The 72,089-nt window shown below is 36.6% G+C and overlaps 3 protein-coding genes across 5 annotated transcripts; 1 reads left to right on the top strand and 2 right to left on the bottom strand.

Annotated features, from left to right (window-relative positions):
• Nucleotides 1–1,867: 1,867 nt before the first annotated feature.
• On the bottom strand, nt 1,868–6,995 carry LOC149831465 (uncharacterized). 2 transcript variants are annotated; one of them, XM_090013912.1, is made up of 8 exons: nt 6,868–6,995; nt 5,951–6,226; nt 5,817–5,873; nt 5,635–5,721; nt 5,441–5,521; nt 5,227–5,339; nt 5,082–5,131; nt 1,868–2,103 (listed from the first exon to the last, which is right to left on the bottom strand). In XM_090013912.1, exons 2-8 carry the CDS (start codon nt 6,218–6,220, stop codon nt 2,036–2,038), a joined length of 726 nt encoding a protein of 241 aa, XP_089870038.1. In that variant the 5' UTR covers nt 6,221–6,226; nt 6,868–6,995; the 3' UTR covers nt 1,868–2,035. The 2 variants fall into 2 exon arrangements, with proteins under 2 accessions (XP_089870038.1, XP_089870039.1); XM_090013913.1 differs by having other exon boundaries at nt 5,951–6,262; nt 6,868–6,973.
• A 10,091-nt stretch (nt 6,996–17,086) lies between these two features.
• LOC149831466 (chaperone protein dnaJ 15-like) lies at nt 17,087–30,680 on the top strand. Of its 2 annotated transcripts, XM_090012084.1 has the most exons (12): nt 17,087–17,280; nt 17,434–17,623; nt 18,110–18,233; nt 19,117–19,199; nt 19,289–19,400; nt 19,484–19,588; nt 21,041–21,091; nt 28,451–28,540; nt 28,629–28,737; nt 28,812–28,960; nt 29,065–29,118; nt 30,248–30,680. In XM_090012084.1, exons 2-12 carry the CDS (start codon nt 17,496–17,498, stop codon nt 30,461–30,463), a joined length of 1,221 nt encoding a protein of 406 aa, XP_089868210.1. In that variant the 5' UTR covers nt 17,087–17,280; nt 17,434–17,495; the 3' UTR covers nt 30,464–30,680. The 2 variants fall into 2 exon arrangements, with proteins under 2 accessions (XP_089868210.1, XP_089868211.1); XM_090012085.1 differs by lacking the exon at nt 21,041–21,091.
• An 8,846-nt stretch (nt 30,681–39,526) lies between these two features.
• On the bottom strand, nt 39,527–40,243 carry LOC149831467 (zinc finger protein 6-like). Its single transcript, XM_090013023.1, has one exon. The coding sequence runs from the start codon at nt 40,241–40,243 to the stop codon at nt 39,527–39,529; it is 717 nt and encodes a 238-aa protein (XP_089869149.1).
• Nucleotides 40,244–72,089: the final 31,846 nt, after the last annotated feature.

Genomic DNA, 72,089 nt, shown 5'->3' on the forward strand with positions numbered 1-72,089 from the left:
ACCCTTGAGGTCCCCTTGCCTAGGGGGAGTATACACTATACATGCACACACACACACATTTTTTTTTGAAAGGCCCACACATATTGATAGAGTACTTAATGACAAGATAGAGACATAGCTTGCCAGTCTCGTTTGCTGTTAACTTCCCCTAGAAAAAAGCTTGTTCAAAATTTAATTCACAATGTTTCTTTAAAATATCTTCTTTTTTGAAAAAAGCTCGATTTGCGAAGTTATATTTTTCCTTTTTGAGTTTTTTAAGTTCTAGGTCTTGATCATGAGTTTCCAAAGTCAGTGAGAATTTCTTCTCATTAGTAGCACTTTCTAAGCAGGAAACCTCAGCATGCAGATAGGACTTCAGTTACTACAATATGTAGGTCATGCCAACGGGGGCTCCGGTTGTCTGGTAGGATCTGTCAGTACACGTCACCTTGTGTTGGGACACGTTAAGTTCAAATCCCAAGGGTATTGTTGTGTAACCAATGGGGTCCGCCTAACCCCAGCTTGCCTTTCAAAAAAAAAGAAGAAAATCTCTAAGTCATGTTTTTGATCTATTGAATTTCAGACGCAAGTAGCATCCAACTGCAGATTCAAACCCAAGACTCTTTGATGGGCAAGCAGGGTGAGACCTAAGCATCAAGTGATAGACACCTAGGACATGTTTTTTTCTTTTTTCTTTTATGGGTAAGCTGGGGCATAAACCATGGGGATTGAACCTGAAACCGTTTAGTTACGATGGTGTGACCTAACCACCCAACTATGTCACTCAACCCCGAGAACACGCTCAAACTTGTGCAGGATTTATGACCTTTAAAAAAATTAAAATAAATTAGAACTCTACATGTTAATGCAAATAAATAACTGAGAATGCTCAAACTTGCACATGGTTTCTGCTCTTTAAAAAAAATTAAAATAAATTAGAACTCTACATGTTAATGCAAATAAAGCTTAGAAACAAAGGTACCATTTAGATGACACCCAAAACCCATTTTTAACTGGGTTTTGTGCTAAAAAACCAGGTTTTTGTGTGTGTGACACCAAAACCCAGTTTATAAAACAGGTTAACTGAAAAAAGTGAACCCCCACATGTTTGCAACCTGATTTATTGGGAGCCCCCCAACTCTCTCTCTCTCTCTCTCTCTCTGGCGGCCTAAAACTCTTTTTTTCAGCATTGGTAGCTGCTCACCGATAGAGATGGCAGTGGACTGGGGCGGAGGCGGGGGACAATGTCTCCACCCCCGCCCCATCTCAAAATTCTGCCCTCCATCACTGCACGGGTTTTGATTTTAACCTCCATCCCCATTTCTCCCCAGTCCACTACCATCCCTAAAGGTATTTTAGCTATTTTACTAACAGAGATCAATGACGAGAAAGCGTAAGTCCATCCCTGCACGGGTTTTGATTTTAACCTTAATTCCTACCTTCATCCCTGTTTCATGTCCTCCATCCTGGTCCAAACAGGGCGAGGCGGGGCCCTGTTTTCCCCAGGTCCACTGCCATCCCAACTCGCCAGCCATTCTTTTCTTTTATTTTTTGGACCTGACCAGCTATTTTCCAGCCAGCCACTGGCTGGGAAATGGCTGGCCTGCCATTCCTTCTTTTTTTGAGTTTTTCATAGCTAATGGCTGGCCGGGAATATGAGGCCTTAACTTTTTTCTTTTTGGTTTTTTGTGACCAAAAACCTGACTTTTCATTTTTTTTTTGATTTTTTTCATAGCTAATGGCTGGCCGGGAAATGGCAGGCTAAACTTTTTCCTTTTTGTGACAAAAAATCAGGTTTTTGGTCACCCAAACAGCCCAACATGGGTTGGTTTTTGGCAAACCAGGTTTTGCCCCCGTCTCATTGCACTTTGCACTAAGGCTCATAAAGTTGAAATAAAACTAAGGAAAAACCTTTCTTTCGTTATCAGATTACCTTGTGTAGTCTGAGCGTTGAATAAAGTCATTAAAGGTATTCATACTTGAGCACTCAATGGATAAAAATGCTCTTCCACAAAAAGTAATCAAAATCACGAGAACATGCTACTGTTGATAAATATCACTCCATTAACCATGGGGCATGTGCTTGAGTCCATTGGCACAACTCTCCATCTTTGAACCAAAGAGCTGCACGTGAGAAATTTGTCCTAATTAGACCTTAAAATGATAAGACCACACGAGAAAAGAATGGCTTCTTCCCATGCATCACAAAAAAAAATAATATTTTTGAACTTTAAACATGAATAACGGAAACAACATGCGTTATTACATTTTTTTTATGAGCACATGCCTTATTACAGTTGGAAACACAATTTTGAGACATTTTTTTTCAAAATTGATGATATATAATAACATATCAACTCTCAGATAAAACAAAACCCAAAAGCCAAATCCAAAATTCCTCACAGCAGCTCATCGCAACATCCAGTATAACCTAGTACCAGGTACACTAATGGAACATAGCAAAGGAAACAGTTAAATCTCTCTCATGGATTCAATAGTCTTTTATATGGTGCACCTATAGTATGCATTACCACAAAATTTAAACCGGAAGAAATAAGACCTGATGACAATATGGAACCTACTCTGAAGTGTGAATCACATATGAAGACCAAGTATTCAACTCTGCATGATGGGCATTAGTTTATAGTGAACATGAAACACAAATAGGCAGAATGGTTGCAGTTAAAATAACGTGACAGCCGTAAGTTTTCTAATAATAAGAGTTCCTTCTTTATGTGGGCAGTGTGTGAGTCGTGTGTGCATATGTTCTTCATACAGAGGAAAATTTTTGGATGGCTGACAATTGTAAAAACAATATTAAAGTATCATGGTCATGGTAATGCTGCAGTATTTTCAAGTAGGCAACGCAGATGGGAAACAGGTTTTCCATGCACTCTTCACAAGTTTCCCACAATGTTTCGGAAACATTAGGTTTCTGGTTTCAGCAGCAGTTACCCAGGAAATGGGTTTCCCATATGTAAGTAGAGTTTTTGGCAACCTTGTTGATCATGGTTTAAAATATTATTTCAAGAATAAAGAAAACCAAATAACTATCCTTAATTCCTTCCAAATTTATGCCCTTGATGATGTCAAATTCTATACCTCTCCAAAAGATATGCTACTGAAGTACATTTTCCTCCACTGCCTTCAACTAGGTGATGCACATATGCTGTTTAGCCTGTTTTTATTTTATTTCATTCTCAAATCTTCATTTCTCGATGTATTTTGATCAGTCAAATCCCTGTTCTCCAAATCCTCATCACATATCAATATCATCCCATTCCATAGGCCAGGAAGTTAGTGCAGTCTTCAAATATTCACTCTACAGAAGAGGCCTTGTCCCCTCTTTTCCAATCACAAAATGCCTCCTGACAACTGCATAGGAACATTAGGTTGTATGCAGCCTATCTACCCATTACAAGTTTGGGCACATGAAAACATCTCAAAAGCAGTTTCTCTCAAGTATGGTGCATCATCTAGCAGCACACACAATGTTGTAAAAGTCATTATCATAATGATATATTAAAATACAACACTATTTTGGTGGAAAACTGGCATAATACATTCCTATAACTAGTTTCAGGGTGTACTGGTGTTTACCGCACATATCATACAATATTGATACTGTTGAAAGTAATCTTTCCAGCAGTATTTACCTTTCTTATTTATAAATGACGGTTTTTACCTCCAAGCACATCCTAACTCTTTTTGGGAGCTCTGGCTGTGAGATCTAACATTTCCAAGGGAGGGGATTTTGGGTTCTTCAATCCAGAGTTCAATTTTGCATGAAGAGGAGGTCCAGTCATTGAGGCAAAGAAAGGCAATGTAATCAATTATTTTAGGATTTTAGGTAACAAATCTTTGTGTTTTGCTTAGTTCTACAAATTTTAGAGTTGCTATGGGTCTATGGCCATGAACCATATGACTTTGAGGACCATTGTTGCATCAAAATGTGCACCCTTAAGTTTCACCAATTCTTACATTCAAGAAGTGTGTTGTTTAATCCCCACTAATGAAAAAAGGGTGTTGGCCCCTGATGTTGAACATGAAGATCCCTTGATTCCATTAGTATATCAAGTTTTCAATTGCCAGTTTATACACATCAACAAGGAGAAGGTACCTGCAGTCTTTAGGATGGGAGACTTTTCACCCATTTCATAGTTATTGGGAAGAGCAGCAGGGTTATAAATGTTATCATTTAATTGTTGTCGCTCCCCTTCTTCAAAACTAAGTGCACAGTTGGACGCCCCTCTAAATCATTGCCATCAATCACAAAGATTTGTTAGCCCTATACTTAGACAGTTCCTCCTATTGTCAATAAGTAGCCCGTCCACTGCATGTAGAAGATGGTGAAGACCAAACTACTCTCAACCATGTGTCTTGACTCCTCATATCAATTATAGAGATTTGTTATCTCTGCAGTTAGATAATTTTTCCTATTATCTGCAAGTTGAAGAAGATACCTAAGCCAAACAGTTTTCAAAAGATCACCAATACATCCTTTGAGACAACAATGACACCCTGAAGGTTTGATGGATATAACCATACGTTAAAGACTTACCTAATGAATTTAACATTAAAATGAGATCACGCCACGTACTTCAATAATAACTTCTTACGTGCAATATCAATAACCAAGATGGTCATGAAGCACCACTGACTTCTTAAGTAACTTCAAAATGATCATTCTTTAATCATCGATCCTATGATTAAGCACTAGAGAATGGAAAAAATAAATGATTAAGCTAAATCTTTCCGTTACTAATCAAATGATGAATCTCTAGCAAATGGAAAGTCATTAAGAGCAAGTGCTTTTCATTCGTATGTTATGGCCAGGTGATGATGATAGTGATGGTGGTTTTGATAACACATTAGTCAGAGACAAAAACAGCATCACCAACAACAAAAATAACAGCATGGTAACAAATTTAGAAGATAAAACAAGGTTATGTAGGGGATCCTCTTATAAACCATGCATTTGAAGTTCCTAATGGACCAATGGATCTTCATACTCATGAAGAAGAATTAAAGGAAATTAATGAAACAGAATATTTTCTTAACAGGCCTAAACCCCAAATATGTAGAAGTCATCAAGTTCAAACCTATTTCACGGCGGCCATTTTCAGGGCTGTCACTTCCATGGACAATATTTCTGCATAGGAGGTCAACGTTAATCAATAGTATCAGATGACATCAGATAAAGTTAGCAAAACATTTCCAATCTACTAATTCATCAGTAAAGTCAACCTTCCAGTTTGAATTGCTAGATCTCCACGAATTGTTCCAGGTTCAGCTTGGAGAGGATTTGTAGGGCCTATGAGCTTACGTGCTGATGAAACAACTCCTACACCTTCCCAAGCCTTTCCACCCAATCCCCAACAATGCTTAAAACATCATCAACCAAAAAAAACAGGGAAAAAAAGGGTATAAAGAGGAATCATTAACTAGGATGTATGCATACCATACAAACAACAGGACCAGAAGTTATGTATTCAACCAATTTGGGGAAGAAAGGTTTGGATTTAAGATCTTTGTAATGCTCCTGAAATTACAGAGTTGACAGCAGGAATCACAATTCTTGAAATAGTTACCATGGCCCCCAAGTTCTAAAATACAACAAAATATAAAAGGATTGAGGGAATTGGTGAAAAAAACCTCCGCTAGTTCTTTGGAACACTGAAATAACTTCAACCCCTTCAATAAAAATCCCTTCTTCTCAAATCTAGTAATGATCTCTCCTACCTAATTGTTGTGAGCAAAAGCAACAAATAAATTCAGGAATGCTTTTTCAGCCTACAAAGCAAATGCATGAAGCAGTGCAGACGCTGAAAGAGTACCAGACCACGTTGAACTCCATCTGGTTTCACCATAATGTATGTAACCTCTGTTTCTTCCTGACCACCATAAAAAATGCAAAAAAGTAAAGATGGTTTCTGCACACACACTCACAACATATATGGAGAGTGATTACCATAGAGGCAACAAGGTGAGGAAGGAAGACATTGTTGGTGGATGGTCTCCTGTATCTTTGGATGAGATTCGGCTGCCTCCATGGCTGCAGTTGTTGCCTTAGGCGAGATGTAGGTGCTTTTCTGGACAAAGAAGAGTTGGTAGCCATCAATGGTGAAGCAAATGATTTTGGCGTTCCATTGATATTGAGACTGTAGTTGCATTTTGTGGTAGAGGGGGAAGAGGTGAGAATTGAAGCTCCATTCCAACTCGTGCTCGTCACCATCGCCATCTTTCACTGTGTTATCCAAGCCACCATCGCCATGGAGGTCAACTTAAAGCCAAAAAAATGCGTATTGGCCCCGAAATGTGTAAAAATCGTCAAAAATTTATGCTTCTATCAGTGTAGACTATGAAGTTGAGATAACTTGTACAAAACTAACTACTATTTTTTTATGAATGCAGCAACCATTAATCATTTTCCAATAGCTCTTAGCAGCTTTTCTGCTTAGTTGGTCTAATATAAACTTTTATATTATGCATAAAGAACTGATTCCTTTCTTTAAAGTTTCCAGCTGGACAAGCAAAAAAGCATGGAAATAAACTAGGATGGACTGCAAATTGTCAAAATTTTATTGAAAAAGGAAGAGGTAGATTGAAAATGTTTGTATTGCAACTAACAAAGCAGAGTTGGGTGTTAACACCAAAAAGAACTTTAACAAGAATAGAATATGCCGTTTGTTTGAATGAAAACTTCAATCATGGAATGAAATCGTCCAAATTCAAGCAGTTTTTTCAACGAATACATTACTTCCACTGACTTAGGTGGATGTGTTTTATCATCACACCAAGATTCCCAACTTCTTCACAACGAACCAATTACGCTCAAATTGTATGAGAACCAACAGCAATGCTCAAATGAGAGAGAGAGAGAGAGACCTAGCGATGCCGACAGTACTGAGCTCGACTAAACGCCGGAAATGGCGGCCTTCACCGGCCAGAAAGAGGTGCCCTTGCTAGGGGTTCAGAGTGAGAGAGAAGAGGCAGAAAAGAAGGGGCTCTTGTTCGGCTCTTTTGGGATTTTGTTTACAAAAAACAAAAAGAAGGATGATACATCGCGATATTTTGCAAAAATCGCGACAAGAAATAGAGTTTTAAATGTTTCTCACAAATTTCGTGATTTTTTCAAAATAGCGCCGATATTTGTCACACTCTCTTATATGGATGGCAGTGCTGCACGATTATGGATCCAGATCCTTATCAGTGGGAGCCGAATGGGAGGTACCGATCCGTTTGGAATATTGTTTTGCTTCCTGTGTTTGGATTCTTGCAAGTCGGAATTATACCAAAATTCTCATTTTTCTCTGCTTTTATTAATGTCATATATATCTGGCTGGCTTGCGCTTGGATCCATTGGCAGCGGCACCAGGTCGGATACCTGGCTTGATGCTCCGGCCCGCATTTGACAAACCACCTCAAAAAAATTGGTAATCGCTTCCACCAAAGCCGGACCAATCCTGATGAAGGAGATTCGATTGATACGTCTCACCTGTGAGAAGCACAAATATGAAAAAACTTGTTAATCTCATCACCACATTTTCGCAGATTTATTCAAGACCTCTGCTTCCATTGAATTTCATGATGGAATAGCCATATATTAAGAGATCCTCCTGCGATCTAATTGTAAAAACCCACCCCACAACTAACAAAAAAAATATGTATATATAAAAAAAAATATCGTAGGGAAGACCGCACCCCCAACTGCGGAACCCTCTCTCCCTCTTCGTTGCAGAGGAGGAGGTGAGAATAAACTTTGCCTCCCACGATTGTCTAGTGGGGTGAGGTTTATCCTCACGGTGAGCCTCCCTGCCCCCACTCGACGAGAGGGTCTGCCGGAGCACCACCGATGAGAGGAGCCACCACCGGCAGGTAACGACCCCTCTCCCTCTTTTCCTTTTTTTACCTTTTTTTTTTACTAGGCAAGCAGCCATGGCTGTCAGTATGTTTGACAAAAAAAAAAACGGTCAGCAGCCACTAGTTGTCGGCGTCGTTACTGAGAGAGAGAGAGAGAGAGAGAGAGAGAGAGATTATCGGCGTCGTTGTCGGCGTCAGCCACTAGTTGTCGGAGTCGTTGGGTCTGACTGAGACCCATTCCATTCGGGTTTAGCCATACCGAGTATGGTAAATGTGTATATATAAAAAAAGAATTGGTCGACTGAACCAGACCGAGTCGGTCTGAACGAACTGTGTGTAAACTCAGTCTGAGTCAGGTCTAACAGACTGGGCCTGGGTCCAGTTCGATCCAGTTAGTCCAGATTGGATCAGACCTAGACTAAACCAGGTTTGGATCTAGTCTGTGACCAAAATAACCAGTCTTAGATCCCGATTGTGACTAGTTGGATCAGTTCTTGATCTAGAATAAAACCAGGTCTAGATCCAGTATGTGATTAGGCAGATCAGTTTTGGATCCACAACAAGACTACATTGGATCCAGTCCAGTCTGTTCTAGACTGGATTAGTTTCGGTTATTGTTAAGAACTAAATTGAACCAATCCAATCTATCCCTGACTGGGATAGAACTGGACTAACCCAGTCTGTTTTCAGTTGGAATAGTTTGGGTCCAGTCTAGTTATACCAAACTGGATATGGATCCACACCGGTTAGTAAGTGAATCGAAGATGAATTTTAGAAGTCTAGCTGGGTCTGAACCCAAACTCAAATGGGTCCAGATTAGGTTTAGTAAACCTTGTATTCTAAACTCAGACCAAGCTCAGTCTTACCTGAGCTGAGTCAGTCCAAATGGCAGAAAGTTGAAATAACCAAATTATCCTTGTATGTATGACCCAATATCCAGTAAAACAATCATAACTTTACACCCCAAACTCAAAATTAAGTGAGGTTTAGTGCATTGGATTTGTATCACAAAGAGAAATCCACTGGTCCTATGGTTTTGACCAAACCAAGGGCACAAAATTCGAGGTCTGACAGACCATCTCAAGAAGAAAAAATTGATAAAGTATAAATAATGTTTGTTTATTAATATGATCATACTTGTGTGATTGTCAGATTCTATTATTAGAGCTACGTGAGACTCGATTGCAGAGTAAAATGCAGTGTTTTCATTAATGGTAATGAAAATTATAAGCATTTTAGTTAATAAAATATCATATGCTAACATATTTATAAATTAGACTACATGAAATCATGTTTACTTGGGATTACAATTGTATTCTAATGAGTTTTGCATCTGCATATTAGAAATGTTTACTTGGGATTACAATTGTATTCTAATGAGTTTTGCATCTGCATATTAGAAATACACTTTCCTTATGATTAGAGAATGAATGCATGTGAATTAGCATTGATGAAATGAATGGTTTCATGTATTTGTAATTCTTCAGCATGAGATGTTGCATTTTAAATAAAATGCATACTTGAGTTTGTGAATAACTTAGAAATACATGCATGAGAAGAGAGTCTTTGAGATGAGATTTGAGTCTCATACTAGTTATAAGGGTGTTATTGTGACTTGAAGTACTTTAGCATGCTAAAACCCCATAAATTAACGAGGGGTGACAAGTGAAAATGGCTACCTGATAGCCGTTAGCGTGAGAGTCACCACTGTCTGGGCCCTCGACATTTATAGATGTAGAGAGACTATATCTTTGCATGCTTAAAAAAATGGTGAACCTCGAAACCTTAGGATTATCCCTTAAGAATACTTGATTGAAAATGTCTCTTGAGAGAAATTATTAGGAAATCATAAGTATGAACTCGAGTGAGACTTCGTGTGAATGCATGAGATGCATATTATTTATGTCCTAAGAAATTTTAGGGTTTTACCGAGAGAATTAAAACTCTAGAATTAGATTAAGATGTAGCATAAAGTATAAAAACCTTGGATTTGGTATAGCTCTAGATTACTGACTTGCCAGTTTGCTATCAGAGGTCTTATACTGCGGTGGACAGAGATAGAGGGAGTCATTTATAATATGACCAACACCATAGAATTAAGGTATTTTACATTGGTTACTATGCTCATAGTAGGTTATTACCGTTATAACCAAAGTATAAAATGTTTAACATTAAGAGTATGCTAACTTGTGAGAATCAAGTGAGAAACTGAGATAAATTAAAAGACACAAACATGTATGTGATGTGTCATCGAAAAACTAAAATAAAACTAGGACTTAGAGCCCATTACAATTATAAATTTGAGTTTGTTATGCTTATAATTTATCTCTTACTTTGTTGTAGAGTCACTCCCCTTTTAATTATTACAAATGTAGGTTCGAGGCGACTTTTGTGGAGCAGGATTTGGTGTAGGACATTCCCAACCTTCTTTAGGACATAGTTGGCCTCGTCTTAAGGCAGAACAAATTTTCTCTTAATTTCTTCATTTATTTATTGAACTTGAAAGGTGATGCTTCATTTGGATGATGTAGCCTTTATGGATTATGTGGAATTTCTTTATTTGAGTTTAATTAATGATGTTTATTTAGAAAAAAAATGATGTCATATTTCTATGCGCTACTTTGGTATTTTCCTCTAGAAAGTAATACCCACAAGCACAGACTCTAGAGGTCTTGAATCAAGGTGTTACAATATGATATCTTAGTTTTTTCTTAAATTATGAGCTTCTCCTTAGTTCTCTGCTCCCAAAACTCATGCCTGGTGGCCTTATCAACGAGCCAATTGTACTTTATCTGTATCGGCCCCACCATCATTAAGATCTCTGGTTTCAATCCTCTCTCATAGTGTCTGCATTTTTTCTTCTCCACAACTACTAGAGTCTTCACAAAATATAAGAGAAAATTAAATTGGGTTGTTTAATGAACCACAATCATGTCTCCCTGTTGCAACTTTCAAAATTCTTCATCTTTGATTATCCTCTCGTTTCTTAGGGAGAATTGTCGGTTGAACCTCCTCACGAAGGTGTATCAAGACAGGTAGGTGTCTAGTTTCAGAGCGTCTCTAATGGGTCATTTTGCTAGCCAATGTCTGCAATCAAATCGAAAGGAGAGTGTGGCTCAGAAGCATAAGTCAGTAGTTCTTGGTTGAGTTTATGCTGCTACTCTTTAAGAGGTCCTTGCCAGTAGGGGTGGCAATTTCTGACACGACCCGCCAACCCGCCTCTTAGGCGGGTTCGGGTTGGGCTTAAGCCAACCCGTTTAATAAACGGGTCGACCCGTGTAACCCGTTTATTAAACAGGTCGGGTTCGGGTTGGGGGTATGCCAACCCGCCAACCCGACCCGCCAACCCGCCAACCCGGCTCTCAACCCGCCAACCCGACCCGCCAACCCGACCCGCCAACCCGCCAACCCGGCTCTCAACCCGCCAACCCGACCCGTCAACCCGCCAACCCGACCCGCCTACCTGCCAACCCGATCCATCAACCCGCCAACCCGACCCGCCAACCTGACCCGCGAACCTGAAAACCTGTTTACCCGACCCAACCCATTTATTAAATGGGTTGGCGGGTCGTGTCGGGTTACCCGTTTATTAAACGGGTCGGGTTCGTGTTTGCCACAGCCGACCCGTTTAATAAACGGGTCGGGTTCGGGTTGAGGTATGCTGACACGCCAACCCGACCCGCCAACCCGACCCGATTGCCACCCCTACTTGCCAGTCTAGGTGTGGTTTAAGGTAAACTTCCTATTTCAGGAATTCTTGCGCATGTTTTATTTGACCCTGGTGCCGTACAGTTTTATTACTTCATCATTTGTAAAGTTGATACTCGTTGCACCTTCACTATTAGACACTTTATATCTAGTTGAAATATCAATAGGAGGGTCCATAGTAGTAACAATTGGGTATAAAGATTGTGTTATTAGTATAGATGTCCATGAACTACCGATGAATCTCCTACAACTGTAATTCAATGGATGCGTTGAATACTTGGCTTACATGAAGACTGATAATAAAGAATGACCTTTTAATGACTGATGTAGAGATTATCCGAGAATATGCCAATGTTTTTTCTGGATGAACTTCTAGCTGTTCCTTCAGGCAGAGAGATTGAGTTTCAGGAACCAAACCCATTTCTAAAGCACCTTATAAAATGAGACCCACAAAGCACAGGAAACTCAATGAGCAACTTCAAGAATTATTGAATAATAGTTTCATTCGACCATCAGGATCCACGTGGGGTGCTCCAATCCTATTTATCAAAAAGAATGATGAGTCACTACGGATGTATATTGACTACCGTCAATTGAATGCAATAATCATCAAGAACAAATACCTGCTACCTTAAATTGATGATTTGTTTGATCAATTGCAATGCGTTGCATGCTTTTTTAAGTTGGATATGCGTTCTAGGTATCACAAACTAAAAATCAGAGAAGAGGATAGGGCTAAGATAGCTTTTAGATCAAGATATGACCATTGTGATTTTCTAGTCATGCCTTTTGAATTAACAAATACACCTCCAACATTTATGGACTTAATGAATAGAGTGTTCAGGCAATACTTAGACAAATTCGTGGTGGTATTCATTGATGATATTTGTATCTACTCATCTACAAAAGAGCAGCATGAAGAGTATTTAATGATTTTTTTGCAGACACGTAGAGAACATGAGTTCTATCTTAAATTTTCAAAGTGTGCATTCTTATTAGAGAATGTGTCTTTTCTTGGCCATATCATATCCAAAGATGGAGTCATGGTAGGTCCTGCGAAGATTGAGACAGTTTTCAATTGGCCTATACCCAAGAGCTTTACTAAAATTCATAGTTTATTGAGATAGACCAGTTATTACTAAAGATTTGTAGAAAGATTCTCAATGTTGACAGCTCCCATGACCAAACTCATCAGAAAAGATGTTAAGTTTGAGTCAAATGACAAGTGTGAACAGAGCTTTGAGGAGATCAAGAAGCGCTTGACCACAACACCGATCTTAGTGTTGCCTTTAAGACCAAGAGGTTTTACAATCTACAATGATGCCTCATATAAATGATTGGGTTGCGTATTGATGAAACATGAAAAAGTGATATTTTATACTTCACCCAGCTGAAAACCCACGAAGTTAACTATCCGACCCATGACTTGGAGTTAGTTGTTATGGTGTTCGCTCTTAAGATTTGACAACATTATCTGTGTGGCGAACAATTTGAGGTATTTACCGATCATCAAAGCGTGAAGTATTTATTTTTTCAAAAAGATTTTAATCTAAGACAGTAAAGATGATTTGAGTTTCAGAAGGATTATGACTCTGAGCTAAAGTATCATCCGGTAAATACTAATTCGGTCGATGGTGCCCTTAGCCAGACTCTCAGATTGGGAGTTGTTTTCTACCATTACTCATCAGAAAGCAGAATCTCAGTGCCTACCAGGTCGGTTACTGTTCGTGCAGACTACACTAAGATCAGAATTGTGAGATTAAATTAAGGAGAAGCAACCTTTAGATCAATAATTGAAAAATATGAGAAAAAGAATCTTTGAAGGAGAGGTTTCAGACGTCAGAGTAGATTAGCGCGGTCTCTTAAGATTCTAAGATAGGGTGTACATTCTTAAGGATAATCAACTCAGAAAGCAGTTATTATATGAGGCACACTACTCGAGATATATCCTTTATCCATGCAGTACAACAAAGTATCAAGATCTAAATTATACATTTTGGTGGAGCGGCATGAAGAGAGACATTGCAGAATTTGTGAGCAGATATCTAGTGTGTCAACAAGTGAAGATTTAGTACTAGCGACCCAAAAGACTATTGCAACCACTTTCCATATTTGAGTGAAAATAGACAGATATTATTATGGATTTTGTCTCAAGACTTTCAAATACCAGAAATGTGATGGATTCAGTATGAGTTATTATGAATAGGTCGACTAATAAATAAAAATTCAATAGAAACATTTTCAAAACAGATACAATGATCGGGCCCGAGTACTTTGTAAAGTGCGGCTACATGCATAGTGATTTTTCATGTTTGTATTTTACACAAAATTTCGAAGTTTTTTTGTGTTTTGTGTGTAAACTATTTGGCCCAATCACTTAACCATGCCTAATCCCTTTTAGCACCAATCACGAGTTGCTCCCCGAGTTTGCCAACTATCACACACGCACACACACACACACACACACACACATATATATATATATATATATATATATATATATATATATATATATATATATATATATGAGTTAATGTTTGGTGCTATTGAAGTCACAAAATTATTGTCGAAATCATAGGTTTAAGATTTATCAACTCAATCTAACTACATAGATGTGTTCAACATGGTTTGTTTGCTAATAATCAAACTTTAGATTGTGATATTTTAATATAAAAATATGATTTTATGAGTCTAATTAAAATTATAATGCATTATGGGGTCCTTGATTTTTTAAGCATTTTAAAAACCTGTTTATATGCCACAATCATCAAAACTCACTTCCTACTAAACAAACCTTGTAATTCACATTCATAAGGCCAGGTGTATAAAACAAACTAAAAAATATTGAAATAAGGTGATTTGTACCCAATAGTTTTGTGCCTTTAATAGCATCAAATATTAACCCTATATATACATGTATATGTTTATTTTCTTTGTTATACATTTAAGGGAAAACATTGGCTACCCACAAGTGTACCATACCCACTAGTAGAAATAGCCTATTCCCTCACATTTTCTTGATTTTTTTGTGGATCATGATCTACGGATAAAAAGAAGAAGAAGAAAATTGTATAAATATTCTATAAAAGAAAAAAAAGCAGATAATTGCACCAAAACTAGATTGCCACTCTTTAACGTTGAGATTCTCTCTTGTCAAAGGTGAAATTTAAAGGATTGTGGACTCGATGCTCTTAAGAATTCTGTATAATATATATATAATGGGTATCTAACTATTTAAAACATGTTTTTTGACAATGTAAAATATATTGATAAGGGCTCTTCTTAGACATAGGATCAAAGAGAGGGAATAATCACTGGCAATGATGTAGAGTGGTGAGCTGGTTCAAGTGCTACTCATGTCATCATTAGAGAAAGAAACACCCCTGTAAGCCTTCAAATGGGGGTTGCCCTAAATCTTTTTATATACAACTTTTCAACTTCCATAGTTGTAAAGGAGGAAGTTCACCTTGAGGTAGGTTAGTACAAGGAATAATGTACTGTGCATGACAACCATAAAAAAAAATAACTTGCTTTTTCCATATGTATAACAGGCAGAGGTAGCACAACGACCGTATGTATGACAGGCAGAGCCAGCACAGCTAGGTCTCTTTGTATAAATAAAAAATGTTCTAGTAACATGGCGTGGCACTAATCCTTTTCATAAATGGTTGCTAATTTCTTTCAACAAAGTGCAATGTGAATCAATCACTAGATTTAAATGTTAAGATATATAAAAATATATATATAAAAAATATAAGAAAGCATAAAAATTGTAAATATCATGTTAATAACAAGATCATATCAGGATAAAAAAAAAGTAGTTTGAAAATAGGTGAAAATTTGAAAATATAAATTTTTTTCAAAAATGCATCCACTTTTGAAAGTCACACAATAAAATCATGAGATTTTAAAATAGGAGCTATATTTGTGACTATGATTTGAAACGCAGGAAAGGTTGGTACCTGTCATGATATATGAAGGGTGGGTTAGAATCACCAAAATTTTCTTCCAACACCATTACCCAGTTTGGCTTTGGGTAAACCCAACCACCAAAACTAGTTCTCGCTTTTAGGTTACTTTGTTTTAATTACTATTTATTTTTAAAAGGTTATAGAAAATATCCAACTTTTTCAGGATGCCAAAACCTACGGTTAGATCTCCACAATATATTCCAAAGACCATAGCGTGTCCAACAATAAGGGTTGTAAATGGATCTGGTTTGGCCCAGACATATGATCCAAATCCAACATGTTATTCCTGTATATGGATCTTTAAGATAAGTTTTTATTGATTTGGCTATTACTTTTCAGATTCAGGTGGGATTTAGATCAGTATTTTATGCCTGAACTTTGTGTGGATTTGGATTCAAATTTGACCCATTTGCAATTTTTAGACGTAAACGTATTTCACTAGTTTTTTCAACCAGGTTCAGTTAGGGATGGCAGTGGACCGGGGGAAAGCGGGGCCCCGCCCCGCCTCGCCCCGTTTGGACCGGGGATGGAGGCGGGGACGAAGGTTAAAATCCATCCCCGTCCGGGGGTAGAGGCAGGGATGGACGTGCACTTTTCCCCGCCCCGCCACGATCCCCGCCCCAACCCCGCCCCGACCACTTTTCCCCGCAATATCCCCACCCCGCCCCGCCTCATCCCCGTTTGAACCGGGGATGGAGGACATGAAACGGGGATGAAGGCGGGGGGTGGAGGATAAAATCCATCCCCGCCAGGGAGGCGGGGCGGGGCGGGGGTGGAGGATAAAATCTTGAGGCGGGGCGGGGGTGGAGACCTTGTCCCCCGCCCCGCCCCGCCCCACTGGCATCCCTAGGTTCAGTACCATATATATCATTCAAATCCAGACTCACATCCGGATCTATTTCATGAACCTGGATTCGTACTCGGATCTAGCATGTTTCAACTTGTATCCATCCGCTTGCGCACATGCCAAGTTACCAACAACCTCCACACGTAGGAAAACGAAGGCTTTTTTATCACGTCTGACAGTTGTAAACCGCAATTCCGTTCTGGATCCGAATCAGAATCCGATCCATTCACAGGTTGTCGCTTTCGCTTTAAAGGTCCGCCCGCTCACGTTTGCTCGGGAGAACCAAAACGACTTTTGGTGTTCCGGGAGCAATTATTACATTTATATTTACTATTTATTTCTGGATTTCTTTAAGCTCCTTTTGTTGTTCCCAGTTTACTGTAAAATGTAAGAACACGTAAAAAATCCAGACATGAAGCCGTGGCTAATTATTTGCCACGTTCTCGGAAATGTGGGCCTTTGTGTCTGATATCGACGCGGGTCTCAAACGTGGCGGAGAAAACACTACTTCCCTTGATGTGTAAATCTGATAGAAGAATGAAATCACTTTTCATCAAGCACAGCGGCTAGGTGGTCACTCAACCGTGCTACAATTTTTAAATATTTAAAGGTTAGTTAAACTAATAAGCAAATCGCCAAGCATTAGAGAGGCGGTATAAATGCTCCTTGGGCGATTCCATAAAAAAGGAGCTCTTCTCTCTCTCTCTGTTAGGTTGAATCTCGTTCCCCAATTTTTCGATTTCTCTTCCTTCCTTCTCTCTTTCTCCGATCCGAAACCGTAATTTTTTTTAGTGCTCTAACGGGTCGCAGACTCATCGATCATCGCGTTCTCTGAGTGAAATTCGCGTGATTCGGTGAACGATTTGATCGTTTCTGCTTAATAGATATCGGAAGTTCAGTGTTTTTGCTCAGGTTCGTGTTTCGGTTTTTTCTCTTTGGTTTTTGACGGTGAAAGCTATTTAGCATCGGTTTGGCATTTGATAAGGGGGCGCGTGGGATTCGAACGCGAGACCCCTCGGTTATGATAATGCGACCTAACCATCCAGCTATCTCATTCGACCCCAGGTTTGGGCTGTTGAAGCTATGGCAGCCATGAGCTGATCGGGGGCAGCCGGTGGGGAAGAGATATGGCGCCTGCGAAAGCTGGGGGTTCGTCGGCGCCAGCCATCAGGAGGGATCCTTACGAGGTGTTGAACGTCACTAGGGACTCGTCCGATCAGGAGATCAAGTCTGCATACAGAAAATTAGCTCTCAAGTATGTAATTGGTACTTGAAATACCCGTGCTTTTGATTTTCCCTTCCACGCATGTTGCGACTGTGTCCTTGGGAATTCTCTTTCATTTTATTTGGGTTAAACGAATGGTTGTGGTATGAATTTGTTGGATGAGTCATGTGTTTTAGTTCAATGTTCGGTGCAAAGTTATGGTATCTACATCTTTTTTTTTTTGCACTTATAATTTCGGAATTTGGAACCATAATTATGTGTATGTCATCTAGGTGAGAAAGGGGGGGGGGGCGGACCCGCGCCGGGGGGAACCTCCGGACCCCCCTTCTCTCTCTCTCTCTCTCTCTCTCTCTCTCTATATATATATATATATATATATATATATATATATATATATATATATATATATTACATTTTTGCCCCTTCCGCACCCCCGCACCCAAGGTTTTTGAAAGTGCCGCACCCGCACCCATGTGACAAGTAGTCATGATGTTTCCTTTTCTTACTTGAGAATAGGTACCATCCAGATAAAAATGGAACCAATCCTGAAGCTTCAGAACTTTTCAAAGAGGTTGCTTATTCATATAGCATTTTATCTGATCCAGAGAAAAGAAGGCAATATGACAATGCTGGATTTGAGGTAAGTATCTATTTTTGGTTTAATTGGTTGCACAAGATTTCAACCAGATGTCAATTTAGTGCATAGATTCTTCAAATTTTCAATTATACTATGTTGGGCTAGTATATTGCTGAACAATTTTGAAAAATCATAGCTTTTTCAAGGGTTAATCTGTTATTTATGTCACTGTCTAGGATTAGGTTGATTATTAATAGCCTAGTTGTTATCATGCTACCTGTCACTGTGTCTCTCCAAATTTTTTTCAGGATTACCTTTTCCTAGGTCCCCCAACATGCACCACCTAACCTTTTTTTCTCATTTTATGCCTTGTAAATTCATTCCCAAACATGTTAAACTGATATATCTATCTTTTTTTTTGGTTCTACCCTAAACTTCTTTTGATATTTTGTGCGAGTTTTTGTCATACTAGGTGTCCATCTGAACATACATAGCTTAGCCATGTATTTTCTATCTTTGTGTTGCTCTATATTACCTGGATACAGACAGAAAATTGTTGACACTGGAAGCAGGTTCACAATGCTCATGTGGGCAAGATTTGTCTAAGAAGTTCTCATTATCCCCTAACTACCTGTAATGCTGTGGCATTTTTTAAAATGGTCATTTTTAGCAGTAGACATGGTCATTTTTTGGACAAAAACTATAGATTATCATTTACCAAAGACAATGACAACTTTCAAAACAAAAACATGAAGGTTATTACAGAATCAACAATCAAGATGACAAAAAGAAATAGCTGAAGTTGGGGAGATGGTGTGGACCGTGTCCAGCTGTGTTTGTGAAGTATCATGGTCTGTCTGGTGTAATAATCTAATTATATTTAATAGTACTAACCTGTTTTTTTCTTTCATTATTGATTTCTTGATGCATGTGCTCACTTTTTCAGGCATTAGAAGCTGGGAACATGGATATGGAGATTGACTTATCCAACTTAGGAACTGTAAATACAATGTTTGCAGCATTGTTCAGGTAAATTTCATTTTCAAAGATTTTGATTACCTGCAGTTGCCATTTGTAGGGTGTTTGTTGGAAATTTGTTGGTAATTGCTTTGTTTCAGCAAGTTGGGAGTGCCTATCAAGACCACTGTTTCAGCTACTGTCCTTGAGGAAGCTTTGAATGAAACCGTGACTCTTAGACCTCTTCCTCTTGGAAGTTCCTGTAATGGCAAGGTGGTTCTTATAATTAATACACAGAATAAGATAATAATATATATTTAGTCTGGTAATTTATTTTCAAATGGTTTCTGATGTAGGTAGAGAAACAGTCAGCTCATTTTTACAGTGTGATTATCAACGAAGAACAAGCTCAAGCTGGAATAGTGGTCAGAGTTGTTTCAGCTGCCCAAAGCAAATTCAAGGTGAGTTTTTCCTTTTCCAGATAAGCTCTAGGTGATATCATTAACTGTTAAAAGAAATTAATGGTCAGAAAGCATAGTAGCATACCTCTGCTTCTATGTCACATGGATATTCTGTGTTGTTTTCCGTTCTATAAAGTATTAACTCTTTATATACTAGAAATAATGGAACTTCTTGGGTATCCTCAAAAGGATTGGTTGGTTCTAGCATATGAGCAATTGCAAATCTATATTTCAATGTCTGATGCAAAGTTTCCAGTTGAGGAAGCAAGAGCGGGGTACGAGGCACTTCTAAATTTGTAAGAAGCCGGAAGCACAAAACAAATTATAAGCGAACTGAGAATCGTCTCGAAAGCGAGAAGAGAAGCAAACCAAAAGCGACCTAGGAATCAAACCGGAAGTAAACTAGGATTCAAAGGGGAAACAAAGAGGGAAGTGACCTATAATTCGAGTGGGAAGCCAATAGGAATCGAACACGAAACAAAAATGTAATTATATTTTTTTCTAGTCTATCAAAACATAAAATGCATAATCCGTACCCACCACCATTGGAATTTCAGGTATTTCACTTGTAAAATGCAAAAAAGCATGCCGTTTATTTATCACATATCAATAAATACCAGCAAAATCCAAGCTCATATTAACTACAAATCCAAGCAAAATGCACAATCACATAGCAAAATGGGAATTACATTGAGAAAAAGAGATTCAAATTTCAAATGCACACACTACAAAAAAAAGTAACACGCAAGAAAATTTCACACCCGGAGAGAGAGAGAGTACTTGATCCCCATGGTTACTGGAGCTGGAGATTGTCAAAGTCGCCGGAGCAATGTTGCAACTACCGAAGAACGAGAGGGAGACCACTCACAAACCTTAAAAACTTGAAAAACCCTCCCTTTGCCTTTTAACAATTTTTTTACGAAGGACAATTTTGCCGTTTCAAAGACATTAGCTTTTTTTTTTTGATAAAAAACAATTACGTAAGGGGAAAAATTGTCCGATCCCAAAAATACAAGGAAACATGATTCCTAAAGTTGTGAATCACGTTTCTATCAAAAGAGAAGCTCACTTCTCATTATTGGGGAAGCTCGCTTCCCATTTAAAAAAAGCGCCTAACAGTTGTGCTTCCAAAACACGTTTCAAGGAAGCTCACCTCCCCATGTATATGGGCAGTTCCGGTAACCCTGGTATTATGTAAGGATAACCTTGTTTTCAATATTTTCCTTTTTTTCTTAAATGTTTATGTGCCTATTACTCTTTATATTGTATAAGAATTATTATTGCATGTTTATTGTTACTAAGGAAAAAGGAATGCTCATTATTGGTTTATGGCTGATTGGCTGTGAAGCTGAGTTGTTATTGAATCTTTACTCAGTGGGGGCGTAGTCAGTATTGTTGGATTCTTCTTCTGCAAGTCTGTCTGCTGGTTCTGAATGTTTGATTATTTGACAGCTCCTTTATTTTGAACAAGAAGAAAGTAGGGGCTATGGCTTGGCTTTACAGGTGAATTTATTAGTAGACTGGATTCTGCTGTATTTGTAAAATAATTTTTGCTCTCTTCTCTGTTTATACACCTCTGGCGTACATGATTATAAACTTGTTCTACATCTCTTTTTATACTTCTTAATCTGTGCTTTACTGATGGAAGGGTTGTCATTATAAGTTGTTTAGTTCCTTTTTGTTGGTTTGCAATATAGCATTGTGTTTCCTTGCCCTATGTATTTTTGACTTTCTATAGGTTAACGTTGAACTGTTTTAGACTCTTCTTGAATGATTAATAGACATTATTGAATCATCATTTGTAATAACTATGTTAGTAATAAATGCACTCCTATTGTCACAAATATAATGAAAATTATTGAATCATCATTTGTAATAACTATGTTAGTAATAAATGCACTCCTATTGTCACAAATATAATGAAAATTGAATTGGCTGCAAGTGCGCTCCTATTTGTCACAAATATGGTAACTGTCCTGCTCTTGCTCTGAAACCATGCAGGGTTTGGACCTGACATGCTTTTCTACATCTTGCATTCCCATGAAATCATTTTTTTCTTAAGAAATACACGATAGTTTGAAAGTTGAAGCATACTTTTTCAGATCTAGGGTTTCTATGCTTAGTCAACATAGGAAACTCCAAATAAAGAAACAACCTTCATGTGTCTTAAAGTAATCTTGTGATATATGAGCCATGCCATATAGTCCTTTTGATGTAAGTCATTATTACTTTCAGACTTTCAGTGTACCATGTGCACATTTGTAGGTTAGTAATACATATTTGGGCATGTGATAGGCAGGTACTGAAGTGTTCCTGTCATGTTCCTGTCTATTCTGCTTTAAGTATGGGTTCTCTATCATTTCATGATAGATTCTACTCAACGAAACGGTTGTATGGTCTGGGTTATCTATTGATTCTCGAATGAAAGAAATTTAACCCCTTAAAATGAACAACAGTAGACAAATGAAACCTGCTATTATTCATTGATGTCCACAATGATATCTCATTTAAGCATGCTTATGCAACACACACATAGTAGGAAAAACAAAAAGGGAAACTTCCAATAAAACAATTGAAGTATAAATAAAATGCACTACAAAATTGTAAAATAACCAAAACAATAAAAGCAAAAGACAACAATAACTTCCAAGCACTGAATACAACTAAGAGCACTTTGGACGACTGAAGAAATGGAAAACACTTATAGTGCAGGTAGCTTCATAGGGTGTTTTCCAAATTGTGTGATTGTATCACTTCAGCATTTTCCAACAATGATTTCTTACATTGTTATAGTGTACCATTTTGGCCCCATACAGATGCATGTGCTACTCAATGAAACGGTTGTATGGTCTGGGTTATCTATTGATTCTCGAATGAAAGAAATTTAACCCCTTAAAATGAACACAACAGTAAACAAATGAAACCTGCTATTATTCATTGATATCCACAATGAGAGATCTCATTTAAGCATGCTCATGCAACACACACATAGTAGGAAAAACAAAAAGGGAAACTTCCGATAGAACAATTGAAGTATTAATAAAATGCACTACAAAAATGGTAAAATAACCAAAACAATAAAAGCAAAAGACAATAATAACTTCCAAGCGCTGAATACAACTAAGAGCACTTTGGATGACTGAAGAAATGGAAAACACCTATAGTGCAGGTAGCTTCATAGGGTATTTTCCAAATTGTGTGATTGTATCACTTCAGCATTTTCCAACAATGATTTCTTACATTGATATAGTGTACCATTTTGGCCCCATCTGCATGTGCTTGTTAAGAGAAGTATGGTTATGTATTTGTATATTGTTTATTTATTTTTATAAGTTTCATTTAGGATTTGTTATATGTTTTTTGTTTTTTTATATTTGAACATGGACAGTTTGGTCTTTTTAACTAGCTAGCCGTTGGGTCCTCCCAACGGCTAGTAGGTCTCTGTCTCCCTCTATCATGTATTTATATGGGACTTTTGGTTCATATTCCTTCATGCATTTGTTATGCATTTTATGTCAATAAAATAATTTATTTTATTTTGTGTGGCTCTTGAGAGTCTCCCCTTTGTAGGTTGTGTTGTGTTTTTGCCTTGGTAGGCATTGTCTGTGATTCTTAGAGATCTCATTACATGGTATCAGAACCATTGGGTCTTGGTGCCATGTTCTTGCAATTGTAATAAAAGCCTCCATATTTTCAAGTGATCGTGGTGCTCGTGGTGCCATTCTTGTCTGTGCATCCTTCTACCTTCATCCCTCCCTCTATTCTTTTCCCATCTCCATGGCCAAGGAGGTTGTTGTCATCATCCCCATCAAGTTTGATGGGAACAACTACAATAGGTTGGCCATGATGATGAGGCAATTCCATATTGGAAAAGAACTTTGGCACTTACTGGATTGTTCCACTGTAGAATCTTAACTCGTTCTTACCAAGAATGTGAATAGAGTGGAGGAAGCCCTAAAAGATGGTAAAAATGAGAAGGCTAATTATCGGAAAGCCTTGAAAGATTGGGAAGTGGGCCATGCTAAGGTCTTTTCATGATTCATAAATAGCATGCACCACGATCCATGTGATAACATTTTGAGCTAGTAAATGGTCGATGAAGCATGGGCCTTTCTAAAGGAATTGTACACTCTAAAGGATGCCACCTATTTGTGGAAACTTAGGGACAAGATTCATTCATGCAAGCAAGGTGACAAATCTGTCAAAGAATACTATGAAAAATTAAAAAAGATTGTAGGATGAGATAGTTAGGTATTATCCTATATGTGATATGCCTAATGATGCAAGGCAATGGCAGAAGCGTGTTCAAGAAGAATAATTCTTCTAATTTATGAAATGATTGAGACCCGAATATGAACAAGTGTGTATAACCATTATACATAGACGAGAGGCTCATGAGATTCTCACTACATGAAATATTGGCGGAAGTGTATGGAAAAACGAGGCTCAAGTCTTTTATGGAGCCAAAAGAACCCAAGGATACTGTGTTGGTCGTATCTAGGTTGGTTTCCAATATTAAGGCCTACAAACCTCCACACTTCAACAAATTACAACAGGATGGTGGTGAGAAGAAAAAAATTATCATTTTTGTAGAGAAACGGGGCACATCATATCATATTGCCCTAAGTTGAAGAAGGTGGACAAAGAGAGAGTGTCTTCGATGATGGTTCCAAAACCATTAGATCTCTTTTCTGTGATGAAATCCCAAATACAAGAACAATCACAATGGTCATAAGACACATAAAGTAGGGTAACAACACAAAGCCACATAGGGAACACACAAACCTCTAATGGGCAATACAAGGCCATACTTCACAATAACTCACAAAATACACAAGAGAGCACTCAAAAATACAAAAAAGAAATTATTCATATGAAAAATGCTCAAGAGAAGCATACAAAAAGTATGGGAGAGATCCCATATATATACAAGAAGTAGGAGGCATAAGGGCTAGTCCAACTAGTCGTTGGGCTAGTCCCAACGGCTACATGAGAAAGAAAGAAAAAAATAAAAAAAAGATAAAAGTATAAAATTGTCCCTAATGGGCATATCCTATTGCATCAATGAAAGACAAAAATGCCCCTAGAGGGCATGACCTATTACATATATAAACAAAAAATAAAAAATATATAAACTATACAATTAACATTCTCTTTGTATCAATTGGTGGAAGCTCTTCAACCAATACTCAAAACTTCATCCACCACCATCGGTGCTGTGGTCTCCACCTCTTCCCCTTACGGTATGAATTCTTGACTCTTGGATTCAGGAGCATCTTTCTATATAACCCCAATGTTGATATTCTTTTCGATTGTCACATCATTTTGTCCCCACGACTGATGAAACTTTACACATAAAAGGCATATGGAACATTGATAAAACTCTTAAAAATTCATTTTTTTTTGTTTCAAATGCTAGGCATATTCTAAAACTAACTTTAAACCTTTTTGTTTCTCAAATTTGTGACCATGGGTGTCATGTTTCTGACTGAGCAACACCATAGAGAAGGAAGCCTCTACTACATGGACTTTATTGAATTATCCAATTTTTTTTGTAATATTGCAAAACATAGTGATTATGAACTTTGGCATAAATGTTTAGGTCATCCTTGTGTATCCAAAGTCCCATATTTTCTTTGTTTGAAATTTTTTATAATGACGAAAATCTTAATTGTATTGATTGCATACTTGGAAAAATGAAATCTCTTACTTTTGTTAAACATAATTTTATTTCTTCCCAGTCTTTTGAATTGCTGCACTCGAATGTTTGGGGTCCCACTCCTATTGTCTCAAAGGGTGGTTTCTCTTATTATATTGTATTTGTGAATGATTTTTCTAGATATATTTAGATTTATTTTGTTAGACATAAGTCAAAATCTCTTCATTATTTTAAATGTTTTCATGCTATGATAAAAAATCATTTTAATTCTGGCATATCTATTTTTTAACCTGATTTAGGGGAAAAATATATTTCAAATGATTTAAAAAATTACCTTGATTTAAATGGTATTTCTCATCAAAGCTCGTCCTAAAATGCCTGAACAAAATGGTTTAGCAAACCAAAAACATAGACATATTATAAAAAATTGTTAGAACCTTTTTGATCTTAAACAATGTTCCAAAGTATTTGTGGGTTGAGGCTGCCCTCACAACTATTTATCTAATAAATCGAATGCCATCCTCTTTAAAAAATATCACCCTTGAAAAACTTTTTGATGTTCAACAAGACTATAGTAGGTTAAGATTTTTTTGTTGTAAATGTTTTGTTTTAAATGAAAGAAGATAAAAACTCTCATTAAAAGTCGTTCCTTGTGTTTTTATTTTTTATGTTGAGAATAAAAAAGGATCTAGGTGTTATGATGTTAAAAATAACAAATTATATGTTTTAAGAAATGTTTATTTTGTGGAAAAGGAGCCAAACGAGTTAACCTTCGACGAAGTTCACTTCACCCTATGTTGATCATGCCAATCCTTATATTTATTCTGTGATTCATAACACTCTCAATGGAACCTACACCTTTTTTTTTGTTTGGTAGGAAGGAGCTAAGACCAAATTGGAGAGTAGCATGGCAATGTTGTAAGGATTTGTTAAAGAGTTTAATGACATGAATATTTATCAACAATAATTATGAACATTTTGACTCTAATATGTCTAAGAAAGATAATGAATATTCATTTCTTTTGGATTTATTGCCTAAAGAAAATGTTGATAATTACCAATTTGGAACCTCTAATAATTGCCAATGATGACCATAATGAGAATGTCATTTTCGAAGTTGAATCTCCTATCCTCACTTATTCTAGAATAAGCACTTGGAACCAACCTAGTGCTTTATAAAGATTCACTTAGAACAAGATGAAACTTTCAACCTTAGGAGATCTACTAGAATTTCAAGACTTGATAAATTTGTATCTTATGAGTCTTTCTCTCCTCAACATAGGACATGTTTAGCCCACATATATTTCTACTTTGAACCCAAGACTTGTAGTCAAACTAAAAATCTTCTGGAGTGGGTCAAAGTCATGAAAATTGAGCTGGAACCTTTAAAAAGATTCAAGACTTGGGATATTGTGACATTACCAAATGAGAAAAAACCAATATAATGTAGATGGATATATAAGGTCAAAACCAAAATTGATGGGACATTAGAAAGAGACAAAGCCAAATTAGCTGCCAAGAGATTTATTTAAGAATACATAATAGACTATGAGAAAACCTTTGCCCCTATAACAAGAATGACCATTGTTAGGACTCTCATAGCTCTAGCTTTCATTAGAGGTTGACCTACATATCAAATGGATGTAAAAAATGCCTTTTAAATGAAGTTTTGAAAGAAAAAGTCTATATGGGTCCGCCTCTAGGTCTTGAGGCTTTAGCTGGATACAATTTTTATTTAAAAAAAACTTTGTATGGTTTAAAACAAACTTCTAAAGCTTGGTACTTTATTTGTTAAGACATCTGATGCATGAATCATCATTCTACTTTTGTATGTAGATGACATGATCATCACCGATAGAGACAAATAAAGAGTTAATCATATTAAAAATATTTTAAAAATAATTTTGAAATGACTGATCTTGGATTTCTTACATATTTTATTGGTATTGTGGTCACATACTCACCTTGTGGGTATTTATTGACCTAAACGAAATTTGCAACTGAGATTATTGATAGGTTTGAAATTACTGATGAGAAAAGAGTCGACACTCTAAAAGTGATTAATGAAAAAATAAAAATTGATGATAGAACGCATCTAGAGGAGCCCATACTGTACAGTCAGAAGATTGGAGTTCTCACATACTTATCTATCAACACTCGCCAACTACTGTGCATATAAGTATTATTATAAGAATAATTAGATATATTCAAAAAACTGCTCTCAAAGGCCTTTTCTTATCTTCCTCCTCTCTTGATTTAGTTGCATACTCTCTGATTCAGATCGGGGAGATCCTAATGATCGTCACTCAACTACTAGTTTTGTATGTTTTTAAGTGACTTGCTTGTCGTGAAAGTGCAAAAAAATAGAAAGTTTCTTTTTCATTAATGGAAGCTGAGTACTAAGTTATGACTACATCGTTGAGACGATTGTTTGAAGATATGGGGGTACATCTCATGACATCATCAAAGCTTTGCTGTGATAAGCATCATTTACATTGTTGACAACCATACTTTTCATGAGAGGACTAAGTATATTGAGATTAATTGCCTCTATGTTTGAGAAGAGTATTTGAAGTTGATCATATCATTACCTTACGTAACCTTTGAATATCAATTGGCGGACTTCTTCACCAAGGCGCTTCCTTCTCTTAGATTCTGTTTTCTCCTTGACAAACTTTCGGTGATCTCACCGTAAGTTTAAGGGAGAAATTCTAAGAGATGTGTGTATATATATATATATATTTTATAGATTGTATTTAGGATTTGTTTTGTATTTTTTGTTTTTTACATATAACTATGGGCAGTTTGGTCCTTTTTGACTAGCTAGTTGTTGGAGCCTCCCAACAGCTAGTAGGTCTCTCTCCTTTCTCTCTATCATGTATTTATATGAGACTTTGGTCCCTAGTCCTTCATGCATTTGTTATGCATTTTATGTCAATAAAATAATTTATTTATATCGTCTGCATGCCTTTATGCCTCTTGAGAGCCTCTCCTTTATGGTTTGTGTTGTGTTTTTCCCCTAGTAGGCAGTCTTTGATTCTTGGAGGTCTCATTACATGCAAGTCCACCCACACTATCTCTCTGTCTCATGAAATGGCGCAAGCACAAAAGACTGATAACAGGACTCACATTGTTGGCCATTTCCTAGGATGGTGAGCTTAGCAAATTAAACTGTGACTTATAGACTTTTGCCATATATGCAGGAAGATAGTGAGAAAACTGTAAAGGTGACATCTGCAGGGATGTATTTTTTGCATTTTCAGGTCTATCGACTAGATTCAACACTGAATGCGGTATGTGTAGGTCCTTCATTGCTTACAGTTTTGTGGTATTTCAGTCTAGCTTCTGGAAGAGATGTATAGACGTTCTGTGCTTATGCAGTTAGCTATGGCTAAAGATTCTCAAGCTGCATTTTTTAAACGATTGGAAGGCTTCCAACCATGTGAAGTTTCTGAACTAAAAGCAGGCACCCACATATTTGCTGTTTATGGTCTGTATTTCTTTGCTCAAATTATTTGGAAGCCATGGAGCTGTTTTGTATAATTACCAACTCTTTAATGTTAGGTGATAATTTTTTCAAGGCTGCATCCTATACTATTGAGGCTCTCTGTGCAAAGTCATATGAATATACAACAGAAAAGCTAAAGGAGATTGAGGCCCAAATTTTAGCAAAAAGAACTGAGCTGCGGCTGTTTGAGGCAGAATACAGAAAGGTTATTCTTATACTTTCTTTTTTCCCCCCATTCCGCTTCCTTCTCTCCATCCTATGACTAAAACACAAGCTTGTGTCAACTTTTTCTTAATGGTTCCTGTGTAGGCTTTGGCACGTTTTCAAGAAGCAACAAACAAATGCAACCAGGAGAAGCAAAATGTACTTTTTTCCCTACTATATATTTTCATATCTGTCACTATTTTTTAAGGGTGTCCACTTGTACATACAAGTTTTTTGCTGCCCTCTCTTGTTTTAGAGATTATGTTTGATAGCCTTCTAAGTCCCAGTTTCTGTGCAAGTGTAATTGATTTACCTAACACAGCAAGTAGCCCAGTGTTTAATACTTTGTTTGAGTTGTGAAGAAAAATGGCCTCAGTTAAAACACACTGGAATCCTTCATATTTTGGGCACTGGGATGCTCCTATAGTGAGTGAATATTCTGAACATAGTAAAAATGTTCTATGAATAATTGGGATAGGCTTGGACCTGGGTTGCAAATCTATTCATTAAGTTTTCTTTCTAAATGGGCCTATTTGGCGTAACTTGCTAAGGTTGATGCTATTGCTGTTTTTCAGAATTAAAACTGGGAGACATGCTTTATAACACTAGTTTGCATGATAGATCTATGCGTGTTATTTGTAGAACAAGCTGCTATGTCACCTGAGTACCGGTGCCGGGTACGGGTAAGGTGGGTACGACACGGCAATTCCAAAAATGTGGGCACGGGGACCTGACTATATATATATATATATTAAATATCACATAAATATAAAATAAATTCAAAATAAACTGAATATAATCTAAATATATATGTTATATCTAAAATAAATATTATATACTGAAAATATAAAGTTATAAACTGAAAATATAATTATAAATTGTAAAGTAAATACAAACTTGTATGTACGGAGCATAGAATGGTGTGTCCGGGTGTCGACGTCTGTCAATGGGGGGATACGTGCCTCAACATGGATACGAAGGGCAAAATGGAGTGTCCAGGTACCATAGCCAAACTGGGAATTGCTATCCTTATTATTTGAACTCCCTTGTGGGTGTGCCTGTGTTCTTGGGGCTGTGGGGTGTCTATGCATGTGTGCATGGGCATGTGTGAGTTTGCATGTGTGTGTGCCTTGCATCTTCTCTCCCCTGAGTTGCTGATCTGTTGGTCTAGCTGGTAAGTTTCTTAATCTTTTCTATATTTTCTGAACCTTGTCGATGACAATACTGGTTCTTTTTTGGTCTTAATGCACGTAGCAAGATGCTTATCTAGCAATTCTATTTCATGCAGGTTGACGAGATGTTGAAACAAAGAGATGACATCCACTCATCCTTCACCACAGTCCGTACAACAAGCACTATTGCCGAGGGCAGTAGTAATGGCAAGACATCTTGCGAGGACTCTAAATCTCAAAGCCCTGTTGATGAAAGTGGCTCTGAGGGGAAGGAGAGGAACACCAGGAAGAGGTGGTTTGCATTTGGAGGCTCAAGCAAAAAAACAGGGTAAGATGGAAGAGTTCACACCTGAATAAGAGTATATTTATCAAAGAATGAACTACTAGAAGAAATGTCAGATTTCATTTATAGTATAATTTTTGCTCTTCCTTGAATGGGAAATGTATAATTCTTTTTGATTCCCTCATTGGAGGGTAGTTGTATCCTACAATGTGGCGCTAGCATTGATTCTAGCAGTATATGCGCAAAGTTCTATTGATTTTTGTACCTTTTGGACCCTTCGATCTTACTTACAATTGATTTAAAAAAGGTCCGCTTGTATAGCTGTTTCTGTGTTAGAACTTGCTATGTCACAACTTGCTGTGGTTACTGCTAAGAGTGGACGTCAGAGGCTAGACTGGACTCATTAAAATCATATTTGCATTCCCCAGGACACCCATAGCCTGTCAGTTACCAGGTCTGTTGACCATTTCTCTTTTCCTATGTCTGTGCGTGTCCATTATCATTAGCAAATGGGAGAAGGGCAGGTGCAGTGCTGATCTCCATGATAAACCTCGAGTCAAATTGAGAGATGATTGTGGTATATGTGGCCTCATCTGTCAACAAAAGATAATTGTCCCTGTTATTCGGCTGTCAAGGCACAATCTGTCTCATGTAAAGATGTTATCTGGACCAGTGATTTAGCCAAGATTGGAGGTGAGGTGTGTAGCTCTAGTGTTGAGGAAACTTTGTTTATTGTTATATGAGTAGGCAATCAATTGACGAAATAAGAGAAATGGTTAAGGGCTCTGGAATTCGGAAGGGGTCAGGCTCCGGGTTTAGAGATGAATTTCTTGTGGGTCATTTTTGAGCTAATATATGCATTTTTGGAGAGAAACATAAACTTTTTTATTTTTACTCGGAGAAACCGCTCCAGGTGCAGAGACCTAGCCATGCTGGCTCAGCCTGCCGTACTTACTGTTTCTGTCCATGTCAGTGTAAAACTCTGAAGGCTTAACCCTTGACCCCAGTGAGTTGCGAAGCTTTGGGTCCATTTGACTAGAATCCAGTTCTGCACACCTGCCTGAGCGCGTCGGTGGATGGATGACAACGGATTTGGTGGGTGGATGACACTGATAAATGAACTCTCTAGAAGATTCTATTGACAATATAGAGAACAACCACCATTTCCAAATTAGAGGCCAACGTTGGGAGTGTCTTAATTGAGTTGGCCCCATGTCTACTCAGAGACAGGTTCAGCTAATGCTTTATTAACTAAAAGCTATGGGTGTGGATGCTCTGTAGTCTTGATTTGATTCATGCGCAAGTTCCTGTTATCGGACGCATAGGCATTGATGCCTTGGGTATATTGAGTAGGCAAGACGTCAGTATTCTTGAAACAAATCTGTCCATGCCAGTTGCTTGTTTGCTTTTCTTGTGGTCATCATTCTGGGTACCCCCATTCAGTATTTGAATCATGCGGTAGTTGTTTGGAAAATTCTTTAATTTATGCTTCATAGTGATTTTCAGGAAACTTGTGGAAGGTCAGCAAGTAGGAACAAGTTAGAATTACCACGAATTTTGTGAGGGTTGGATATTGTTGGCTTTTGTGGACATGAAGTCCTTGTTCCTGATGATGTCAAGTTCTCTTGTTATATTTCCAAACTACAACGGTTCATTTGGTAGGAGCGACTTATGAAGGCTACCAACTTGACAGGACTTCACGAGTTCGATATTCATGGAGGGCATCCCTTACAGCAAGGTGGAAGCTGGGTGTACTCTCTGATGGCAGGGACGACTGCAAAAATTTACTCACTGATGGCCTGTAAATGTGTGGTTTGTAATTGAGGGGTTTTTCTCTTGGCCTAAAAAAATTACAGCATGGATACACCTATCTTTTCATAAAGTGATTTAATTAAGGGCCCTGTTTTTTTTTTTTTAAGGCAAGCTGGGGTTAGGCAGACCCCTACCAGATTCATTACTCAGCAATAAGCAGCAGTACATGATACAATTTCAATCCCTCAATGGGGACCAGTCTTGGGGGTTGTCCTTCCAAGACTTCTTAATCTCCCCTTTTTGCCAATTTGGCAAGCATTTTAACTATTGAGTTGAGACTAAATTTAGCTTTTTGAATACAAAAGTTATCGAAATTGTACAAAATTGAGATCAGTTCCCTGAGAGGAGATGTTGGCTGAGTTTTCTATTGCAGGAATGAGCCCATTTTAGCAACCAGATTCGATCTCCTGCTCTCTAACAAAACTTTCGAATTAGGGATCACCCGACTTAGGGCATGGTCCCATCCACACCACTCCCATATCTCCTGTGTTCCCTGGGAAGTGAAACACCCAGCAGCTAGAAAATGGCCCGCACTGTCCCGGATCATGTATCCGAAGTGCCATCCCATATTAAAAATTCTTCAAATGCTGACCTGGGTCCACCCTGGTCTAGGAGGATTCCAATTATCTATACTCCTCCATCCAATAGCACCTATCTTCTTTGAGTTGGAAAGAATATGAAGGGCGTGCTCCTGTAGGGAATAGATACCTTTCATTAGGAGTTGGGTCTGGTTCCTCTTCCCCTTCTCAAATACGTGTTGGTAGTCTCCATACCATTCAGATGAGGATTTGAAATGAGACTTTCCAACTCCATTGAGTAGTTTTGTCTTTGAATGAAAGAGAGAACCATGATTGAAGATCTCTTTCTATTGTTCCGGTGGAATGCCATTTCACCCCATAAAGGCTTGTGATTGTTAGCCATAGACCTGTTGAAAAGGCACATGTAAAGAACAAGTGACTCAGTTCCTCTGTATCCTGTTCGCATAAAGGGCAGCGGCTAGGTAGGTGGAACCCCTATCTTTGCAGTTTTGATTGCGTAAGGAGACGATCTTCCACCGCCTATCTCAATGTCATAGCTGCTCAAGGAAAAACTTTCCTTGGCCAAATCATGGAGAAGATAGTTTTTTTCTGGCCTTTCTCTCTGATGATATCCCATGCTGCCTTGCAAGAGAAAATGTTAGATGGTCTCTATTTTAGACCGTCCTGGGTGGAAGGGTTCCATGAATGCAGATTGCCACATCTTTTAACCTCTTATGGAGCCTTGAACATGGTCTTTACAAAATGGCATCTTAGAAAGCAGTTTTTGTCAATACATTCACATGCTCCAATGTCTGCCGCCCCATCTTTGACACCTCGCCAACCGTGCGACCCCCTCTGCTTAAGCCTTGGGACCCATAGTGATTGTGTCTCAAGGTATTTGGCCTTAATCAGCTGGGTTCATGGGGGATTCACTCTGGTTAGCCACTTTCCTTACCAGTTTGGCCAGATGTGCTAAGTTCATCTCTCTAAGGCTCCTTATTCCGAGGCCCCCTCTTTTTGGGGTTTACATAGCTTATCCCAACTCAGCAAATGTGTATGCCTCTTATAGTCTAAATCATTCAAAAAAAAAATGGCAGATGATGGATTCAAGACAAGTTACCACATTTGACGGGAGTCAGAAAGACCCCATCCAAAAAAACGAAAAGGATAACAACACAGCCCTGATTAAGATCAATCTAACTGCACATGACAGTAGGTGGCCACCCCAGGAGGTCAATCTGGTGCGGACTTTATTAACTAGATTCTCACACAATGATTTCGAAAGTCTTCCTGAGAACATAGGGAGGCCCAGGTATGTGAAGGGAGGGGCCTCGATCTGCCAGCCACTCTAGCAGGCTATGGTATCTGCACGTCGGTGAGGGATGTGGAATGAAATGAAACTACACTGGATTTCTGTTTCCTTATTAGTAGGCCCAAGGCTTCCTGGAATTCCTCCGTAACTCCTGACTGCCTTAGAGACATCTTTCCCAATGATCTGCCAAAATTGCTGAAAGAAAAAATCGGAAAAGCCATAAGGGCCTGGGGCACTGTCACCATCCAACTAAAAAAGTGCCTCCTTTATCTCCTCTGCTGATACTTCTCTTTCTAGGGTGCTGTTTTCAGCCTCTCGGACCTACGGTTCAGATTCTCCTGAAAAGGTCCTACACTCAGATTGGGATTTTGTATAAAGTGACGAGAAGTACTTGAATGTCCTTACCCTCCGTGATTGTTGATCCATCATCTAGAATGAGAGAAGCAATGTGATTCCTCATAATGTTCTTGTTGTATAGAGAGTGGAAGAACTTTGTGTTGTGGTTTCCTTCGTTCAACCAACGACACCTAACCTTTTGTTTCCACCTGCACTCTTCTATCCCGCGGAGGATTTGAAGTTAATCTCTTAGCTGGGTTTCTTTATTCAAGCTCTCATGGTCACCATCCTCTACTTGGTTCTGGCAGGCTTCAAGCTCCCTCTGTATGGCTTTGATTCTATTCAGAATGTCTCCCTTGTGTGCTTTCGCCCATCCAGTCAGGTTGCGCTTGGTTCTCGCTAGTCGACTAGATAGTACAAATATCACACAACCCTTGGTTTTCGTTGTTCAACTAGAACTGGCTATGTTCTCGCACTCTTCATGAGTCGTCCACTGCTTGAAAAATTTGAAGGGATGACAGGGCGAAGGAGAGGGGCTGATGTAGTGAGGATCCCATTGTGGTCCGAGATTGTCATTGGGATGAGCTTCCCTTTGGAATTCAAGAACTTGAGGATCCACTGGTTGTTAACCAAGCATCTATCGAGCTGGCCAACTCTGAAGCTTCTTCCATGTTGCTGATTGTGTCATGTGAAATTTGAATTAGGAAACAGAACTTCTGATAGATTGCAAGATTCGATCATGTTGTTGAAACTCTCACTATCGACATGCTATAGCTAGAACCCCTCCTTCCTTAGATCATGTTGTATTCCAGTCACCAAAGATAATCCAAGGGGAGTCTCTCATCGTTCCTAAGCTTGAGGAGGCATGCATGCTGGCAGGACTCTTAAAGAGAGACGAGGTCGGTTGGAGCCCTGTTGTGGTTCCAGAGGCAAGGGTTTGCTAGAACCTTGGATTGACCGGAGGTGGGATCCCCGTGGCATCAGAGAGTGAGTCGACACCCTTTGGGGCAGAGCAATAGAGGAGTGTTGGATCTTACCAGAGGCGCCACCATGTTCTTCCTGCTAGGTCTGAATCGCAGTAGGATTTCCTTAACGTCTTTCAACAACACCTCAAAATGATTCCCAAAAGCCTGCTTGTTCACTTGCAAGTTCCTTGGCCAGCTTCGGCGGGGGAGCTTAACCTGTAACCATCCCTGGTCGGTTACAGGTGTTGGGAAGTTTTGAGATTCCCTTTGTGCTCTGCAGCGTTCTGTTATGTGGGATATGGAACCACAAACTACACAGAACCTTATTGTGTTTTCATAGACAATGTCCTGCACGAAAACACTCCCCTGCTCCACTTGGATCTCCAACATAACCTTTACCTTCATTCAAGCGAACTACCTACGCTCTTTTGTTTTGGTGAAGGTATCGGACACCGCAAACGCCCTGCCTAGAGCATCCACAATGCTAGCAAAGACATCATTTGACCATAGCTTGAGAGATAGGTCAGGTTGGCGAATCCAGATAGGGACGGTCGAATGAACTTCCAGCTGAGTAGGGGCGCCGGGCTTCCACCGGTTTATCATCAAAGTCTTTCCGGCGACACGCCAAACCCCTTTGCGCATAATCGTGAGAAACTGCTTCTCACAAGTTGTCGTTATAGTCTATCTTTTAGGGAGGAAAATGAAAGCCCCGACAAACGGAGGCCATTGCACTGTAAGAGAGTCGAACATGTATTGGCACTACATCCAACAATCTCGCAGACCGCCTGGAAATCCTGCGATCACTGTCCACCGTAGGGGTTCAAGGAGTTGCTGGTAGCGATTCCTTGGAATCACAATGTGAGGCTTTTGTTGTTCTGGGCTGCTCCGGCTAGCCTGAATGGGAATGGTTCCTTCTTTCCGCACGCCGCTCGCCACCTGTGCCCAAGAGGGTGGAGTGTGAAGGGGTATTGCTGGAGAAATCTGATTAAAGTTAAGGCCATTGGGGGTCTTGCAGCAGAAAGCAAGAGGGCTCAGGGGACGAATACTCCTCCACTGCAGGTGGTGGCTAGTCTGTATCCACCATCCACCGGCTGTCAGTCTTTATTTTGGCTTCCGCTTTCATCCCGCTCTCACTGTAACTCAAGGCTGTTTCTGCACTAGTTGTTCCTCTTAAGGGCCCGTTTGTTTGTCATGAAAAGTGGCTGCTTTCCGCAGAAACGCATCGACGGGCGTGTATTTTCGTGGGACCCACTGTGGCCAAACAAACGAAGGTCTCTCTTTCTCCTAGGAAAGAGAGCCCAAAATCACGGGATCCCCCCCTTCTTAGCAGAAAGTGTTCCCATGGGGTTGCCTCGAATTCTCTTTCCATGGAAAGGAAGGAGCATAAAAAGGTGTCATGGCACCCTCTCTCGTGACATGCAAACAGACCCTAAGAGAGATTTATTAGACTTATCCGCATGATTTTTTTTTTTTATATAGTTTGTTAGGGTCAAAGAGATTAGGTGTATGTGAGGACATCTTGTCCTAGGCTTTGTTTTGGAGCCTTGCATAGGCTTTGTTTTGGAGCCTTGCATTGGGATGAAAACATTATTTCCAAGTGTTGTTAAAATATGATTTTCCCAGATGGAGTTGCCAAATACATCTTCTTATCCTCTTATGAATGGTGTTGAAATATGGTGTTCCGGCTGTCAACTCCATTCCCAACAGTGTTTTTGCAAAACTACTGCTCCCAAGCTGCAGAGAGCACGAGACTGTTGGGGGAAACAACAACACCTATTATTCAAAGCTCCCAAACATAGCCTCAATTTCTTGGCATTGATATTGGTAGGAATTAATTCATGGAGAAAAGTTGGGGGTTTGGGGATGGTGTTGAGAGAGTGGAGGTAAAACATCTCTCTAAAGTAGTATGTGTAAAACTCATAAGAGAATCAGTGTTGCAAGTATTTCCCCAAGTTGTCGTTTGTTACAACGCACGGGGTGTGAAGCCTCTTTCGCACGAAAAGCCCACTTCTCGTGAAAGTGGCTCGCCAGGTGGGGAGGTGCGACCTGTGAAAACCATGGAAGGCACATCATTCAATGACGTCAGTCCCGCACCTGTTCCTAACAGAGGCGTTTGTTTCAGTCCCAGTGGGAATCAGTCCCGTTTCATACGAAAGTTGCCCGTTTCTTATGACACGGGGGTGAAACGCAACACTCTCAAAATAGTTGTGTATCTAGAATTCAAAGGAAATTCTTGTGCGTATTGAATGTACTAACTGTATGCATTAAATTGACCCGACAGCGTGCTGCATAAAGTTAAGAGTCCCGGTGTCTACGTCCATTAGGTGCATCTAGTGAAAGCCAAAATTAACACAAAATTTAAAAAATGGATGTCACTGAAGAATGCCTTCTTCTAGCTCTAGAGACATGGTGGTGACATGGTGGTTGTGCCGTTGCCATTGAATGCCGTAGCTTCTAGCTCTAGCCAAAATTAACTCATAATTGGATGTTTATGTACGACACCAATCGTGATGCATCAATCACACAATACTTATACCAGGCTTGGACTATTTGTTATAGAATAAAGCAAGGTCGGTGATCCATAGGGATGGCAGTGGGGCGGGGCGGGGCGGGGGACAAGGTCTCCACCCCCACCCCGCCTCAAGATTACAACCTCCATCCCCGCCTCCATCCCCGGTTCAAACGGGGATGAGGCGGGGCGGGGAAAGTGGCACGGATGGGGCGGGGCGGGGATGGGGCGAGGCGAAGAAAAGGGTACATCCATCCCCGCCTCCTTCCCCGAACGGAGATGGATTTTAACCTTCATCCCCGCCTCCATCCCCGTTTCATACCCTTAATCTCCGGTCTAAACGGGGCGGGGCCCAGCTTTCCCCCGGTCCACTACCATCCCTAGTGATCCATGCATGCTAGCCAAGAATTGGTTGCTCTGTTTTGTCTTCACTACTACCACAACTATTGATGGACATTTCTCATCAACCAGATTGAGTGCGTGCACGCACGCACACACACACATTCATATGTATGCACACATATACACGCACATATGTACACATTAAAGCGGGCCCACCAAATTGATTTTTAGACAACCAACTTCAGATTCGAGGGTCATCCTTGCTTCCACTACACTAAGAGAATTCATTAATTAAAGTACTCAATGGTCCCAAGTCTCAACTAAAGGCCAACCAAAACCTTGTCCCGGAAAACACTTTGCTTGTGCTTTCATTGTATTTAATTCTTTCTATTATATACTGTAGTCACAAATACAGGTGCAAATTTGAACTCTTGTGATTTTGTCGCGAAAAATCAAAGGCCATGATATTCCTGATAATATCACACATTAATAAATAAATCATCTATTTTTTACTATATCATGATTTTATATATCACAATATTGACAAATTTTCATCATGTTTATGAATATTTTCATTTTCATGTTTTGATTTATTATTTGTGATACTTTTACTCAAAAACCTAACCTTGCTAGAGAAAACTACTGAGAACGAGATTTGAGACTAACGTTGTATAAAAAGTACCCCATCAAATTATTCTCAAATGATATAGCTGCCCTCTCCCTAAAAGAGTAAAAGGAATGGAACCAAAGAATTTCTTGAATCAATAAACAATTTAGAATTAAAAAAAAACCTAATAATAAATGTAATTGTACCCTCGGAGGCTTTTAGTGAACCAGATTGTTACCCATAAAGAAAACACCATGAACCAGTTATCAACTCTTTTCCAACATGGAGATAATAGCACCATATCTCCGGTAGTTTTCTTCCAACATGAATCAGATTTCCACTAGAAGTATGGTATGCAGCTATAGATCGATCTAACCTAACTCTTATAATATTTTTTTTTCAGAGATCATAAAAAAAAAATTACTCCAAATTTACTTCTTTAACAAAACAAAAAATAAAAAAAATTACATATTTAAGTACAACCAGTTGTGAAACTGACCATTCTGGATGAGCGAAGAAGCTGGCTCAATGGAGGTGCAGAGATAAGTACATAGTGAATTCATTCAACAAAAGGCTTAGTTAAGGAGTAACCTGAGACAACCAATTAAACCTTGCAGCACTCCCATGAGATCAATACATGCTGAGCCAAGTCAAACCAAGTTAAGGGGTTTCCACATGCAAATTATGCAAGTCTTGAAGCATGGTGTCTAGTCATGGTGCACATGGTGCAAGGCTGAGATGTAGGTCCAGACCGACTTCCTGGTCGGAAAACTCACCGGAAAACTTTGAGAGAGAAGGAGAACCAGCGTTCTTGCTGGTGTATTCGCCAGAAATTTCCGACACACAAGGAGTGCTGCATGATTGCTTCAACAGAGAGGGCGACGATGGCACCACAACCTCACCGCTAATCGGCACTGGTGCAGCTGGATAAGAGAAGATCGGCTGTTGCACCGGTGTTTCCGGGAACCCGACTAAAGATCTGATGGAAAAGCCTGAAGGTTGAACTGCATACACCCAAGGACTGGCACAAGTGGCCGGGATCAATGCCGGGAGACGGTGCCGGTCTTCGATATAGTTTGGCACAACTCTTGCTCCATGAGGGGCCACAAAAGCTGTTGCTGGTATCCCATGCATCCTTAGAGTCCTGCTGGCCTGCACCTGAGCTCTCTTTAGTTCTTGCCTCTCCTTCTTGTGAGCATTTTGGTGGCCACCTAAGGCCTGGGAATTGGCAAACTCCCTGAAACAGTATTGACATTCATATTTCCGGCCATCTCCGGCCGAAACTGCCCCAGATTCCGCCAACACATTTCCGTTGGGCCTTGAATTATTGCTTTCATGGTCTTCTGACACTTGGAAGCCAAAGATCTTTAGAGAGGAAGGGCTTGGTGTGTCCTTTCCTAGAAGGTGAAATACAGAAGTCTCTGCCATGGTGAAATGAGAGACAATGCTTCCTTTGCTCTATAAATATGTCTATATTTATATGTACACTTGTTTATTGGTTGATGGAAGAAACCAAGAACTAAAACTACAAGTTCCAAACACAATCTTATTGGTATTTAAAATACACCAAGTTGGTTGTTGTCCAACAGGAATTGAAGAAAGCGAGGGAAGTTTCTTTAGAAAAACTAATGCTTTGAGTTATGTGCAGTAATCCAAATTACCCTTAAAGTTAAAAATGAAATCTTAAAGCTACAACTTGGACAGAGATTGATTGCACTAGGAGCAATTTAGGCAGAAGTAAAACAAAAAGCAAAAAAGAAAGGGCTCCACAGTTTAGGCAGCTCACCTGGGCCAATTCAAGTCTCTAGCTTTACTAAGTCTGGCACTTGTGATGTTGGCTTACCTTAGCTGGGTCAACAAGACCAAGACCAAGACCAAGACCATCAAGTTTGATGAGATACTTGTCAGAAATGCTTGCAACCCAACAATATTAGCTAGGAAAATTTTCATTTAGAGACTACTTTTGCCTCATATGCTAGAAAGATCCATATTTTTTGAAAAGACATTTCAAGACCCAACTTTTCGTTGAAACTGTTGAACAGAGACAACTCTTGAATGTCACCAAACTGAAAGATGTCATGAGTTCGAAATTCATGGGCACGCACCCTTGCCACGAGGCTGAAGCTGCTTGTATTCCCCAGGGAGTAATGGGCACTTGGGGTTTTTACACCAATGAGCTCGAGAGTGAGGTGGTTTTCTCCGGTACTTATCTAAAAAAAGAAAAAGGTTAATGGTGATATATTAAAATTATCAAACTGCTCCATTGTATAATAAGTTGAGCAAAAAATACATTTTTACAAACAAAGGTTAAAATAGCATTTTAGATGGATCTTAACCATGAAATTGATTTCAGGTATCTATTTGACAATTTTGATGAAAAATTTGGTCCTGAAATGCCTTTACATAAAACATGAACCTTTTTTGGAATATGAGGAGAATGGTGGGGCCTGAAAGGGATTTCCACTATTATACATGACGTAACTGAGCAGTTATGCAGTACATGTAAAGCGAAGTTGCCTAGAAATGTAGTCTATTAGTAACCAAACAACACAAGACTTTGGTTAATTTGCAGAGAAAGAGGCTGCATACTATTTGGTTTCCATCTGCAATTCTTGGAATTACTGTCCTGCCGTGTTGTAAAAAGATGTTCATCCCATAGGGTTTTGAATCAGAAATAGTCCAGCAAACCAAACCAAAGGAATGCACTTATTTTATATCTGGACAAGTCTTTCAAGAAAAAGTTTTTTCTCTTGACCGAGTTGAAGCGTAATTTCTTCCCAACAACCACTTTATTGTAAGTGGGGATCTAACAAGTCCTTTTACAAGCTTTTTCATCATTCTTGACAATCTCTCTCTCTCTCTCTCTCTCTCTCTCTACGTATGTATGAAGGTTACACATGCATCTGAATACGGAAGCATCGAACAGTTCAACACACGGCAACCAGTGTGACAAGTATCACGATATTTTTGAAAAAATATCATGATACGTTTCCAGTCATTTAAAACCTTCACAATATCACTATATTTTAAAAATATCATGATAATTTTATTTTTTCAAGAAGCTTGTGATTTATCATGAATATATGTTTATCTTCGATATCTCAAAATTAAAAACAAACTTTTTATTTTTATCTTCATTTCTTTTTACGCAATTTTATTTTCAATTAATTATTTTACTGTATTTTGCAGATAAAAAAAGTGAGGAAGACAAAGAATTTCAATTTCTCGATAAAATTTGGCTGCCGTACTGATATAAAGTTTTTGTCACTGTGACGCCAACCAAACCCTGAAGTAGGGTTTATGTCAAGAAAATCTAGGGTTTCAAACCAACCGGCCATACCTACCTTGGCAGAGTGATGATGCTTGCTGGCCGCCCATGTTTGCGTGATTGACGTTGCCCTGTTTCTTAGACAGCTCCTCATGTACTACTAACTTTGAAGAAAAGGAGCACTTGATGAATCATTCTTCACCAAGTCACTTCACCCCTTTATTTATTCATTGATGCTCCCTTGGTCATATCTTTCACCTTATATGTTATTCACTTCACCCCCTTTTATTTAATCATTGATGCTCCCTTGGTCATATCTTCCACTTTTTATATGTTATTTAGAATTTAACAACCCCCTTCAGTGATCACCAAGTTCATCTTTTTTCCAAAAGAATTGTCTGCATGCATATGTAATTAATGATAGTGCGTGCTTGTTGCACCTATACCTACTTAGTAGAAACTATCAATATTCATAATTTTGAGTTACTTTCCCGTCAAACTTATAGATATTATCTGGGGATTGTGCTCAATACAAAACAAACATACATACAAGTTTCTTAAGATCTTCATGATCAGCAACAAAAAATATATCAAAATTTTATGACATGAAAATTCGTATTTCTACCTTCAGAAAAAGTGATTTAAAGTATGGTTACTATCAAACAACCTTACTATATGAAAGGCATCTACGAGGTTTAATTGAGAAGATGAAGTCCACTCATTATATATATATACTTCCTGATAAATGGTTGAGCTGGTGTTCTCTTGCCTCCCTTTGCCACCATGGATGAAACAAGTATCCAAGAATCATTTCAGAAAAGTGGCATACAAGTTTTCCCACTACTTTCCTCTTTTCATGTATAAATCCTTGTATACCTCCTCCTGTATGAAAAGACTTTAAGAAGAAAGCTGAAAATATGTACCCATTCTCATGTAAAAATCTGGCCTTTCATGATAATGAAACAAGCAGTCCCTTTGCTATCTATAATGAAGAACATGCTCAACATCAACTCCTCTAAGAATACCAAATTTTAAAAATGAGTAATGTTGATTTATATGAATGTCGATTCAGCTCATTATTGTTCTCATTTGTGGTTTTATTTATTCTCTCTTGAATCAATGTTTGATTCTATTAATATAGGCTCTCGGTACTCTTTTCATAAATATAAGCAATTTTATCAAGCTATGTAAAATTATTTTGTTTTTTAGTTATTTGCTTTTTTATTGGTTTTATTGTGATTGTTTGCACTCCCTAATTATATCAATATATATCAAATCTAACTTAGTGTAATCTTGGACACATGCTCTAAAATCACAAATGACATAACTGCTATTGATTGTAGGAAAGATCAGATATAACCTAAAGGGTGATGAATATTAAGTTTGATCTGAAAAAATTTGATGGCAAATAAAACTTTGAGTTATGACAAAAAAAAGTTAAGGATCTATTGATTAAACATGGTGTTTACAAGGCAAGAAAAATAAAGAAAACTTTGTTGATGATGGAGTAGAAAGTTAAGAAGAAAGAAAAAGGTGATGACTCTTCCTGGAGATCTTTTCAGTTTAAATCACGGAATAACTAACCATAGAAAGTGATTAAATTTAAGAAGTCGACTCAGGCTCACAAGCAATGCACATAGGTTGATGATGTGATAGCATATGTTATGTCAGCTAAATATGTAAGTTCTTACATAAGAAATATGACTTCGATAAGTAAAAAACGCGAAACAATGAAGATTGCAGAGTTCAGGGTTGGCTTGAACTTGATACTTTTTATAAGCTAGATTACTTGAGCCCAAGGAAGACGAGGTATTTAAAGAGAGTTGATTGAAAATCATTCAAGCAAAAGTGAAAAATGTTGATTGTGGCTTGAATGAGTCTATACTAAACTATGACTCACCTTGCAACATAAAGAAGTCTTTTTTTAAATCTTGTTTAAAATCCCATATGATATAAGAAACAAGAATCATATAAGATTTTTTTATAGATAAGGACTTCAAAATTATAAATAGAAGGTGTGCCTTCTTTTGAAAAAGTAGAAAGGTACTTCATAACTTGAGGAAGAGAGAAAATAGCCCATCTTTTTTTTGGGTGTTTTCACTAGATGATATAAGAGAGAAAGATGGTGATTTTGTCTTTTTGAGTGATTTTCTAATGTCTGGACTTCTCTTGAGTATTGAGAGAAGTTGTTGAATAACATAAAAGGTACATTGACTTCTTCTTGGTGATGGAGATGAAAGTTTGGGTTGCACACATTGATTCTCTTGATGAGTCGAACAACAAATGTAATTGTTCTTATTTATGGTTTTATTTATTTTCTCTTATATCAATGATTGATTTTATTAATAAAAGCCCTCATTTATCTTCTTGCGGATGTAGACGATTTTGTCGAATCACATAAATTTTTTTTGTCGTGTAGTTATTTAATTTTTTTATTGATTTTATTGTGATTGTCTACATTTCATAATCACATTAATATCAGATATGACCCAGTGTAATCCTGGCATGAGCTCCAAAATCACAACAATTGCAAGAAGATGTGACAAAAAAGGCATATGCATCCCAATGATACAAATATCAATGCAGTAAAAGTATTATTAATTGCAAGGTATTTTATGGCTAAAGATGAATCAGTTAGATATGGATCTAGATGTTGAGAGACTCAAGACCGGTGTTAGATGGTTAAAGGGTATTGAATGAACACATGGGCACTAAGTTTGCAATTATTTGATTCTTGGATTTTTTCAGTTTGCTGTAACCACAAATCACAATCACAATACTTTCTCAAGTTTAGTGAAGCATAATATGATTGTGATTTTCACTTGAGAATGCTTCTTTCTTTGTTCTGTGAAAGTTTGTCACAAGACTGACTTTGTAACCAACAAACACAACTTTTGGATTCTCAGCTGTCACCGCTCATCCTACCTATATATGACCAACAGTAATGTGCCTTAAGATGCATTATGGTTGAGATTATGCATCTTGGTGAGGTTTGTAGAGATTGGACCAATTGAAGCAAGGGTGAACCCTGAATATGATCTATCCCTTTGATTGGGGGTTGTCATTTCCTGAGTTGAGTTGGAGACTGGGTTGGGCCACTGTCAACTTTGGACTCATTATTTGGTCACTCTCAAGAGATGACCCATCACAGATGGTTGCTTATTATGGTTGGTTTTCTATGGGCCTAATCTTGAGAAACATAATTCAGAATATACCGCAACATAGACAACTACATCCCCATATAGAAACCTTAGTTTCTTTCTTATAATTAGGTCATATAGTGCCATCTTTTCCAACATTCATGCCCTTTATTATATGAATTGATTTCTTCTTCTTTAGGGCCAACAACATTAAGAAAAAGAAATAAAGTAGGTCCCTACGCAAAGAGTGTCTTTCACATAATTGATGAAACATGCAACCCTAATAGATTCCATGGTAAGGAAAGTAGGAAGGTCTATTAGTTGTTGGGAGAATGCACATGGTTTTCCCTTTGATATAGGAAATATTCATAGTAGTACCCAAAGGACAATTGACTAAGGATGTGCAAGTGTGGGGACTAAATGATCAAATCCAAGGTCTACATCCTACTCTATCCTCCTTGTCTCTACTGCTATTGCAGTTTCATTAGTACAAGTATTGTTATTAAAGAAATGCTGGATTACAGTCTTTCTTAGTGCAATGTGGCCTGACAGCCGTCCAATTCATATACATATGAAACAACATGGTCACCACATAAGGCTATAATTACATATATAATAATACTAGCAGTAGTAATAATAACTATTAAAGAAATTTGCTTGCAGCCACTTAAGGTGTGGCGATTTTATGTTTGATTGCCTGTATAAAAAAATTACAAATAAATTTTTTTGAGAGAAAAAAAACTTACAAATATACTTACATGAAAATAAAAAATTTCTCAAATAGGTGCTTCAGTTCACTTATAGCAATTCAGTTATAATTATGATTAACAACCCCCCCCCCCCGCCCCTCTCTCTCTCTCTCTCTCTGCCACAGAGAGGGAGGATGGTCTCTTCACGCTCATCATCATGCGATTTCGGATTGCACCACCTGATGAGCATGAGATGAGCCCCTCTCATGAGAGAGAGAGTTTTTGGAAGGAAACATGTACAAAATTATCATTTTCTTTAGTTATTTAAAGTTAATTGACTACCGATTATAATTAAATTGACGTAAGTAAACCAAAGGGCTTCTCCGGGCAGCTTGTAGGTAAGTTAAGCACTCGTTGTGCTTTTGGTTTACCAGGACCCGGCCCGAACCAAACCCTATAGGGTTTGGGTATGGTGATAAATAAGAAGACGCGATTAAGACCCGTGCCCGGACTCAAAGGTCCGATTAATACATGGACCTGGGTATAGTTTATGAAATTTTATACCAGAACTGGGCCCGACTCGAGTTCTGATTAAGACCCGCAAATTTTCAATGTAAAAAATGATAAAACATATTGTTTTACTGGGTATGACCTGAGTCTGGTTTATGTAGTTCTTATCTGGTCCGGTTATGGTTTCTCTTATGATGGGTCCGACGGGTCCAAACCTGATACCATACCCAAAAATCGAGACCAAGTCTAGTTCCACCTAGGTCACAACCAAACCCGACCAGTTGACACCCATACTTTTTGATAGTGCAGGTGGTTAAACATAAAATCACCTCACCTAAGGTGACTTCGAGTAATCTCAATTAAATTATTATAAATTTTTATTATGATGCTCTGGGCACTAAAGTCTTACCCTACATTATAATTAATTCTTCACTTTAATTAGGCTTTTTTTTGACATTGACTGAAGGGATATAAATCTAATTTCTCACGGATTGCCCAAATCTTGGGGAATGACCCATTAGGGCAGAGCTTATGTTTTTAATCAATATGGCTTGAGAAGATAAAGCGAACAGACGCTATCTACTATTCAAATAGCTTAGCACTAGTCAAATACCATATATCTTTTATGAAGCTTCTTATTTTTAGCATCAAAGAATGCACGACTCATTCATAAAGTAATCATCTTTTGCTTGTGTGTAGGCATTTTCAAAGCTAAACAATTGAAGTAGTGGACAACTATTAAATAAGTCTATATACTACAAGAGACAGTACCTGCTACTAGGGGTGGCAATCGTGTCGGGTTGGCGGGTCAGCATACTTCAACCCGAACCCGACCCATTTATTAAACAGGTCTGCTGTGGCAAACACGAACCCGACCGTTTAATAAACGGGTAACCCGACACGACCCGCCAACCCATTTAATAAATGGGTTGGGTCGGGTAAACGGGTTCTCAGGTTTGCGAGTCAGGTTGGCGGGTTGACGGGTCGGGTTGGTGGGTTGGCAGACGGGTTGGCGGGTTGACCCACCCGCCTAACCCATTTATTAAACGGGTTGGCGGGTTGGCATACCCCCAACCCAAACCCGACCCGTTTAATAAACGGGTTACGCAGGTTGACCCGCTTATTAAAAGGGTTGGCTTAAGCCCAACCCGAACCCGCCTAAGAGGCGGGTTGGCCCGTCGTGTCAGGTTTTGCCACCCCTCTGCTACTTGCAATAATTAGGGTTAATAAATTGCCAAGGGTTTTTTTTTAAACCACCCCAGGTGCAGACACCCAGCCGCACTGGCTCAGCTTGCCATACTTACCGTCAGGTTGGGCACAGGATTGGACGTCACCAATCCTCTATTGATAAACAAACACAACTCAAACACCTTTAGGGAGCGAAGTGACAGCATAAAACTCCAAGATCACAGAGCCACCAAGCTTCATCTTACGAAGGGGGTGACAGCCAGGGGATTTGAACCGAGGCAGCCTGTCCCACGGCCGAGCCCCCCATCCCACTACCCCAAACCCCTTGAGTATTCTATCTTGATTAAATAAACAATTTGTAAAGTTAACCCCACCATGTGAATTTAAAATCACTAGTTGAAACCCATGATTAACCAAAGTCTAGGGTCTGGAATCCCACCTTTGATTTTGCCGTAGGGCATTTGTTTAAAGATGATAACTTGGGGAAAGTATGCATATAAGCTGCTAGACATCCTATGAGGATTAGTTTCTAAAGGATGAAAACACATATTTATTATCATTTAGATTAAGGAAAAGTGACAGATTTCTAATGGATTTGGTTATCTCAAAGTAAGCACTTAACACCCATACGCAGCACACATGGTGGTCATTTTGTTTTAGTCAATAGGTTGGAATTTCAAGGATGAAACTAAATGATGCACTACAAAACATTTAAAATTTTGTTCTTTTACATGAAAAGTGTGGTGTGGACAAGTACAAGTTTATCATGCTAGGCCAGACATGGTAGTACACCGATCATAAGTTAAACTCAATAAACGATTTTCTTGTCCTTATCACAAATTCAAGTTCCTTAGGGCGTGTTCGTTGGCTTATCCATTAAGTTATTATGTTGGTTTCGTAATTTCTGTTTAGAATCCAGCGTTTGTTTAGACGGTACTAAATGCTGTATTTCAATTGTCCCTTGTTTGATGACCATCAGACGGACAACTTTAACTGTCATGAATAATAGGTTGGATTATTTTTGTTTTGGATCGAATGACTGGATCTACTCATCATTTTTACATGTTTTAACAAATTTATTATGAATTTTTGAACCAAATATAAATCCAATTATGAAGGTAGGTCTAAAATCATGAATTTTTGCCTCAAATATGAATCTCGAATTGGATCCAAATACTAAATAATAAAAAACAGTCTTAAATAAAGACAATGTGATTCAATGCCCTGATCATAAAAAAACAAAAAAAAAACTCTAATCAAATTGAAGAAAACCCCAATCAAGATAACTATAAAAAATCTTAATTTAAAATCATATTTTTTGAGAAACAGGTAATTTGAAAAAAATAACAATTCATGTTTTTTATATACAAACCAAAAACCCTAAAACACATATTCATATTCATTTTATATAAAAATCAAATACCAAAAATTCAAGAAAATAAATTATATTCATATGTTTATACCAAAAAGCAAAATGCAAGAATTCATATTCAAAAACCAAAAACCAAAAACCAAAAACCAAAATCCAAAAACCAAAAACCAAAATGCAATATATTTATAAACAGACCAAAAAAAAAAAATTATATTCATTTTTTTTATAAATAAATCACAAAACCCTAAAATGTAAAAAAATAAATCATAAATAAATTTAAAAAACCTAAACTATAAGAAAAATAAACAATAAATTAAAAATCTAAAACCCTAATAAAACCCCCTAATAATCAGTGAAAATCAAAGAAAAAAATCTTAATAAAAAAAACCCTAATCGACAAGTAAGCTACCAATATCAACTTGAAGATAATACCCGCCCAATATCAACCCCAAAATAAAATAAAAGAAGAAAGAAAGGGGAGAGATAGAGAGAGGAACAAAGCCTCATCACTGCCCTCACCTCCGCAGGCCTCACCGTCACCCCTCGGCCTGGCCAAAACACCGTCTACCCTTTCGCCCGTCTGAATGCTGCATATATATATATATATATATATATATATATATATATATATATATATATATATAGAGAGAGAGAGAGAGAGAGAGAGAGAGAGAGAGAGAGAGAGAGAGAGAGAGAGAGAGAGAGAGAAGGGCACTCCCGTCGAGGTGGGACTCATTTTTTTTTTAAACTTTGTTTTCCCATCCCTATTTACTTCGTAATAGGGGTGGAATGGTGTTTAAGCCATTTTCTGGACGCGATGGACAATGTTTCATGCATATGCCGCATCCCACGTTTGTTAAAAAATGTGTTCTAAGTGGCTGCGGCATCCTGCGCGATACGCAGAACGTGCAATCAATCAACCTCTTAAGGGTAGGGCTCTCAATGAGTCAGATTTACCCAGACCAAACCCAATAGGGTCAGGGTATGGTGACAAACAAGAAGACTCGAATAAGACCCTTGGACCTGAAGGTTCAATTGATACATAGACCAGGATATAGTTTGTGAAATTTTATACCAGACTCGGACCCAACCAGAGTTCCAATTAAGACCCATAATTTTTTAATATAAAAATGATAAAAAATATTATTTTACCAGGTATAGTCTGGGCCTGGTTCATGTAGTTCTTATTGGATCTGGGTATTATTTTTCTGATAGTAGACCCGATTAGACATGGGTCCGATCATACCTGAAAATTTGGTTCAAGTCAGGTTCCACATGGGTCCGAACCAAACCCGACCTGTTGACACCCCTACTTAAGGGTGTGTGAATTCTTGTTAAGGTTAAGACAAAATAACTTGCACAGGATGAACAGGACAGTGTTATTGCCCAGGACACACTGTCCATTTTGTTCTGGGGATTTTTTTGGTTAAGTGTACCATCCCCATCGTTTCAGGGCTGTTGGGACCAGTGTCCCGCAATGTCTGGGATGCACAATCAAATGCTTGGACGACATTGAAGGCCAAGTACAAAACTTGGTTTTGGGTGTTAACCCACTTTACCCATTCAAACTGCATTTGGGTGCCACAAAACCTGATTTTGATAAAGTTTTTTTTTGCAGAAGTCGGGTTAAAACTCGGTTTTGCTTCCAAAATTGGTGAGGACCCTTTATAAAAAGGAGGCTGTTCTCTACAAACAAAGAAGAAACCCTTTGCCTTTCTTTAGGTGTGAAAACATTTTAGGGTATATTCTTTCTTATTTCTCCTATAGAAAATCGTGTGAAATGAAACTCCATATCTTTTAGTTACATAGCAATATACATTTGTTGCAAGCTAAAGATGAAAAATTAATTATAGGGCACTAAACTACGAAGGTTAGGGCATCAGATCAGACACTTTTGGAGAAAGACCACAACTCAAGTCAAGATACATACCCAAAAAAGGGACAATTCTGGCTCCAAGTCTTTTTTTTGTTTGATGATGAGGAACCCTTGCCAAGCGAGACGGGTGCGGCTCTACCACCACCCTGCCTTACTTGGCCCACTCCGTGTGCCAGTGGGGTTTGATCCGGAGTCTTCAACTCAACACTTTATCACACGTGCAACCCTACAGTGGTTTTCGGAAGCTCCAAGTCAAACATATCAGACACTAGTGATCCGTAGGTATGCCCCTTGAATTATGTGATGAATTAAATATAATTAAGCACGTTTCCTGCAAAGAGGCATGTCTCTTGCCACATATAGCTACACAATAATTATGATTCGATTGTGCCTCAAATCTAAGGGTGTCAATGGGTAGGATTTTGTTCGGGAATCAGACTTGGACTAGATTTTTGGGTATGGTATTGAGTTCAGACCCGGGTCTATTATAAGAAAACTATACCCAAGACCCAATAAAAACTATATAAACCAAACCTAGTAAAATAATATTTTTATCATATTTACAATGAAAAATTTAGGGGTCTTAATTGAAACTTGGGTCAGGTTTGGGTCTGATATAAAATTTCAAAAACTATACCCGGGTCCATGTATTACATGGATCTTTGGGTCCCGACCCCAGTCTTAATCGAGTCATCTTATTTGTCACCATACCAGGACCCTATAGGGTTTGGTTTGCGTAAACCCGACCCGTTGACACCCCTACTCAAAATCATCCAATGTCTAGTTAAAGTTCAACCACTCCAACGTAGCCTAGGTTGCCCTCAAAAGGTATCTGACCTAAGATGGTTAAGTGATAAAAAAAGTCGATTAACGCAAGTTGAGAGCAAGGTTGCCTAAAAGGTAAGCGGAAATGAGAAACTTCTTGGAAAACAAAAATAGGAAAAATGAGGTTTTTCATGTGCATGTGAAACGGAAAACAGAAAACTAAAAATGAATTGGGAAACAACTAGGAAATAAACGGGAAAGTTTAAGAAAAAAAAAACTTATCAAACACGAGAAACATATATACCACAAAAAGAAAACACATGGGAAACGTGTGGGGAATGCTCGGAAAATGTGTTTCCCTTTCGATAGAAAACACGTTTCTCATAAATTTTTTTGGTGTTTTCCACATGTTTTGAAAATGCAGTGTTTCCTGTTTCGGAAACTGTTTTCCAATAAATGTGTTTCCTATGCTCTTATAGCATTTCCAGTAACCCTAATTGAGAAGTTACGAAAAAAGAGAGATTGTTTTTGTTGCTTTTAAAACAGGAATAGCAGAAGTTTCAGTCTAAGGCACAAAGACCAATAGTCAATTGAACACCACTTCCCACGTTGGTGGTGGCGGGCAACCTAACTATTGGTCTTTCCATTTTGTCATAATGAGTAGAAAGTACCATTTTCAAAGCCTGCAAGTTTGATCTACAATGCTTTTTTAGTAGGTAAAGAGGTTTTTGGTCATGCCATTACCACATGTAGGCAGGTTTCTAGATGGCCCCAAACGTCAGCAACCCAGAGTCTTTGAAAGTCATGATTCCAAATATTGTGTTTTGACATTGGAAAAACACAATCCAAGATATGTTTCTTAGCAATTAAGCATACTATGCTGAATGAATCCATGAGGTTAGATTGGGTCAACATGGCTTGCACCCACGATTTCAAGCTTGGTTGGGCCATGACCAAATATTATCCCATTATAAAGATAGACCATCCTTGATTGTGAATTAATAACACCACTACAAATCATGTAAAAAACAAAAGACTTGTAAATTTTTATTTTTGCATCTCATTTGGTAAGGGCAACATGGGGAACCACACTAAGTTGATGAGACATCCTGTGTTCGAACCCCCCCGGGGGTGTCCCATGCCACAAGGTCAAAGTTGGATGTACTCTCTAACGAGTACGAGAGACTTCAAGGGTTTTACCAGCCATAAGCCTACTAATATAAGGTCAATGATGAGGGTTTTCCCTCGGCCTAGCTCAAGTTAAATTCAAATTAAAATCATACAAAATTCAAGAGTTTAAATTGAACTAGGACTCTAGTTAAGTTCGTTGTGAGTCGTAGATTTCGTAGGATATCAGATTTGGTGATTTCGGTTATAGGTTGGTTCAAAAAATATAATTTTTAAAATTAACTAGTCTCTATTTTTGGTTTTTCAACTTGGACATGGTTCAAAATTTAGTTGTTTAAAATTGATCAAACTGTAGGATCCAACTCAATTAGGTTAGATATAACACATGCATTTGAATCAATTTAGGGATGGATTGGATTTGCTGTAACTCAAAATTTTTGGATCTAATCTCATTGGATTGAACCCAAAGGGTGGAACACTTTAAATAACATCATTATTGTTTCAATAAAAATTTTAGCCGATCGATGGTTTACCTATTAAATTGGAGTCAACCTTGATGTTATTCATTTCGAGGGCATTGAAATCGACTATCTACATGCCCAAATTGGTATTAATTTGAGTATTTTATCATCAACCAAACTTTATGCCTAATTGTAGTTTAAAAATTAACATTTTTTGACATCAACTAAATTTTCTTGTAGATTTGTGTGTGTACGATTAAATATAAGACCACCACGATGATTTACGTTTTAAGAGCTATCAAATCGACTATTTAAATAACAAATTTTGTTGAGTTTTTTGGTTTGTAGGCTTTCTAAAAGGTTACTATGTCACTAAAGCCCAAACCAATGTAAGGAGTCTTCACATTTCTTCTCTAGCTTAATCAATTTCGAAATTTAATAAGTTAAAACTCATAATTTATTTATTTATTTTATTAATAAAAAAATTAATAGATATTAATCTCTTATATTAGAGATGAGACTCTGGACTAGGTTCATCTATAAATAGAGACCCCCATAATAGGGATGTGCATATCTCCCTTCTTCTTCCTCACATCTCCTTCTTCCTTTAAGCCATTAGAAATGTTCATACCTCTATTAAAGACCTATAACTACCTTCGTGAAGGTCTAATCCAGCATGAAATATGGTATGAGTGAATAAAAAATGACGGTATCGTTGCAAAAAGCACATTTTCAGTAGAAAATCTTTACTTTCATAATGTTTGATTTTGGGATGCATTAGTATACCCTTTTTTTGATCTAGGGCTTGGATTTACATGTAATCTAAGCCTAAAACATCTATGGCAATTAGATCTACATGATTTTTTTTTTAAAAACTCAAAATAGTATTTTGAAAGATCGGTTTTGAGAAAACAATTTGAAAAAGACTATATTCAAAACCCTCAAAAGCAAAAATCATGTCAATAGATAGATCTGCATTTTATTATATTGTTTAACATGAATAATGAATATAAAAGCATATTTTTGAGTATTTTTCCTTAGATCTTGATGCTATAAATATGTCTCTTGCATAGATCTTGGTTAAAAATATGCGAAAATCGTTTTAAAGAAGGTTTTGCCAAAAACATTTTAGGGTTTTGATGTTTTATGATAAAGAAAGTTAATCTAATCATATATGTTAGATTAGGACATATATAACATGATTAAACAAGATGCTATTGCATAAATAATCTATGATTTTATGTCATTTTTATGTCTCGTGTGATTATTGCATAAATGAAATTGTATTTGAGATATTCCATGAAGGTTTTGTGATTTTTTTATTATTGATGTTAATATTTTAGAAAAATTAGCATAAATATGATCAAAGATGTATTGTATGATGTTGTAAGTGTGTTTAGAACATCAAAAAATCATGATTGTATGAGTTTCACCATGATTCGTGTTCTTGCTTAATAGATCTTGCATGAGCTTGAATCATGGTTATTCAGTCCTCATTTTTTTTGTTTCAACCAGTTTTAGAACAAAATCGATATCTCTATGAAAATGAAGTCAATAAATAAAAATAATAATACTGGAGTATTTTACACATTCAAGGTTTGAATTTAGAATATTGTTTCATTCAATTTGATTCAGTTTTGAGGCCAAAACATCCATTACAATAAAGCACAAATTTTTTGCCCTGCCATCAAGACTGTTTCGACCAAAGATTTTGAAAGCCCTAAAACCCTAATTAAAACTGATCCAAATAAATTATGAAAATTCTTGGTGAAAGGTAATGTGTATAACAAGATTATGTAAAAAGAATTTTATCAAAAGATTTTTCTGTAAATCTTGAGATATTCAGTTGGATTAAATTTCTACAGTTAACAAGATTTGTCTGATATTTTTTATGAATAGGGTTCACTCCCATTTTTTTTTTATTACAACAAATTTTACAATTCTATTTCTTGGGCTGTGTTTCTAAGATGATGGAGCAATCCTAGTAAAATGATGAGAGTTAAATTTGGTTTCTATGATTTTTGGTGGTTTTTCCAAAATCGGGTTAACAAGGATCCGAATTGCATAGTATGACATGTGTTGATGTCGGGTTGCAGTTTATTTTGTACATCATGTTTGTTGATGCTTAAATAGGATATTAGACTGATATGCATGTTAAATTAATGCATTTTATTATTAATTAAATTGAGTTTGGATAAATATAAATTATTAGCCTTCCTTGACCGCATAAATGCATAATGATTGATTATTGTATTGATTTTATGGTAGAGACTAATAAAAAGCATGCATATAGTGCCATAAATATTCTTGCATATGAACCCTGAATGTGGTTGCACGTTTGCATTGACATGACTAACAAAAGAGTTAATTAATAAATTAAAATAAAATTAATTCTCTTAGAACTTATTTAGAGAATAAGCATGGTACTGACGATTATGTAGGATATTTAGCTTAGCACAAAAGGTTGCTTCTTTTATCCCTCATCCACATGACCAGTAATCAAGAGAACTATCATGATTTATCTACGGTGTGGTAGGTAAGACTCATGAGAAAAAATTGATATATCAGGATTACAGAAGTTGAAAACTCTCTCTATAAAATTATATTCTCTTTTTGGAGTATACACAATTGAGGCATCACGCAAGTTAATAAGACATAATTGTTTAAAAATACAAACCTGAGTCATACCTCTATCTGGAAGAGTGTGTTGTACTCAGAGACAGATATTGACAAGTGAAACAAGATTTTGAATTGCATATAGATAGAACATGACATGTATTATTTAAGCACAAAAACAATAAGTGAAGATAAGAAGTTATTCATGCATGAAGGACTCACAACACTGAAATGACAAGTTCATGCATTTCGTATATGTTCATGCATATACATAATTTATTATATTGTTGCAAATCTTAGCATAAATAAATGTGTATTAAATTGACTTGCTAGAATGGTTTCATGTTTATTGCTTGATAAGATATGTGTTACATGATTGATTTATGAGGCTATATTCGAATATATTATGATATCATGCATTTATTATGAGTATGTTATTTTCTATCAGGCTTTCACGAGTCTGACCCATTTTATGGCGATTGCATGTAGATTATAATGTACAATTGCGAAGCAGACGAGGAATACTTAGGCGGCATCAAGAACTGGTCTTTTTCTTTTTTGGGGATAGTTTTGAAAAATTAATTATTGTTATCAAAATAGTTTGATATGTATTTTAAATTTTTGAAACTAAATTAAATCTTAATGTTCACATTTTAATTCAATTATGATGATTGATTATACTGTAACCCGCCCATAATATTTAACCCAAAAAAAATATTGTTTTTGCTGTTTTAAAAATAAAAAAAAGTTTTCTCTAAAATTTTAGAGTTAAAATTTTGAAACATTACAGATGATATATGAAAAATCAAGGAAACAACACAGTATAAAATCAACAATGGTATACTGTGTTTTATCCACACCAAAGTTGTAGTGATATGCAACATTGGTGTGGCCCAAGAGATGGAGGCACCATTGCAGATACTTTGTTTTCTCTCTATTAAAGAGGCTATGAGAAGCAAATTTTTTGTGAAAAAATGGAATGAATGCAAAGTATGAGCGACTTTATTTTGTGAAAGAATGAAATGAATACAAAGTATGAGCGATTTCATTTTGTGAAATAATAAAATGAATGCAATGTATATGCGACTTCATTTTGTAAAAGAATAAAATGAATGCAATGTATGCACAACTTTATTTTGTAAAAGAAGAGAATAAATGCAATATATGAGCGACTTCATTTTATTAAAGAATGAAATGAATGCAATTCTTGAGCAACTTTATTTTGTGAAAGAACAAAAAAAGATAGAAAATTCACATGTATGCATGCTAGTTTCCTTCAAAATAAGAGAATTTTCTCCTTATATGCGAATTTCGTAAACTGATGGAAAATTTACATGTATACAAAATAAACTGCACATATATAAAACATGTGGTTTTCTCCTAAATTTATGAATTTCCAACTAAATATGCAAATTTCCTATGCAAATTTGCATGTAAACAAATTTTCTCCTCATATGTAAAATTTTGCAAAAGGATGAAACATTCACACATATACAAAACAGATCACACATATACATGTAAATTTCTTTAGCAAAATCATGACTATATATGTGAATTTCCTTCAAAAATATGCAAAATTTTTACTTATGTGCAAAATTTCATAGAAAATGCGATATTTTTGCTTTAAATTTTAATGTTACTGAACAGATCCACCCGTTTAACAATTTAATAAGACATAGAACTTCTGAAATTTCAACTAAAATTCATTCACAACTATAAATTCTGCCAACCTTACATGCCAAATTAGCATAAAGTTTTTAAATACAATTTTTAATGAACTTTACATCCAAGTTTTTGTTCATTCTTTCAAAATTACATTCACATTTTTATTGTCAAAATAGAATATACAAGGTATAGTAAATGGTCATTGGCAGTTTGCGTCCTGCTTGCATTTGCTAAATGTAGCACTTTTGGAGTCTCTATATGAATCTTTCTAGGTGCTATATCATCGTAACAAATGATACATTAATGTTAGATTTAAATAAGTCCACATACAAACATAATAAACAAACAACCAAACAACATGTGATATACTCACTTCACTGAACATCAATATTTCTTCTCTGAACAGAAGCACTTCATTTTATTTTGGCTGTTGTATACCTTCTTCATTCTCATCACCTGGTTTTCATCACCAATTAAAAATAGAATATCAACACACACATGCAAGTATCATTAGTTTTATACACACATAACTCAATATTTTAATAATTATATCTCAACTACATCAATTGCCTTTTTGCATGGGGGTGGAGATGGGGGTGGTGTTGAGGCCAGTGACATGAGATTGCAGGTCTTTCTTGTACTATATTTATACATAGTACCTTTCAAGAGATACCTAAGATATACACAATAAATATATGATATTAGAGCAGTTCATTGAAAAACATTATATAAATTACAAAAATTCTTAAAACATAGAATACTCATACATACTTTTATGGGTGTTTTCACTTACTGTGGTTAACCTCACCACATACACTGCACTTGTATAGCACCACATCATTGTATTTTGTTATTCGTTTCTTAACCTTAGGTTGCCCTAGTTTATATCTCACTTTTGATGGATACACAAGAATAAGGGTAAGAAGAGTGACGTGTGGGACATTATTTGCCATAAAAAAGAATGGATATATACTATATATAGCTCAATACTATTCAACTGTGAAACATTTATTGCAGTAATTCTCTAGTAGCTTGCCCTCATATAAAATGCATGAGATCACACGTGGGCATGAAATCCTGCTAACCTACCACTCTTGAAAAGAGCATGTATGCTTTTCAAGATCAACACTATAGCCATGAGATCGGCTGCGAGCTTTGTACCAATGTCGGAGTCTATGCACTACTACACATATTAGTTGTGCATTTCTCTTAAGTTCATTTAACTTTTCTTTTACTTTAGACACAACAATGCCAAACATTTTCTTCTCTCTAATCTTTCTTTTCTTATAAATTTTTATCAACATTAGATAAAATCTCTCAATAAGAGACACTAGGGGCTTGTCACATATGAGAAGAATCTACGAATTAAAGCTTTCTGTTATATTAGAGGTTAAACACCCATACCTTCTTACTAAAAAGTGAATGTTATCCTAATGTTGCAGTGTCACTTTTTTAGTCACATACATGTATGTAGCTTCATCTTGCTCCCAGATATTTTCTATAAAATAATTGCACTATTATCTCATGGCTACTTGGGCTGCGCTCTACCAGCATGCACTGAGTGGTGGACCAAATTTGTTAAAAAAGTTTTTTGACAGGTGCTTCAATCAAAATCCAATGTGACATCTAGGCCATATATGGGGGACAACATACTGAAGCCCTATGTGTCTATCTGAGATAATTGTCAACTCTACTTTATCTTTGTATTTATTATCATTTGAAAGTGAAAATTTTGCTTTTAAAAGCCTAAAAAATATGCCATGACTCATTTGACTCCTTATATACAACTTAAAATGCTACATGAAACATCTAACTTTTAGGATCAATACCATGGGATGATAACAATATACACATGTATTTTTCTTTTAGGAATGTGTCGTTTACCATAAAAACTAGATGATATCCTTTCAAAAACCCATCAATGCATGAATAGAAGGATAAAGATATATATTAAAATCGATCTTTTTGATCGATCTTGATGAGGCCTAGTGATCATTGGTTAGCTACCATCAAATGATCACAATAGACGAGAAGCATCATGAATGACTCTTCAAATGAATCATATATCACCTACTTGGTTAATTTTTGTTTATGTCATGCTTATTTGTAACTAACCTCAACACCTTTCTCGCGACTTGTGTCATTCATGATTTATTTTGGAGTTATTTTTAAGTTATCATGCAAGCGTCTGTGAATAACACATGAAATCTACTTGAAAGATACTTTTCCACTATGAGATTGCTCACTGCTCTACTACTTGTATGCTCTATTTCATACCTCTTCATTAAAAAGAACAGTGATTCATATATCATTGTGCAGTGGATCTTCTAAGGGCAATCAACCATAGTCTGCGAGTTTTTTCTCATGCATACGATAATGACTTTGTTACTGCAGCTCTTCATAAATTTTGTTTTATAGTTATTCTTAATCACATATTCTTTCAAAAAATCATGAAAGTACTCAAGATCATTAAATCTTTTATTGCAAACAATTTATCTATCATTTGAGTATGTTGTTAGCTACTAGAATTGTTTACAATCATTGAGTTTTTTTGTTGCACAACTGGTTATACAACTCAGATGCCTCCACTTCAATGATTTTCAATTGTTCTTCAATGAAAGAAAAACCATTGAACAAAAACCATGGGTTTGACTTCATAAATGTCATTTGTATATCGTTCTCACCTGCCATTAACTATTCCATATCATCATTGTCTTAGTCTTCTCCTTTCATTTTTAATTCCTACTTAGCAGACATGGTAAAGTCATCATCATTGCTATCATCTGATTCTCTATTGTGGTCGTTATCGCTACTATCCCAAATAAACTGATCAATTGCACAAACTAAATCAAAATGTATCATATATATATATATATATATCACTCCTTTTGCTTCTATGCATGCAACATTCCTATATTTTCAACTTTTAAGATTAACAATAAAAATAACACCTCAAGCTCAAGCATAAATTACAAAGTCCAATAACCTTTACCTAGATTTGTCATCTTCATTGAAAGGTTGGGTGTCATCCAACATTCTGTGATAAAGAACATCAACATTGGTTTGACCACGTGGTTCCACATCCTTTGCAGTGATCATCTCATCGTTAACTATTTGGGACAGTGAGATATTTTTCAAAGGACTAAGCTCAATACATAAATGTGCCTGATATATATGCATATTATTCAGAAGATTCTCAATATTTCATTCATCGACTACTTCTTGTACATCACTTTTGACTACTTCTTATACATTACCACCGACTGTTTCTTGTGTAACTTTGCAACCAACAACTTCTTGTTTAACTTCACAAACAATAACTTCTCGATTACCTTTACTAACACCTATAACTTTACTAGCAACTAAGTAAACATCAACTCTATATGACATTGATTCTACATCATCATCATCCAAGACATACATCCATATATGTTGGCAATCTAATTTGGGAAAACACTTATATCGAAGGATCATTGACTTTTCTGCATATCTAGTTTTATGAGACATCAATGCTACAAATTTCTTATAGCTGCTATTTTTAGAGACCAATATAGATCGCCAAATAGGTTGATCAGTGCTACAGTAAAATACCCATACCCTTTCAAAAGCCATTATAACTTTCTACACCAACCACACAATTTATCATTCAATTAACAACAACCACTTAGAAAACCAATAACCCACAATAACCTTTGTAACCCTTATTCCATATTTGTGCATAGTCAACCCCAACCACATATATTATCTGCTCATATTTAGAGAAAAAAAAGTTTAAAAATAATGATAATCGTCAGAATGGAGTGAAAAAACTAACCAAGAAAGTCGATGAGCATTTGAATGGAGCAAAAAAACTCTCATAGGAATCACTTCAAGAGTAAAAGGAAAAGGATTAGGGTTCTATAGGGAAAAGGTTTACTGCACCTTCCACATACAAACAAAAAAAAAAGAAAAAAATAAACACAAATGCCTATATATAGGCATATCCACATGATAAAATGAAATATCGCATCGCTTAAAGTCAACAACATGCAAAAAGGTCTATGAATTTTGCAAACTTTTTATGAATTTTGTATCAAAAAGCAAACTTTCACAACCATCAACGCAAAACTCTTGACAAAATTCACATTCTAATCACCAATATATATAGGTAAATTCACATGCTAAAATAGAATCTCGCATGCGAAACACTTGATGAAATTCATATCGTATATTGGGATGTAAAGTAGCTATTTTTGCATCGTATATTATGTGAAATTTGTGATTTTGCAGAAATATCATAGACATTTTATTTTTAGTGAGATTTAGGGAGATCTGGAGAGCATTATGATGTAACACATGAAAATCGAGAGATCTGTGAATGCTAAGGGTAAAAAGGTCCTAAAAAAGTCAAGAACTTGTAAAATTGGATATAAAGCAATTTTTGAAAATTATGAGGCATTTGAGAAAACATGTCAAATTTATTGTATAGTACAATCATTTTCTATTTTTTTGACTAGGACAAGGGAAAAGCTCCCCATCACTGACCACACATTGGCTGGCCTCGAGTTGGTAAAACCCTAGAGGCCCTCTTTGCCCATTAGAGAGTATACACAATTTCGATCTTGTGACAAAGGATGCTCCATGTGTGTTTGGAACTCATAACGTCAATCAACTTAGTGACAATCACAAGTCACCTCTACCAAATGAGTGGAGCTCTTGTGAGCATATTTTAGCCATGAATTACCTAAATCCAACCGACGGAAACTAACATAAATGTAAAAAGTATTATTTTCAAAGCAAGGGTAGAACATATAATTGATCATTTATCTTAACCACATAATTAACTTTTGGATTTGTTTGGTGACTTATTTCATCAATAAAAGAACATACACATAAATCCGCACAGTAAAATGAAATCTCGCATCGCTTAAAGTTGACAACATGCGAAAGTCCATGAATACTCTAAATTTTTTATGAATTTCACATCGAAAGTAGACTTTCACAACAACCAATGCGAAACTCTTGACAAAATTAGCACTCTAATCACCTATATATATACACGTAAATTCACACGCTAAAACAAAATTTCACATTGCTATAAGTCAACAACATGCAAAAGTCCATGATTTTCGCAAACTTTTTATGAATTTCTCCTTGAAATGCAGACTTTTGCAACTACCAAAGCAAAACTCTTGATGAAATTCGCAAGCAACGGATTTTCGCAAGCAATGTCATGATATTCATACTATTTGTGAGAAATTCGTGTTTTTTTTTAAAATATCGTGCAAATTTTATTTTTAGTAAGATATAGCGAGACAAGAGAGCGTTGTGACATAACACTCAAAAATCAGAAGATATTCACACGTGCTAAAGGTAAAAAGGTCTTAAAAAAGTTGGACACCTGCAAAATTGGCTATCAGAAGAATTTTAAAATTTCTAAGCATTTGGAAAAACACATCAAATTTGTCATATATTATAGTCATTTTTCAAATAAACTAAGGCACTATGGGGGTTCGATCTTGGGAACACCTGCGTCCATGATGAAGTTCCTCTCTCTTTTACTCTCATGAGAGAGGAGGTAGATTGAATTCCACTAAATAGAGCTGCAACTTTGCAAAACCGATAGACCCATATCTTAACCACTACATATCGTAAGCAAATCACAAGAAAGCATATCTACAAATCAGCAGCTTGCAGTTTGTAAAAGGGAATGAAGTTGGATGCCCTTACGGAGCTTGAAGTTGTGATCCCTTCTAGTTCTTATCTCCTTTCCGTCTCGGTTTTCCAACTTTTTGCTATAATACATGATTTGGTCAACATCTCTAGCTGCCAAGTTCCTTTGTTTGTCCACAACAACTAATGGTAACTTGGTACCACTTAATAGGCAACTCTTGTGCTGTGGTGGAGCTGGACTCTTAGCTGGACCTTTTGTTGCTACCATTGGATCTGGTACTCTAACTAGATTTAGAGCTGAATTCTTAGCGGAACTATTTGTTGTTTTCATTGGATTCTGTTCTCTAACAAGATTTGGAGATGAATTCTTAGCCAAACTATTTGTTGTTATCATTGGATTCGGTTCTCTAGCTGGATCTGGTTCTCTAACAGCCACCTTCAACTTTAATGGGGGCAAGAATCACATTGAACTTGTCACATAAGAATTTGAACCTATGAAATGTCAAGGGCTTTGTTAGAGCATCGACTATCTAATCCTTTGAAGAAATATACATAACATATAGTTGCATTTTTGCCAGTTTCTCAAATAAAATGAATGTCTATCTCAATATATTTGCTTCTATTACGAAACATTGGGTGAGTAGCAAAATATGAAGCTTTGACATTGTAATACCATAAAACTGGAACATAAGTTAGGGACATTCCAAGATCCTCAAGAGGATATCATTGCCACATTATGTTTATTGTAGCATTGACAAAAGCCTTGTATTGATTTGGATTCTGTGTTAGATCGGGGCACACTGGACTGCTTCATCAAGCTCTAAGATGTTAAATCATACACAAAAATTTATAGCATAACCACTTGTTGAATTTCTATCTGAGAGACACCCTGCATCAAAATAAGCGGATCTTTTGATAATTTTATTCCATAATAGATCGTGGGATGAGTTGTGGTTAAATACTAGAATACATCAACAATACTTTTATAAAAGGTAGGATCAATGAAAGGTGAACTCTTCTTAGCTAAGAGAGGCATAGGTGTGGATATGGGTTTTGCCCCTTGCATAGAGACTGTTTAAAGTAAATCATGAATATACTTTTGTTGGAACAAAATAAGTTGTCCTGTAGTACATTGCAAGGGTCCCAAGTCCTTGAGAACAAACTATGCACCAAGCTTCTTGATAAGTCTTTGAATTTGCTCATTAGAGCTTCCAATCACAATAATGTCATCTATATACACCAAACATATATGACATACCAATCAGATTTATAAATAAAAAGAGATGTATCAATTTTGGTCCAAGCAAATTCAATGGTTTGCAAAAAAATTGCTTAAATGAGAAAACCTAGCTTGAGGAGCCTTTTTACGACCATACCAAGCCTTTTGAAGCTTGCACTCATAATTCAGATACTTTGGAACATTGTATCCTAATGGTTGATCCATATAAAAATGTTTAGCCAAAAACCCATGCAAGAATGTATTTTGAATATCCAATTGCCTTGTAGACCATTTTTTACTAAGAGCAACTCAAAGAATCATTCTGAAGGATGGTTGTACGTAGGCATTAACAATTTCAAAATAATCTTAACTCTTCTTGTTGGTGATATCACTTTGTCACAAGACAAGCTTTGTACCTTTTTAAAATGAAAAATGAATGTACTATATGATAAAAATGCTGCATTTCTCGAAAAACCCTACAATTTTTGAAAATAAACCCGATGTCCAAAACCACAAATGTCTAGCATTAAAAAAACCATTTAAACCTTTGCATGAGTGAATTTTCTTGAGATATGTAAATTGTCTCCCAAATGTGTGCCCAAAAATTGCATCCATGATCTGTGATAAACTTTGTCACTGATTTTTGACCCAAAAATAAAAGATTCTGAAAAAATATAGAAAAGAGCAAAGAAACTAGACAAAAATACTTTTTTAACAACACCTAATTTATTGAAAAATGACGAACATGCACAGTTGCGCCTATCTTGACTATTTTATACTATTTTTTGGCCATCTATGCCAAAAATCCAAAAAATAATATAAAAAACAAATACAAATTAAGAAGTTAGCTTTCTAACACCACTAAGATCACCTTTATCTGATGAGCGATTAGAAAGAAATGTTTTCTGAAAGATAGAGTGTTCAATTGTTTTAGTTTGCAAAGCAAGTTATTGTTCAAGTCTTGAAACTCAGAAATGGGAACCCTAGATGGGTTTTCGGTTCTAACTCAAAATAGTAAAGTTAAAGGACTATGACTTAGCTTCCAACGACTATAAAAATACAAGTTTTCGATATCAGATAGGAGAGATCCAAATATGAGAACAATGACTGTTTTTGCAAAAAATATGTAAATATGCAAATTTTCTCACATATATGTGAAATTCATCCTATATATGCAGATTTTCTTCTAAACATGTGATTTTTCTCGTATATATGTGAATTTTCTAATATATATGTGGATTTTATCCTAAATATATGTGGTCCTATATATATAGATTTTCTCTTAAATATATGTAATGTTCCTTCTGTATATGTGAATTTTCTAATAAAATATGTGAATATGTAAATTTTCTGATATATATGCAGATTTTCTCATATATATATGAATTTTTTCTTAAATATATGTAAAGTTTCTCCTATATATGCAGATTTTTGCTTAAACATGTGAATTCCCTTATATAAATGTGGATTTCCTCTTAAATATATGTGAAGTTCCTCCTATATATGCAGATTTTTTCCTAAACATTCAATTTTTTTCTAAAATATGCGAATATGCAAATTTCTTCATATATATATATATATGATTTTTTCCTAAACATAGAAATTTCCTTCTAAATATATGCAAAGTTCCTCCTATATATGTGGATTTCTTCCTAAATATGCGAGAAAATCCACAAGTTTTAGAAGAAATCTGCATGTATATACGAGAAAATTCATATATTCATATATTTTTTACAGAATAGTCTCTATTCTCAAATCTATATCTCTTCGATCCAATATCAAAAACCTATTTTTTTATGGTCATTGAAAAGTTGAGACATATGCCTATAACTTTACTATTTTGATTCAGAATCGAAAACCCCTATAGGTTTCCCATTTCTGAGTTTCAAGACTGGAACAAAAATATGCTTTGTAATTACAATAACCAAACAATCTATCTTAAAGAGGTCATTTCTTCTCAACCTCTCATCAGATTAAGGTGATCTTAGTGGCAATGGAAAGCTAATGTCCCAATTTGTCTTTATTTTTTTTATTTTTTTTTGGATTTTTGATAAAGGTGGCCAAATAATAGCATAGAATAATCAAGATAGGTGCAACCATGCCTGTTCATCTTCTATCTCAGGAACATTGTCAGAGGTGTTTTTCAATGCTTGTTCATCATTTTTTAGCAAATTTTTTGTTGTTGGAAAGGTATTTTTATCTAATTTCTTTGTTCTTTTTTGTGTGTTTTTAGAATCCTTCATTTTTGTAGGTAAAAAAATTCATGACAAAGTCTATTATAGATCTTGCATGCAATATCTGGGCACATATTTGGCAGGAAATTCACATATCTAGAGGAAATTCGCTCATATAAAGGTTAAAATAGTCCTTTTAATGCTAGCCATTTATGATTTTGGACATCAGGCAAATTTTCAAAAATTATAGAGTTTTTCGAGAAATGCATCATTTTTGTTGTTCAGTATAGTTATTTTTCATTTTCAAAATCTTGTTTGCTTTTATCTCTATTTTAAAAACTCAGTTACATCTAACAATATGCTTAGTATTCTAGGGAAGAACATGACACCATGTCTAGTTTTTTTTACTAATGCGTCATACTCCATTTTGGATTGCCACTAGCTTTTTTATAGGAAATGGGTTCGTATTTTTAAAGAAGAGTAGGAGAACAATAAGTATAGGATATTTAGAAACATCATGTATGAGACTCAGTTTAGGTTGTATGCTAGTTTGGGTTCAAAAAAGTTGATCAACTAAAGGAGGTAAGATTAAAACTACAAGATTATGACCCATAGAAGACTTTGGTTGAGCATGTTTAATTTGATTCTTAAAAGAAAAATTATTCTCGTTAAATACCACATGGCGTTGTGTAAAAAAACTTTTCTCACATCAATTCCAAACAATAGTAGCCGTGATAACATGGAACATAACCCAAAAAACATACCAATATCTATATATACTTCAATTTATGGTTTCTATATGCTTAAGGGCAAGGAAAGAATGCACATCCAAAAACTGTTAAAAACTTATTACTTAGATGCCTTTTAAATAAGTTTTCTAAAGAACATTTGCTTTAAAGATCCTTGTGGGTATTTAGTTAATTAAAAAAATAGTTGTAGCAAAAGCATATGACCAATATTTAAAAGGAACATTAATTTGAGCCATAAAAGACAACCCAATGTCAATAATATACCTGTGTTTATGCTCTATGACATCATTTTCCTTGTGTATTTGGGCAAGATATACAATGCCTTATGCCATATTAAAAAATAAATTTTGACACCGATTAGTACTCTTTTCCCAGTTAGAGTGAAAATACTTATATCTTGTGTCCAATGGTGTTTTCGTTGTGTTTTAAAAACTTGAAAAACATGAAGTACATCAGATTTATTTAATTACATAAATCCATATGTACTTAGAATAGACATCTACAAAGATCTTGATACCTGTGACCATCAACACCACTAGTCCCCATGATTCAGAATGATCAATCTCCAATGAAGCATGAACCAAGTTAGATGTATGTTTGAAAGTCAAATTATGGCTTTTACCCTTTTGGCATGCTTCACAATCATTATTAGAAAACAATTTATCATAATCCAAACCATAATTTTTTTGAATAAAATGAATGGTTCTTAAAGCATGATGACCAAATCTATGTTGCTAATGTTCCATGGAAACATTTTTACCACTAAAAGCTTCGTTATTTACTGTTGTTCTCAACATCTTATGCTAATGTTCCATGGAAACATTTTTACCACTAAAAGCTTCTTTATTTGTTGTTGTCCTCAACATCTTATAGAGTTTACCTCCACTTGTTCCATGTAACATAACAATGATATGGATAAAATTAAAAAACAATGTCATCAACTTTAGGAAATCTTTGAACAAACAATAAATTTCTACTAATCTTTGGCACATGTAAAACTTCATTTAATTTAAACTCATTTGCAAATTTCGAAAAACCAATGCCTAGAATGTGCAAAGTTGAGTTATCATTAATCTCCACACTATCTTGACCTTAGTATTCTGAGTGAATCAACAAATTGAAGTTGTTTATAATATGATGAGTCGCTTCTGAGTCGAGGTACCAATTGTCATCTCCAAAAGTAAAAGATAGTCCTGTGAAAGAAGCTCAAGAGTTGAAGAAAGATCAAAAAGTGGAAAATCAGATAAAAAATTTTTCTTGATATATTGATTACAAAAGGTTAGAGTGTACACATAAATACAACTTGTATTAGTCTACCTTTAGTCAACCCTTGCTCCTCAAATGTAGGTAACAAGAAAACTGACTAATCGTTATCCTATGATGGCTCAAGTGTAGATATCATTATCTGATGTAGGTAACGATATTCCTCACCTCAAATATAGATAACAATTTATCTGATATAGGTAACGATATTCCTCAAATGTAGATAATGTAGGTAACAATATTCCTTAAATATAGATAACTCGTTATTAGTAGATAACAATTTATCTGATAAGAACAACTACTACTCCTCCTTAAGTTGGAGCATGTGGATCGGGCATGCCTAACTTGGTCTTCATAAGAGAGAGTTGTGCACTGCCCAAGGCTTTTGTGAAAATGTCTGCGCACTGTGAATGAGTGGAAATGAATTGAGTACGAATTAACCTATTTTGAATTTTCTCTTGAATGAGATGACAATCGATTTTGATGTGTTTGGTGTGCTCATGATAAACAGGGTTAGCAGTAATATGCAGTGCTACTTGATTGTCACAAAATAGAGTCATTGGCTAAGGATGAGTGATCCCAAAGTTGGTCAATAAATATTTGACCCAAATGAGCACACACGTTGCTAATGCCATAAAACAATAAACGACTTTTGCAGATAATCGAGATACAGTTAACTGTTTCTTTGATTTTCAAGATATCGGACTCAGGCTGATCATAATGCAATATCCAAAAGTAGATCTGTGGGTTATTGGGCAAGAAGCCCAATCTGAATCAGAATATCCAAGAACAGTCAACAAACTAGATGAATTCATTAGAATCCCTTGACCCAGGGTACCTTTGAGATATTGCAAAAATATGGAGGGCTGCATCCGTATGAGGAGTGCGTGGTTGGCTTGAAAATTGGCTTAAAACATGGACTGCAAAGGAGATGTTAGGGCGTGTGATGATGAGATATATTAATCAACCAATCAGTCATCAATAGAGACTCAAATCTTCCAAAATGGATCCATCTTCATTATTGAACTTTGAATTTTGCTCAATGGGAAAGCAACATGGCCTCGAACCCAGATATCCCATGTCTTCCAATATATCCAATGTATACTTGCGTTTAGAGAGGAAAATCCCCTGCTTGGAGCGAGCTATTTCAAAGCCTAGAAAATATTTGAGAATGTTGAGATCTTTAAGGCACTCTTAAATACAAATCCAATTTCCCTTAAATAAGAGAAGAGCTTTACAAACTAGTTTTGCGAGGATTGTTTGAGACCATAAAGAGACTTATGTAGGTGGAAAACTTGGTGCGCCCCCTGAGTAGAAAATCCAGGAGGTAACTGCATGTATATTTCTTCATCGAGATCACCATGAAGAAATGTGTGTTGACATCAATTTGAAAAAGACGCCAATTACGTATAGAAGCAATGGAAAAAAAGGCATCAAACGGTGACAATCTTGGCTACTAGAGCAAACGTCTCATTGTAATCAAGACCTTGGTTTTGAGTGTATCCTTTGGCAACCAAGTGGATCTTATAATATTCAATGGAATCATCAGACCAAAATTTAATTTTATAAACCCATTTGCACTCTACAAGATGCTTACCTTCAGGTAAGGTCATCACCGTTTAAGTATTGTTCAACTTAAGTGGTCAGATTTCAGCAGGCATGTCATCACGCTAATGTTGGTGTTTCATGGCTTGAACAAAAGTCTTTGGTTCAAAATTTTGAGTGATGGCGGCTAAGAAAATTCTATAAGAAGGAGAGAAGTGTTGATATGAGAGTTAATGGTTAAGAGGATGGTGGGTACTTGGAACTACATCACACAATTCATTTGATTGGACTATGGGAGATGCATAGTAACACTTGAAATCCTTGATGTATGAAGGTGGTTAGCGAGAATGACCGGATCTTCGAAGTTGAGGCATGTCTTGTGTGCTTTGGTCAGTGGCAAGATTGGACAAGTCATTTAGATTAGATGATGGTGCTAGATCATTGGAATCATTTAGGATAGTGGGCAAAGGTTCATGGTCTTGATGCTGTGATGAGAAGTCTTGGGGTTCAGATATGGGGATGGGTATAACATTATCATCATCAGTAGAATGAGCTTCATGATCTTGAAAAGGAAATCTTTTTTTTATAAAATTTGACATCTCTACTGACAAACATCTTTTGAGATTCAATATCATAAATTTTATAACTAATTTGACCACATGGATATCTTACAAAAATGCATTGTTTGGCACATGTGTCAAATTTGTGGGTATGATTGATGCTAAAAGTATAACATAACCATCCAAATATTCGTAAATGATCATATTTGAGTGCTTTGTTGTATAGCATCTTATAGGGCGTTTTACTCATCAAGGGTTTTGAGGAGAGTCGATTTATAAGGTATGTTGTTGTAAGAACACATTTCCCTAAAAACTTGATTGGTAAATTGGATTGAAATCGGAGAGACCGAGCCACATTCAATAAATCTTTATGTTTGCGTTCAACAACTTTGTTTTGTTGCGAAGTTGCTACGCAACTATGTTGATGGTTGATGCCATTTTCTCTAAGATAAAGTTGCATGTCATTTAAAAAAAATGGTTCCATTGTATGATCTAATGCCCAAAACATTGGTTTGAAATTGATTTTGAACCAACATGATAAATTTTTTTATGATATTAAATGTCTCATACTTATACCTTATGAGATATACCTATGTGCATTTGTTGTAGTCATTTATTATGATTAAGAAGAAATGAGCTCCTAACATAGAAAGAGTTTGATATGCTCTCCATATTAGTAATTTGAATGGTTTGGAAGATGATATAGTCCCATGAGGAAACGACAATGTGGTTTTTTTGGCCTTATGACAAATGAAGCATTGTTCATGAGAAATTTTTTTATTAACTTTATTGAAATTAATAAGAACTTGAAATCAAGAATTTGATAAATGTCCAAGTCTAAGGTGTCAAATGGAATGAGATAAAGCATTCAAGGCATGGTTACCACTGTTCTCAAGGATATAAAGATTTTCTTGCAGCTTACATGTTCCAATTGTCATCTTCGAGTGCGGTTCTTGAAAAACACAATGATTTTCTATAAACACAATGTCATATTTCAAATCATGAGTTAGTTTATTAATTGAGATGAGGTTGAATTTGAAATAAAAAACATATAAGACATTATGTAAAGTAATTACGGATGTCAATATAACACTGCCAATGTGAGTAACAAGGGCGGACATCCCATTAGGAAGGCCGATGAGTGAAAAAGAAATCAGCATCGGGGATAAAAGGTTGGATATTGAATTTGTGATATGATCTGTGGCCTCTGAATCTATAATCTAATATTAAGATGCAAATAAACAAACTGATGGTTTGGGTATATTACCTGCAAAGATATTATATTGTTCTTGGGTAAGTTTTGGAAGAGAAGGACTGAAAATTAGCTTTTCGGGTTCGGTTGTGGAGTAACATGCATTTACATTAGTCTGGCTATTGAAGCGAGCATTGAAAGAACCCTTTGATAGGATAGGAAAACCATAAAGATAATAGATT

The sequence above is a fragment of the Nuphar pumila genome, chromosome 7, assembly GCF_984573655.1.
Source record: "Nuphar pumila chromosome 7, dmNupPumi1.hap1.1, whole genome shotgun sequence".
In the NCBI taxonomy this organism is placed as follows: Eukaryota; Viridiplantae; Streptophyta; class Magnoliopsida; order Nymphaeales; family Nymphaeaceae; genus Nuphar; species Nuphar pumila.

What these genes read in the sequence shown, in the direction of transcription:
- LOC149831465 (XM_090013912.1), bottom strand. Translation starts at nt 6,220, where the DNA reads ATGGCGATGGTGACGAGCACGAGTTGGAATGGAGCTTCAATTCTCACC. An exon ending in ATGGAGTTCAACGTGGTCTG is followed by an intron (nt 5,722 to 5,816) that starts GTACTCTTTCAG and finishes CACAACAATTAG; the next exon opens with GTAGGAGAGATCATTACTAG. An exon ending in CTAGCAATTCAAACTGGAAG is followed by an intron (nt 5,132 to 5,226) that starts GTTGACTTTACT and finishes CCTCCTATGCAG; the next exon opens with AAATATTGTCCATGGAAGTG.
- LOC149831467 (XM_090013023.1), bottom strand. Translation starts at nt 40,243, where the DNA reads ATGGCAGAGACTTCTGTATTTCACCTTCTAGGAAAGGACACACCAAGC.
- LOC149831466 (XM_090012084.1), top strand. Translation starts at nt 17,496, where the DNA reads ATGGCGCCTGCGAAAGCTGGGGGTTCGTCGGCGCCAGCCATCAGGAGG. An exon ending in CTGCCCAAAGCAAATTCAAG is followed by an intron (nt 19,589 to 21,040) that starts GTGAGTTTTTCC and finishes ATTATTTGACAG; the next exon opens with CTCCTTTATTTTGAACAAGA. An exon ending in TAGATTCAACACTGAATGCG is followed by an intron (nt 28,541 to 28,628) that starts GTATGTGTAGGT and finishes GTGCTTATGCAG; the next exon opens with TTAGCTATGGCTAAAGATTC.